The following is a 72,089-nucleotide window of genomic DNA, read 5'->3' on the forward strand; positions in this document are numbered from 1 at the left end:
TAACACTGAAAGCCAATATGGAGCAGGACACATAGTATAATGGTGGTGGCCTTTTTCAAATGTCTCAATCTACCTAGAAAACTATCTCAGAATGTCATGTCTATGCACCTGGCGTAGGCGCCAGGTTGGGAGCTTCTGGCTTTGCTTGCCACCGGTACTGCGATGCTGAGGGGTGCACTAGGGAATAGTCGCAACCTATCCACACCAAATCAGCAGCCAGCTTTGCCTACTCAGCACCATGGCATCCTCTTTGTCTTCTAGTGTCAGGAGTCCAGGTTCTCAGCTTGATAACACAGTAAGCATAGCTGATTAAAAAGGAGGATTTATTGCAAAAACAAACAGATAGCTCTGGACGGCTCTAACAAAGCCTCTGGCATTACTCAAGATGACCCTTCTAAAGACTGCTTCTGGAATGACCAGAAGAAACTGAACTTTTGCTTCTGACAGCTTTTGTTTTGTTTCCTATCTTGCAAACCTCCCATTCTCTGAGACCTCAGAGAGAGTGGGTTAGCTCCCACCTCTTCCCCAATCTCTGAGAGGCTGTCTCGTAACCCTTTCCCACCTGTTTGTGTTTCCTGCGAGCTTTGACCGGGTTCTAGCCAGCTCTCCATTCCTGTCTTATCAGCTTGCATGTCAAGGTTAAGAGGAGCCAGATTATGCAGCTCCCGGCTTTCCTCTGTCTGGCTAATATCAAAGCAGTCTCTCTATCCCTGGCTGTTTTCTGCAGTTAGCAGCAAACTTTTGCTTGGAGCTGGCTCATTCCTGACATCTAGGCTGTAGTTGAAAGAACTCTCCTTTGCAAGGAAGCTGTTCACAGTGGCTGCTGGCACTAGCGCTGCAAGTCATGGGCCAAAACAGGACGTCACAAGCTCTTGGGATCTACCTCTTCAGTTTCCATCTCTTGATATAGTAGTGGCAGAGGAGGAATTGGTTACAATTCTCAGTTGTGCTCACCACAGCAGCGATGGAGGAATAAATGAACCATTCAAACTCAGCGTGAGTACAGGAGAAGGAAAGAGGAGGAGGCATACATGTTAGTGGACTATTGCTTCTTTAGGCACCACCAGTGATTTTGTGACATACAAACACACTCCACCATTCACCACACCATAAGTCTTATCTGCATACATAGCTACCGAGGGGCAAATATTGCTTATCAGGCCTGGAAGCAAAAATCCAGTAACTAATATGGGAATATAGAGAAGAACAACTTGCACTCATTTACCCTTTCAAATTTTCAAAGCCACATTTCTGTTTAGTATACAAATCCTACCACTTTCTGTCCATTTTACTAGTATTAAAAAAAAAGTAGTTCCTGAAAATTTGGGTACATGCTCCAATGAATTTGATTGTCACAAGAATAGCTGGGTTTTGGGGGGTGGGTGGGGGTATCAACCTTAGCTCTTTTCTTGACACAGCTGGACCCCAGTAACCTTGAAATAATTGGGATAAGAGAATGTCTGCAGCTCAATACCTGCCTATAGTCTTGCATTCACATTGAGGAATTTGCAGAATTGGCCTCCTGTATTAGCAATTCACCTCAAAGAAGAAGTGATTCAAGACTTTTAGAGGTTAGTTTTATGAATATTCTGTTTCACCATTATCCTTGGGAGCCGAGCACGCTAGAAGGTAATGAAGATAATACATAGTTGGAACATGAAGCACGGAATTATAATAGAGCGTATTATAAAGGAGAGCTTCATTAAAGAAGCAAGAGACAAAAAAGGTTCCAAAGTGCAGCTGCATGAATAGGGAAAGGTAATTAAGCCATACAGTAGCTTATTATAAAGAAGGCATTGTTTGCTACAGCAATCGTGGATAAATATGGGGGGAAAGGTCTCAACAATTTTGTCTGCAAAATTCACTGTAGGGAAGTAAGTCACTCTCGAAAAGTGACTCAGTCGTCTTGGAATCAACTCTAACTCTGGCATTTCTTTTCCCAGAGTATGATTATCAGGTAAGAGTGCTTTGTGGTATTTATCATGCAAATAAGCACCATTTCTTTGCTTCTGAACCTTCTTTTTCTATTGGGCCACAAAAGCATTTAAATGTGCATTAGGTTTTCTTTTCTTTTCCCCAATCAACTCAGTGAATGGTTTTGAACTTCAAAGCACGGAGAAACACCTGCATGTGGGAAGGAAAAGAGGAAAGAAGTGTATCAGTGAAGGGAACTATACTCAAGATCACTTAACATTGACTAGCTAGTCTTACCACCCTATAAAAATCCTGGTGTGTGTATAGATCTCACATCTCTCTCTCAACATCCGTGGGAAGGAGCCATGTGGGCAGATAGCTGATGTGGTCAATGTCATGCCAATATTGTTCTCACATTTTTCCAGCATTTACACACTCTAATTGTGCATTTTACTGTGGGAAAGGAGTCACTTGGCCACATTAATTGGACTTGATATTAGTAGCACAATCATTTCATGCTGATTAATCCAGAATAAATACTATCCTCAAGTAGTATTCATCGTCACTTAAAGTATATTAAATTAAGTTCACTTTTCTGCATGCATTCAATGCATTCTTACATAATTCCTAACCATATTTAGGACCAATTCATATACAGTGGTACCTAGGGTTAAGTATTTAATTCGTTCTGGAGGTCCATACTTAACCTGAAACTGTTCTTAACCTGAAGTACCACTTTAGCTAATGGGGCCTCTCACTGCCACCGCGCCACCAGAGCACGATTTCTTTTCTCATCCTGAAGCAAAGTTCTTAACCTGAAGCATTATTTCTGGGTTAGTGGAGTCTGTAACCTGAAGCATATGTAACCTGAAGCGTATGTAACCTGAGGTACCACTGTATCATCAAAGTGTGATGGGAGCCACTTCAACTTGACTAGATCCCACTAGATTTGTTGGAATTAGACATATATGTTGATGTTTAGGGAAAGACTTTCTTGTTTCCCCCGGACATTTGGATCTTGATGTAGTTTCCTTTTTGGCCTGAACTTGGTGTTCATTTTTAGTTGGGCGGTGGAGAATATTTTCATTGTTATTAATTGCTGCTCGACGAACATTTTAGTACTATGTATAATTTTATTGCTTTTGGCTATTTTATGGTATGTTTGTATTCTTAAATTGCTGCAAGTCACTTTGAAACTATTTTTTTTCAGTTAAAAAAGCCAATGAATAAATTAAAATCATGCTTCCTTTCCATAGTGGAAAGTGAACACAATCTCTACCCAATCAACATGCTTCTTTTGTACAACTTTTGCCAGTATAGAGACATTTTCAGCATTTTTTAAAAGAATGAAAACCATACACAATATTTTTTCATGGGTCAACTGGGCTTCCCATCTTTACCCTGAATTGGATTTGTTGCTAATCAGATTTGGCTGTGATGCTGTCGGTAAGCTAATTCAGAGTGAGTGCAAGTCTTTCTGCCCTCAAGTAGTTTCAGGTTAGCAACCCATCATAAACTTGCTTCAGGCAGTTACATACATGCAGTGACCTAATTATGTTGTGCCATTTGAAACCTCCCTTAAGGATAGATCTGTGAGCACTGAGTTCTGACTCAGGGATAAGTGGCTACCCAGATTAATTTAGGCAGAATATAGAGGTATGATATTCCATATGTCGTGATAGTTATAAGATGAAGGAGGGTGAAATTCCTGTTCAACAACACCTTTATCCTAAATCACCACCACTGCTCTCAGTGAAGCAAGGGAAGCTGGAATGGGACAAACTCTCAAGAAAAACAAGTGCTTAAGAAGTACTATTAACTGGTGATGCTTCCAATGGATGGATTCCTAATTCTCAGGTGTGTGGATACTGTGTGTGTGAGAGAGAGAAACAGAGGGAGAGAGTTGTTTGGTATTTCTTTCAATCTGCACAAGAAGGTGAGTGAGTGACTATGGGTGGTCTTACTACCTTTTTCTATGTTCACTTCTTCTTTGACCACACCCACATCTGGCATATGGCCTTTAGAAAGTTGGCCAACAGGGCATGAAGACCTTCAGCCAAAAGAACAACCACCACCCACATTGTAACTAAAGATATACTGGGGGTTCTAATTGCACATTTGCCTCAAGTGCAGCTCTGAGGGCCTTCTGGTGGTTCCCTCACTGCAAGAAGTGAAGTTACAGGGAACCAGGCAGAGGGCCTTCTCGGTAGTGGCACCCGCCCTGTGGAATGCCCTCCCATCAGATGTCAAGTAGATAAACAACTACCTTACTTTTAGAAGACATCTGAAGGCAGCCTGTATAGGGAAGTTTTTAGTGTTTAATATTTACTGCGTTTTTATATTTTGTTGAAAGCTGCCCAGAGTGGCTTGAGCAACCCATCAGATGGGCGGCATATAAAAAATAAAATTATTATTATTATTATCATTCGTACTTGTAGCATACAGTTCTGACAATCCCTTCAACTTTCACCGTTAACTTTTTCCAGCTGTGTATGATGATTTAAAGTCCTGCCATCTCTGTGAATGCCACTGGCTAATCCCTATTTGCGGCAGACAATCAGGAAAATATATACAGAGATAATTCTGATCATTCGTCTTTTGACAAATAGCAACCCAAAAAGTATCGTTAAGATGCTAAATATTACTTCTGATGTAATTTATTGCAATGTGCTTGATTTACTGCATCAGGTTTATGAGGACGGGCCCTTTCTGATGCGCTATCTCCTTCGCTGAATTCACTCTGAAACCCAGCACACCTGATGCAATTGAATTAATCAAACTGGATGGAAGCAAAATCGTTTGTGCTCTGCTCATCGTAGAGTTTGTCATAAAACACGAGAAGTTTTATGATAAAGGTAGCACTTTATGAAAAGTAATAATAGTGTGGCATTAAGAAAAATGGAAGGGATATACTAAAATACTGCAGTATTTGTACACTCAGGGAGAAGTCTGGGAATTATTGCTGACCTCTAAGCAACAGAGAAAAGGACTCATCATTCACCCTTGAATGAGATCCCTGATGTAATTGATGGGACTGCCTGGAATGGCTTCGATCATTAGGATTCCAATGACTAAATTAAAATAAAATGAAGGATGCATGTCATGGCACTAAAGCAGTGAAAATGCATTCCTTCTTGGTGACAGATAAAACAGATCATTTTGCGAGGAAGTGTTTTACTGAACGTGTTGCAGCACTGTAGTTCCCAAGGAAAATGAAGAGTAATGTAAAAATTGGACAAGATGAAACTAGCTGTTTCATTCCAGATATTGACTGCACAAGTCACTTTTAATATATCTACCATTTATTGTACCTAAGGCAGTAGTTTGTTAATGTTATGAAGGCTGTACAAAATGTTCAGTTTGGTTAGATCATTTTACAGTCTCGCAAAATCTCAAAGCTGTATTTTGGGGCAATGCTTCCCACTTTTTAAAAGAAGAAACATTAGTCAACGGTACCTATAGGCCTCTGTGTATGATAGTTTAGTCTTACATTTCTTGCTGTGTCCTGCCTCTCCTTTCTGGGACTCACAGCAGTGTAAATTCTGCTGGTTTAAGTTCCACCAGTTAAGCACCATCTCAGCTGGGTTGAGGGAGTTATGTCAGTGTCGCCCTGGCTTAGCTGCAGCACACCCACGATCAGTCTATTCCAAACTTGCTCATCCTAGTGGATCTTGGGTATGGATAGCACTGTGAGTGCATGAGACTTACTCAACCAAATGTGTGTTGCAACCTTACTACTCTTTTCTATTTTATCCATGTGATGTGCCAAGTGAAATTCAGGGTTTATGGGAGGGGTTTCCTGGGTAGAAAACCACCTTTTTTTCTGTGGCTATCTGCCTCTTGGAAACTTTAGTTAAAGAGTTACACACAACTGATAAAATGGTTTAGGATAACCAGAAAATAAGACTTCATGAAGCTGTGAATATAAATGAACACTTGTAACAGTATATGAACAAAGGAACTGTTCAGAGAAAGCTATTATGGATCCCCATGAGTAGAATTGTATATTTATGGGGAGAAATTCCATGCCAGCCCTGATGTTTACTCACCAAAGTCCCATTAACTTTCATTAAAATTAAGTGCCACTACAAAATGGCATTTCTGTTTCACTGTGCTTCCTTGTGTCACTTGTTCTGCATGTTAATAAAATACTTCACAATCTAAGTATTTCTTTAATGAAACACCTTCCACGTCTTTTAGAAATAAAGCTCCCTTGCACAGTGATCTTGTGATGTGGCAGCCCCTAAGGACTGTCCTTGGCTTAACTGCAAATACATGTTTAAGCAGGTTTAATTGTATTGGCACAAACCAACCCTCGTCCAGTCTTAAATGACAACTAGTTCATATATACCTCTAAGAAAATGCATAAATGCAGATGTAATTGTTCTGCTTCCAAGGTTACCACAAATTGATTGGATGTTGCATCAGTTTTATTCAAACAGCTGGAAATGTCAGCGCTGAGCCCTAAAGGAAGGCATGGCAGTGGCAATTGGTGTTAGCAGCACGACATCTTATGGGAGGCAAATGGAGCAGGTCATTCCCACTATGGAGCTGGTGACTACTAATTTCATCTGCTATGATCCAGGTAGGAAGCATGTCCAGCTAGAAGCAGACGTCCACGTGCATTTCCCCAGCTTGATGAGAACTAATGATGGGTAAACTTCCCTTGGCTTCATTTGGAATTGGCACAGTATTTACAAGATGTCTCTGAGAATTCTAAGAAATTTCTCCCAGCTAGTGCAAAGGCGTTGCTGCTACTGCTGCTGCATATTATTAAATTACCCTCTGGCAATTGTAGCTCCTAGCTCCTTCAATGACTGGAGGCCTCTCCTCCTGAAACCCATGGGAGCAAGAGACAATTTGCAACATCGTAACGTTTTTGCAAGACACAGTGAGGAGAACTAACTTAAATATTGTTCTTCGTTTCATTTAAATAAAGATCTTACTAAACAAAAGACTTGGTTGGGTGGTCCGGTCAGTAGCATCACTAGGTTCCAAAGATCTGAAGAAATATGTGTTTAAAAGTCATCTAAAATAGCTAATGTGGAAGACTGTCATATCTCAGTTGAGAGGGAGTAACATAAATGGGTGCTCCCACTAAGACAGCGACATCTTGTGTCACTGTCTTGCTTGCCACACCAGCCCATGCAGGAATCTCCCAATGATATTTTCTGGTAGTCGCTTTGCTACTAAGAGTGAAACCAGTATAAACCCACTGCCCACAAATCACAGAGTTGTTCCAGGGTACCATAGTCAATGATACTGAAAGCTGCAGAGAGGTTGGGGAGAATCCATGGTGTAGCATTCCTCCTGTGAAATTAAAGGAAATTAAAGGTAGGCCATGATAGGTAGTTTATGTTCCCCAGGGATGGGAAACCTATGGCCCAAATCTACTCCCACAGGCCTCTTAATTCAGACCTTGGCATTTTCCTTAGGCCTTCTCCCTCACCAACCCACTGGCCCCACACTAGACCCATGTCACTCCCTGCTCAGTTGCATTGAAAATACAGCATTGAAAAGGCTGTGCAGTGATTCAAATGCACTTTTGGGATGCTCTGCTGTGTTTGGCTGCTGTTGGCACTGCTCTGAAGCACTCAGTGTATTGGGTCTCCTGGCAGTGCTCCAGAGTGACCCTGAAAGCACTCTCTCTACCTCTCCTTCTCCCAAGGCAGGTCTCTGCTTGGTCATGTCTAAACTTTAAATCAGTATGGTAAGCTTTGGTAAGGGACACGGGTGGCGCTGTGGTGTAAACCACTGCGACTAGGGCTTGCCAATCAGAAGGTTGGCGGTTCGAATCCCCACAACGGGGTGAGCTCCCCTTGCTGGGTCCCAGCTCCTGCCAACCTAGCAGTTTGAAAGCACATCAAAGTGCAAGTAGATAAATAGGTACCACTCTGGTGGGAAAGTAAATGGCATTTCCGTGCGCTGCTCTGGTTTTGCCAGAAGCGGCTTAGTCATGCTGGCCACATGACCTGGAAAACCTGTCTGCGGACAAACATCGGCTCCCTCGGCCAGTAAAGCGAGATGAGTGCCGCAACCCCAGAGTTGTCCGCGACTGGACTTAACTGTCAGGGGCCCTTTACCTTTAAGCTTTGGTAGACAGATGGTCATGGGAGCACTGATTGGCCAGAGACTGGCCCTCCCATTGTGTGTGTGGGAGGGGGCAATATTGTAACTTCCACCTGTTCCACTCCTAGAAAGCATGGTTTTCTGTTTGCCATGTGCTTTCTGGACATGGGTCTGAGCAGCTTTCTGTGTGCCCCACTGCTTTCCCTGGGAAAACCCATTCAGAGTGAACATCAGTCTGTGGAAAACCCAATTGATGTTTGCTTCGATTCTGTGCCAAATGGCAGGTTTTCCCAGTGAAAGTGGCCGAGCAAGTGTAGATGAACCTTGGTTGTATGTTTCTTGCACTAGCAAGAGTGGTATTTAAAGAGGCAGGTAGAACAATGTCTTTCTCTTGGGAAGTGCATGATAATTGTAAAATAGTAATAACATTAAAAAATCCTGCATATTTCCCCCCATTTGCCTGGCTGTAATGTCTATTTGCGCTGTGGTAACTGAAAAACTGCAGAAAAAGCACACCTCTGGAGGAAAGGGGTGGTCCGAAGGAAAGGTGCAAGACATACACAGCAGAGACAACAATCTGACATACAAGGCCACTGCCCTGTTCGTGGCTGGAATGTGGCCCCTGACTGTTTCCCAGTGAGGTAATCTGGCCCACAGGGTGAGAAAGGTTCCTCACTCCTTCCTCATTACCTTCTAGGTTGAGCTGATAACCTAATACTGCTGATGGTGACTGCTTGCCATAGTGCAATCAACACCCACACAGCTTAAAGTTTGGAACTGCCTTGCAATTCTTCTGCAGAAGTGTCTGAATCTACAAGCATAGCCAGGGAAAGATCCTATTCCACAAGCTTAGCTTGGGCTCCTGTTGAACTAATGCAGCCTTCTATGACTGGAATGATATTGCAAATAGAAAATCTGAGTTTCACAGCAAAAGTCAAACACTAAGGAATTATTAATATGGATTCCAGAGCCCATTTATATTGCCATTTTATTCTTCCTCCACTAGCATTGTATGAGTATTAGGTATCAATTTACTTTCAAGGTTAGTGCAGGAAGAAGTGGAGAAGGATAAGCCTATCAGCCTTCCTCATCCTGCTCTACTGAATGAAGGGATCAACTTGCTTAGAAGTCAAATGACTTTATCCTTTCAGAATGGCAATAGAAACTAAGGAAGACAGTGCCACACGATATACTGGGACTTACCGTAAACCTTGAAGTTACCATTCTAATGGCCAAATTCAAAATGATATATTTTAAAGTGCTTTTTCTGAGTAAAAAAGAAAAAAGAAAGCTTCCCTAGTGTCTAGACTTTGTCTAGAAACAAGTAACGTTTCTGTAATATATGGAATGCATGGTGTCCGATCATCGGATGATTACAGAGAAGTTGGGTCAATGTATAAAATTTATGCCAATTTATTTTAGAAACTCATCGAAGAGGGAAACATATGATGAATTTAATTAAGTATTTCATGGGAAGCCAATGAAAAAGCCTCCCTTTTAATTGTATCTTTCCTTTAGTTCCTCTTCATTTTCTTCTTGCAATTATGGATATACATCTGTTATGAGAAGAATGTATTTGGGGAATGGAATAGAAGTGGGGTGGGAACTGAGGCCCATCAGACCTCCACAATGTTCCCTTGGCCGCGCTCCATCTTTCCAAGGTGCACCATTCACCATCCCTGCTCTGGACCTTCTGTGCTTTTGCCTAGTCCAATCACTGCAATAATGCCTCTTGCTTGTCTGGATGGAGAGATGCATGGATAAACCTGTGCCTTCTGCAAGCTTAGAATGTAGCCTACTGCACGGTCATGTGGCTCCTGGGAAGTCGCCCACAAGGAAACGAAGCCCTCAAGTCAAAAAAGGTTGGCATGACATAAGAGGAACCTGGTGGAACAGGCCAATGACTCATCTCGCTCAGTATCCCGTGGCCAACCAGTTGCCTATGGGAAGTCCACAAGCAGGACTTGACCACAACAGGAATCTCCCCCCTTGTCTCTGGAGTAGAAGGATCTGTTAGAGTGGGAAGCGTATGTTGGGGATAATGGCTATTAGATGTCTTAAGATAAACTTAAGATTGTTTATGATATCTATTGTTTTCCTTTTGTGCCTTTCATTTCTCCAGCACACAAACCTGCTCATTCTTCTTCCTTTGTACTCCATTCCCAGGAAGAGCATCTGGCATACTGTAGTTACTATATTAGCCCTCCAAGTAATATTGATTCCACTTTCAGGAGGTAACACCCATGCTAGTATTCTAGCCACTGTGCCACTACCAACTCTAGTTACTCCTTTCCCATTTAACCTCAGCAGCCCTAGAGATTCTCAAATCAGTGTTTAGTGACGTTAGTTCCCTTAAACCTTATTAGTTTTCTTTCTTTCTTCCTTTTCTTTTACTTTCAGCTCTGAACTCTTTATTTAAAAGTGTCGCTCACAATATTTGACTGAATTTGCAATGCTAGGACAATTATTCATAGTGATTTATTGATGCCCATAAACTGCTCATTAAAAGGTATGACGTTCTATGAGCACTGGGCAAAAATATTATTTACCTGCCATAGTTTATTAACTAAACTTGGTTATCATGGGACTCTGCTGCAAGCTGGAGCAATTTCGCTGGCATTAATATTGATTCTTTTGTTGCTGTTGTTATATTGAAATTATCCAAAGTTCTACTTCACCATTCATTAAGGTTTAGGCTGAATAGAAACTTTTTTTTTTAACAGATGAAAATTACATATTTCCTACTGTCTGTGTATGGCTATTTCTGATATTCATAGGACTTTATAACCGTTAGATCTCATAGCTTGAGATACAAAAGTTCTATGCAGGTCAAGTTCTCCATAGTCTCATCTGTGGTGGCATGCTGAGTGGAGAGGAACAGCAACCCTTTTCCTACGTGGTCTGCTGCGGTCTTGGCCCCTCTCACCAGGGAGCCAATCAGCAGTAGTGTTCTTGTTCCTGTGGGCAGGGCCTAGAAGTGGACCTCATCAAAGACTCTCTTGGACCGCTCTACTCCAAGCGGCCTCTACCCGTTCGCTTCACCTAAGTTTAAAAGGGCTTCTCCACACAATCCTTTCTCAGTATATAGTTTTAATTCAGTTCATTCTCTTTATGGAAGGAGAACGCCACCTGCAGCACTGCTATCCACATCAGTTGGTTGCTGGTTCTTAGGGCCAGGCGGGAATTTTTACCCACAGTATGACTGACCTTGGTTCTGTGGGGTTTTCGCCTGCCTCATAGTAATGGCACAAAATGGAGTGTTCTCATTATTTCCATTCTTGTCACAACTTGGGGTTGTGGGAGAGGCCTTGGGCTGGATGCTGAGATGACAGGATCTGGAGGGTAGCTCTTCTGTCTAGAGTGAGCTTGGGGCCTGACTAGCCATAGCACCCCATACTAAGCTTCCTGATGAGACCCACTGGAAGCTGTTTGCACTGTGGTTGGCCCCAATATTAGTCAGCTCCCACTGTGAGGTGACAGCACATCAACCAGTGGCAGGTCGGCCAACAGATCTATGACCCATGCCTGCAGTAAAATGTTGTGGCTTTATCTTACCCCCCAAATTGGCCCCTGGCAGTTTATTTTCTGCTTCCCCTCCCTGCTTCACTGTTTGTTGGCCCACAATATGTATTTATTTATCTATCAGACTGACATTCCTTTTCTTCTCCTCTGCAGGAGCAAATCTAGATAACTGCATACCCATTAAACAGCCCAATTGTGAGCAGCATTGCAGCTTTTTTACTCTTTCCTTCCATGATTTCACTCTTTCCTTCCATGATTTCATATCTTTCTTTCCCAAGCCATCAAGGCTCCGACTTCTTTACACCTCTGAGCAATCCATTACAAAACACCCCAAATTATCATGAACTCATGAAATCATGTGAATAGAAGTATGTAATGCAAATTGCTTTTACACAATTGATCCCTAACAACAACAACAAAAACCATTTAAAAAACCCCAACACTCTGCATCCAACAAAACCTGGCATTGTTTGGCATCAGGCATGGAAAAATTCTGGGAGACAAGGTACACAGGGGTCTTGATGTAATAATTGTGTTCTGTGGACCCAGTTTTAATTTGAAAGATTTAGTCATCTTTATCAAATGAAGAAAGTAGGGATGAAATCCAGTTCTTCCTAATGCAGGAAATAGATAATGTCATTTGATATTGTTGAATGCCTTTTTGGCAACCGGTAGAAGGATCACAGCTGGAGCTTTTAGCTTCATGGATTGCTGTATTAAACTAAAAATTATCCTGTATTACCAGTTGTAAATCTTCCATTTTCAAAACCATCTCATCTTTGAACATGGAAGAGTGATATCTTGGGGAAATTTCTCCACTTTAATCTATTATTTATACAAGTCCTCATTAATCAAGAGAACGGCTGTCCCAGTTCTGCAAACAGCAGGTGCCTGTGGGGGTTAAATGATTGTCATTAACACCCTTTCAAAAATCGGCAGCCTTATCTTCCTTTAAAAAAAATATGGAAAGAGCAATGGCCATATTAGGGACAAAACACTGGGATCAGACACTGCTGCAAATTGTATTGGAAGTTAAGGCAGTTCAGTTACAAGACGGAATGTATTGTCCAGCATTCCATTCCCACAGTGGCCAACCCAACCTGATGCACATGAGAAGCCCACAAGTAGGGCATGAAAACAGAAGCCATCTCCTGCTTCACTTCCATTAACTGGTATTCAGAGACAAGCTGCCTCTGACAGTGGAGGTCATACACGCATCATGGCTAGTAGCCATTGATAGCATTATTGTCCATGAATTTATCTAATTTCCCTTAAAGCTGCCCAGCTTGGTGGCCATCACTACGTCTTGTAATAGCAAAATTCCACAATGCAACCATACACTGTGTCAATAAATTCATTGTTTTGTCCATCCTGAACAAAGCTTCCTTCATGTTCCATATGGACTTCTTTAACCTGGTGTTCACTCCAAAAGGAATGCACATTTGGGTGAGTCATTTGGTTGACAATGTGGGCCCAAACCAATTTGTCAGAGGGACTCTTGTAAGGGCAGCCATTCCTCTCATCTCCCCCAGAAAAAAATTAAATGACTGGCTTTATTCTTCAGTTGATTAATTCACACAAAGATTATTTGCTATGCATCAAATCTCAGTGATCTCAGTGAAGCAGATGCAGCTGGGGTGGGGTCCTGTTACACAAGCTGTGACAAATGGCAGGCCATGTAAGATAGTTCCACACTCCTATGAGGAATTTCACATGTGAATTAGAGTTCATGGATTCAACCTGCAAGAATTTCTGTAGACAGGGTGTTATTTTGCCCAGCTCCCGAGAAGTTTTGGAACACTTCCAGTTGCATTTGTGTGATCCTGCACTTCACACATTATGTAACAAATGAAAATGCAAACCTACGATACTGGAGGAAAAAAGCCTTAGGTTCACCAACCTACGTATGCAGTTTTCTGCTAGTGTTGCATTAAAATGGCAGTAAGGGATGCGGGTGGTGCTGTGGGTTAAACCACAGAGCCTAGGACTTGCTGAACAGAAGGTCGGCGGTTCGAATCCCCACAACGGGGTGAGCTCCCATTGCTCAGTCCCTGCTCCTGCCAACCTAGCAGTTCAAAAGCACGTCAAAGTACAAGTAGATAAATAGGTACCGCTCCGGCGGGAAGGTAAACGGTGTTTCCGTGCACTGCTCTGGTTAGCCAGAAGCAGCTTAGTCATGCTGGCCACATGACCCGGAAGCTGTACGCCAGCTCCCTCGGCCAATAAAGCGAGATGAGCGCCACAACCCTAGAGTCGGTTACGACTGGACCTAATGGTCAGGGGTCCCTTTACCTTTACCTTTACATGACTTCATGAACAGAAAACATAGCTGCAATGCTTTACTTTTAGGGCTTTCGTGTGTGCGGATTGGAGCTATATAGTTGAGGCAGTATTGCAAAGCATAGGAGCCAATGTCCCTTTGACCCCCCAATAAAGTATTTGAGGGGGCCAGTCCTCCCCCAAAGTTGCTGGGCATTGCCATTCAAATTATGTGTGTGTGTATCATGTGATACAGGGCAGGGCTTACCTGCCCCCCCATATTTTATTCAGGTGTCCCCATGCGTTATAAATAATTTGATTCAAACATGGAAATGGTGGAGAGGGCTGGAGAGTCTTCATAGTTCTTGAGGAAACCCATTCTGGAGCCCGAAGAGAACATCAGTGAGGAAGTCCTGAAAAGACTGGAGGCACACCAGCGCTTTGCTTAAGCTGCTCAGCCTCCCCACCTAGCAGCTGGTGTGTGTCATAGCAACAGCAACTGCTTTCTCACATGTCCTCCAGCCTCCAGTTGACCCCAGAGCTTCAACTCTAGTTGTGAATATTTTTGCATACAGTATTTTTTTATCTGTATTGGAGAGAGAGTGATAGAGATGGCATTTAAAGGGTGTTTAGAGGGTGCTGCCCTGACATGCTTTTCCCTTTTGCATGTGGGGGCCAGGAAAGTAACCCCTACATAAGTGGGAGGGACACCTGTATTTCATAATCACCATCTCCTCCTACCTTTCATATCTGCATGGGAGTGAGACTTACTTGAATATGCTCCCCATTGTTGGGCTTGAAGAGTCTTAGAGCAATACAGTTCAGATAAAACCAACTTTTTACGTGTGCCAAGGCCAATGTAAAGCTGTGCTGTTGATAGAGGTGTGCCTGTGCTCTGAATGGGTATAAAATATGTCTCTGTTGTGCCCCCCCCCACCTTAAACTCTTCCCAACTGGTAAATCTTTGCCAGCAAAACAGACACAGTAGCAGAATGTGCTGGCATTTTGGAGGTGTTCTGCTGGGAAGACTGTCGTGGCAGTGGCAAACCTCACATTCCACCAGTCTAGTGGAGCTTCCACCATATCCAATGGCTCATTCACGGGCATAACTCATGCATAGCGTTGCTCTGAGTTACGTTGGCACAAGGTGCAGTGAAATCTTTCCACTCCCCCTCAACTGGCATGTATCACCTGAGACTTTAGAGGTATAAAAAGGGACTCTCTTTAGAAGCTGTAGTCACTCCTGACTCAATCAAAATTAGTGGACTGCACTGAAATTTGCCGGATTGTGACCCCGTGACCCTTGGATCAATTTCCTTTAAGGGAGGCTTATATAGCAGTACATTAAGGTCTGAGATTTCACCAGCCTTTCCAAGGACTGGATATTGGCACTGCAGATAGCCCACAAAATGCTAAAATGTGTTCAGCCACATGTTCTACAACCTGAACACATTTTGTGGACAGTTTGATTTAGAACCCTAACTTTTAGAAGTCCAATGAACGGAAGCCAAATGGGCACCAATTCTATTCAAAATGTCCATCTGCTGCAGCAAGACTTGCGTGAATTGTAACATAGCAACCTGTATTTCCTCTTGTAGCTGGAATCCCTGGGTTACTGTTGTTTGCTCTCTGAGTGTGCTGCCCTTGATGGAAACACAGTAAATCCTGCAGTGATGATGCCAAAGCTTTGCTACAGTTCATTGTATACTGTGCTCGGATGAAAGCAATTTTGCAGATGGTTATTATGGCATAGAATATGTACCTAAATATAGTAGGACTCTTTCTTCCCTCTCGCACATATTCTGGACCATAGTTCTATTTTTTCCCCTCCTTTAAATGTTTTGCTAGAAGGGGATATTTAAGGCAGTGAAAAAATTAAAGTAAGGAAATAGAATGGGAAATTTTTATTATTATTATTTATTTATTTAGAGAAAGAGAGAACAGAATGCAGGGCCAGACTGAAAGGTAGGAAACCCAAGCAAAAATGGAACTAGCTACTTGCTCCATTTAGATTGTAGCTGTTTTTGTTGTATGATGTATTTATTTATTTACTCTATTCAAATGCCTGTATTGGGGGTGTTAGGGAGAGAAAGACATTGCCTGGGACAACAAAAGGAACTAAAGGAAGGTGATGAGCCATTGGAAAAGACAAAGAGAAGGTGGCACTTTGCCAGATGGCAAATGTGAGGGACCCCCAGAGGTAGAAGATAAAACCAGAGAGGTTAAAGTGAGGAGTTGCTTGACCAGGAGATGCAAATTAGCAGGCAGAGCATGGTGTTCGGTATCTACTTGGATCCTAAGCTGTGCTTATGGAGGAAGCAAGACTGTCTTGGAGGTTAATGCTGGGAACCCCTCCAATGTAGATTCAGGTTGTATATATGTGTAAATAAAGCATATATTACGAAGACACCAAGTCTCTGCTATACTTCATTTCCAAAAGGAAACACAGTTCGTGGGGAAGTGGACCCCCCTGGAATCTTGGAGAAAGGGGTGGCATGCAACTATTTATGAAATAAAATATGGTGTGAAAATTACATGCTAGAATTACAAGTCTGGGTAGGCTCGTCGAAATAAACTAAGTTTATAGGAAGTGCCGAAGACAATACAGCTAAGGAATTATATGTTTGCATTGTAATGAAATCACCAAACGGAATAGGTGCACCAAAGGAGAGAAAACAAATCACACGTGCAGAGTGACAGAAAACTTTAGCTAGGAGGTGGGAGGGGAATGAATTTGCCTTTCCCACTACAAAGTTGGAGGGAACTACAAAAGCAGATTGCAGATTCCCTTTGATCAGTCCTTTTAGCTAAGGCTTTTTCAACCTTGCAAACTACTCAGAGGTCTGACAGATTATCACAAAAATGGATTAGGAAAGATGGCTTCTGCTGGCAAGGTTAAATGATGGGGCATGTCATGTGAAATACTTCAGCAGACATTTAAAATTACCCATGTTTACACTATGTTAATCAAACTCCATTGAAATCAGTTAACTGACGAGTCCACTGAATGGGTTTTCTCTCAGTATGACTTCTCTCTAACTATACAGTGTTGTCACCCTATATTTGAGTAAGAATCATTCCAACAATCCAGTTCCCTTGGTACTTTGGATATGATAGGAAGGAAAGAAGCCTTCTGCTAGGAAGCCATGTTATTTTTTTTATTTTGGCATCAGGCATGCATTCAGCCAGTTGGAGAGCATCCATTCTTTCCACAAGCCAAGTCTTGCATTATAACACTAATCAGCTTTAGCAGTCCAATTTGTTAGGGCCCAAAGCAGATTTCTGGGGTGACAACTGCCGTTCCCTGAAGCTTTCATGGAATCTAAGAAATAGAGACAGCAAGCTATATTTATGTTTCACAAATTTAAACAAGTTGAGTTTATTGGCAACTTTCACACACTGGCTCCAAAGACACACTATGCTCTCAAGCTATCAGCTGTTAATGGTTCCTGTCTGTGCTGGACAAAAAAGAGCAAGATAATAATTTAGGAAGATATTTTAAAATAATAAAAGAGGTAGCTTTCTAACTTTAAGGTGGGGAAATAGATAAACCACAGTATTTCTGGGTTTTTTTAAACTGAAATACACTTAGCTAATACATACTGCTTTTCTTTCTAAGCAACATTTGCAGTTGGTACAAAAGCCGCTAAATAAGATATGCGATTTAAAGGTCAATGTATATGCATCCAAGCTGTTTTGCACTGTGGTTGCCTAGCTTCCTAAGAATAGCTGGCAATTCTGTTAGTCAACCTCAGGCACGATTTAAAGAAGGCAAGCATCCAAATATGCTTGCTAGCCTTTGGCTCCAAGTGCTGTTCCTGTGGTGGTTTCCACAGAGACTACAAGTGGGGAAGTTGTCTCCCACCCCAACTAATGCCAAATTGTTCTGCGCATAGACTTTCTAGTTCATAAACAAAATATGGTTACTAGAGCACATTTTATGTGAGGCTGCCTATATTCAGAAACAAAATATGGCTGAGATCTGTAGATTCCAGATTATTTTCAGACACAATGTAAAGAGTTGGTTTTAGCCTTTAAACATTGGGACCAGGATATCTCCTTATCCATATAAAACCCACCTGTGTTAAAATATTCTTATCCAGGTGTGCCACCATCAAAGGTGAGCCAGTGGACTTAAACAACAGAGTTTACCCTGTGGCAGCACCCTGACTTTCAATTTGTCTATCTGCACTGGTAACTTTTAGTTTCCTGGTTAGCTACTTACTGTTGCATATTAATTTTGCTGTAACAAATAGCTTATTGCTATGTTGATAGCTAAACATTTAGTAGGAAAGCGGGATAAAAGTGTTTTAAATAAATGTGTCATGAGGTTACTTTTGGCAGGGAAAATTTAGACAGACATTTAGACATTTCATGAGCTTTCTTACCCAGGGATGTTTCTCTCAGGTCTGCTGTTTTTGTAACAATTGCATATTCCCTTTTCATCCACCCCAAAACTGAAATGGCTACCCTTCAGGGAATCTGATCCCTCCTACAGTGGCAGCTAAGAAGTAGATAAACAAGAAGCGTTCTTACCAGCCTTTTATTCAATATTCACAGAGAGAGACATAGAAATGCCTTCTCTCTTAGATAATGGTGTTGCTCCAAATAAAGTCCCACCCCCTTCATCTCTCCTATTCTACGTCATCCCTGTGTCAGCTTATCTGTGCTTTCTGCCTCTGAGCTTTCTGTTCCTACATTCTCAGTGTCCACCTGGTCCTGGGGGGGGGGGGTCAGGAATGCTTTCTAAAGACACTGAGTCTGTCAGCTGTCTCTCCCCTGGTGCTGCTTCTTCTCCCTACTCCTCTCCCAATATTTCTCAGCTTCCCCCCTCTGCAGACACTGAACTGTGACCTTCTGCAAACCACTGTTGTAAATGTTGGTGCTGACCTTTAAAGCCCTAAATGGCCTCGGTCCAGTATACCTAAAGGAGGGTCTACACCCCCATCATTCCTCCTGGACACTGAGGTCCACCACCAAGGGCCTTCTGGTGGTTCCCTCATTGCAAGAAGTGAGGTTACAGGGAACCAGACAAAGGGTCTTCTCGTCAGTGGTGCCCGTCCTGTGGAGCGCCCTCCCACCAGATGTCAAAGAGAAAAACAACTACCAGACTTTTAGAAGACATCTGAAGGCAGCCCTGTTTAGGGAAGCTGTTAATGTTTGATGGATGATTATATTTTAATATTTTGTTGGAAGCCGCCCAGAGTGGCTGGGGAAAACCAGCCAGATGGGCGGGGTATAAATAAATTGTTGTTGTTGTTGTTGTTGTTGTTGTTGTTGTTGTTGTTGTTGTTGTTAATATATACTGTCTCCCTCTTCAATGGGAGGTGCAGGGGGGGTGGACTCCACCATTCCTCCTAAGACCAGTCCCTGACATCTTATAAGAAAACTACGCTAGCTATTTTGAAATTTGGCAGGACAATGCCTGCAAATATAATCTAATCCCCCCCCTCTTATTTTTTGAAATTAGAAGCTCTTCCTCTTTTTTTTGGTGGGGGGACAACATTTTAGAGGTATTCATAACCAAACCCCCGCTCTTATTGGCCTGCATTTTGGTGAGTTTTAAAGTCCCTGGATGGACTCCTGTAGTTGCAAATATCATCCACTTCTGCCAAATGGAAAATAAAATCTAGAGATTGGAATGGACATTGATCCCTGAGCCAAATCAGGCACCCTCTGTATTGTTGCAAGCAAAGTTTGGGCTGTTTTATGAAGCACCAAATTCTGCAATGAAATATGTGCTGGGATATGATTTTTTATCCTCAAAGATCTGGACTAGAGTTAATTCTGGCACTAATGTATCTTTTTCCAGCAACACGCCCAATGTTTGGCTTTCTTAATCTGCCAAAGAATTAATGTGAACACTTTGCCTTGTGACCCTTCAAACGACACATACATTTTCCTCTTTACTCCATCATTATATTATTTAGACAGACACAGTGGCATGTTTGCAAACAGATATACAACTTTTGATAATGTGAGTTTTAAAGAAAAATGGTGTTTGTGTGAACAAACCAGGTGCATCCCATCAGCAGCCTTTTAACCATCTGACAGACACATTAAGCCTGGACTGCCAGTTGTCTATTGATTGTGCCAAAGAGGCAGATGCTAGGAGGACTCAACATGGGGCTCTAATTGATACTCTAAGTTAAAGGGGCAATATTAGAGTAATGCTAGTTGTGAAATAGTTTATAACCTTCTTGCTCACACAAAAGTGTTACTGTTGAATGCTTGTGTGTGTGTTTTTAAAAAGCAATAATTTGCCGTCGCTAAAAGGAGATGGTTAAATCAATTGTTTTGAAAACTAAATTCAGACTTATTTTAGCAGTGGGAGTACTTTTTGTATTTGGACATGAGTTTCTTTAGACTATTAGGACTTGGGGCAATCAAAGGTCAATGGAAAGGTAATTTCCCATCAATTTGCAATAAGGCTTTAGTATCTGATAAATGGAGAGAGAGATGCTAACCTTCTGCGTAATTGTTCCGTAGCGGTTCCGCTTAGCCCTGGCCTGCTTGGCAAGCATCCTTTTCTAAGAAGCACACAACTGGCTCTGGCAGTGTGTCATGTTGGGCAATGAAGTGGCAGGTGTTTGCGCTCTGGAGTAGCGGATGTTAAAAAGCAGCCATCAGGAAAATGGGAAAGTAGGCAGACGGCTAGATCAAACAATTATGATTAAGCAGGAGATTTTTTCTCTCCTTATATGTGATTTTTAAAATGGCTTAGACAAAATTTACAGAGGATAGGTTCGTCAGGCGCTATTAGCTAGGACTGGTATATGTAACTTTAAAGTCCAGAGGATTATAAGTTGCTGGACCAGATTGACTTTTGGTCTCATCCAGTAGTGTGCTTTCCTTCATAGGAACAGTGAAATGTTTACAGGTTCCTTTACAGCAGCCTTTCTCAACCTGTGGGTCCCCAGATGTTGATGAACTACAACTCCCATCACCCCTAGTTAGCAAGGCCAGAGCTCAGGGATGATGGGAGTTGTAGTCCAACAACATCTGGGGACCCACAGGTTGAGAACCGCTGCTTTAGAGGATTAACCCATCTAGCTCAATATTGTCCACACCTGCAGTGAGGAACCTCAGGCCCACTTTAGGCATGCCAGGACATCACATTTGGTTCATGAAGATGATTTGGCCAAGCCATGCCCACCTGTCCTACAGCCACAGCTCTGACTTCATTCATCAGTCACAGCGCTGACTTCACTTATTGGCTGAAAACACTGACAGGCAGTAGCAGCAGACCTACATTTTGGGGGCCCTGAAGCTTGAACTGTCATGCGGGCTCCTTTGCAACCAAAAACAATGTCTGAGTAACCACTGTCATCTTCTTCAATGGGGCTGTTTACAACAACCTTTACAACATCTGTGCCACTCACTCTCAAACTTTGGGATTCTTGAAATATAGGTAAAGGGACCCCTGACCATTAGGTCCAGTCGTGGACGACTCTGGGGTTGTGGCACTCATCTCGCTTTACTGGCCGAGGGAGCCGGTGTACAGCTTGCGGGTCATGTGGCCAGCATGACTAAGCCGCTTCTGGAGAACCAGAGCAGCACACGGAAACGCTGTTTACCTTCCCGCTGGAGCAGTACCTATTTATCTACTTGCACTTTGACATGCTTTCAAACTGCTAGGTTGGCAGGAGCAGGGACTGAGCAACGGGAGCTCACCCCGTCGTGGGGATTCGAACCAATGACCTTCTGATCAGCAAGTGCTAGGCTCTGTGGTTTAACCCACAGCGCCACCCGCGTCCCACTCTTGAAATATACACAACAACAAAAATTATCAATTTGAGTCATGTGACTAAATTGGGTCCAGTAGACCCAAAACTTTTAAGCTCTGCTGTTCTTTATTGTAGAAGTCATGAGTATGGTTTTGCATGCTGCAGTGGTTGTTTTTTGTTTGGACAAAAACTCCGAACTCACACAGAATTATATAATTGCAACATGCTAGAAATATCAGTTTTTATCAATTTATCAGTTATTCCATTGCCAGCTCCTTGCTACAGCTGTATCCCTTAGTGTCGAACCATCCCAAATTAACAGATGCTTATCTAGACTCCATTTCAAACATCCAATTGTGAAATCTCCCTTTATGGAAGTTTCTAAGGAATTTATTTTAATACATTGCAGCCCAGTCCATGTTAGGCTATTGGAACAAATTGATTTTTTACACGTGGCAGCTCTGACATTGAAGATGCACAAAGTGCAACTTTATATTCCGATTTCTTTTTTAAAAAATCCCAATGTACTCTCTTTTGGTGTAACCACATAACATGTTTGACCATCAGAACTATAGCTGCATATTAATGTATTTTGCTGTGGGATACAAACATTAGCCACACACTCAGGTCAAAAGATATAATATATATTACAAATAAAACATAATCCTCAATTCTGCTGTACTGGCAATTTAATATGATGAAAGCAGTTCATTTTTCTAAACTCCCTATAGCACTCCACGCGAAGTTCAACTGCCCTAAAGGACAAGCAAACTGGAATTGATTGACAAAATGGCTTTAAAACAAAACAAAACAAAACCTCCTAAAACTTTCCTTCTGAAGTTAGCAATGAGTAAAGATTAATATCATTGAACATTAAAAAGAGTCTTAGTCAGTCCTCATGCGATACTATAGAGTGGATTCCTAGCATCCAATGAAATGTAGGCATGTTTATGGGTGTATGTTCAATGTAGGAAAGGCTAAACAGGAGCCAAGAAGGAAGAATAAACAGTCTCTTTGGGAGGATATTTACAGAAACTTTTTGCAGGACACTGGCACACTGGTGACCCCTGGTTTATGATATTACTAGATGTTGGTGACCACATGCTTGAAGAGGTAGATGACTTTGTCCTTCTGGGTTCCACCATAACCAGCAACCTCTCCATCAATGCTGAACTGGACAAGCGTACTGGCAAGGCAGCTACAACATGGCTTTCCCGTCCAAAAGGGTATAGGAGAATGCAATGCTAATGACCAATATCAAATTGAAGATCTACCATGCTTGCGTGTTGAGCACGCTGCTTTATGGAAGTGAGTCGTGGGCAACTTACAACTGCCAGGAGTGATGTCTCAATGCTTCCCAAATGCTGCATCACGAAGATTTTAGGCATCACATGGAGAGACAGCATCACAAAGAAAGATGTGCTCTCCAAAGCTCACATTCGTAGCATGTCCACACTCCTTTCTCAGTGACAACTGTGCTGGTTTGGTGATGTCCACAAAATGGAATAGGGCAGGATCCCCAATTACATGCCCTATGGCAAGCTGGCATCAGGCACTAGGTCTGTGGGAGATCAACTCTGCATTACAAAGATGTCTGCAAATGTGACATGAAGGCTGGCAACATCAACGCTGCCCTGTGGGAATCCTTTGCAGACGACCACAGTGCCTAGAAACAGGCAGTCAGGTTGTGCATTGATAGCAGTGACCAGAGGATGAATGAGCTCTGGGAGGAGCACAGAGAGAAGAAACACCAGGATGCATCTGCAGCAACACAATTGGATGCCTTCATCTGCCCCAGCTGCAACAAAACATTTCTCTCCCCTATTGGTCTCTACACCCACAGCAGGTGCTGTAACCTCCCAACAGTTTGACATCATCCACAAATGCACATTCCTCCCTTGTCTCCTGAGACAGATGGATGTCAACCTATCAAGCTGTGGTGGCTTTCTCCATAATGTCTAATTTGGGTCTTGTGCACTCGGAATGACTAAGGTATTATAATAAAATGGTAAAATCCAGTGAGCATTGCAGTGAAGGAACGTGCAAGAAGGAAAAATATCAATAATCTAAGTAAAACTGTAGGTTCTCATATAATCAGAGTCAACCTAAATGTAGAGTCAGTTCTTGGGTTTTCATTAGATGAAAAAACACGCCTAATCTGCATGCAAATTCTTGTTGGAGAAACACTCCTTATCCCCCCCCCCCAGTTATGTCATGGCGAAGTCATTCATTTTGGATGTGTTACTTGATATTTCTAGAGTGTAGAAAAGGCTACAAAATTAAATCCAGGACAACTATATGAGACAAAATGTGATTTTTACATTTTCCACGCTTTCAACAGATGCATGCAATCTGAGCCAATCATTACATGAAGGACATGCTACACCTCTCTAAAGGGGCGGGACAGCAGCTGTGCTTAATTGAGCCCCATGTCATATGGTTGGGCTTTAGACCAAATCTAGCAATAAACGGGCACAATCTGGTGTCTGTGCTTTGCTCAGATTGTCAAAACCTTGGGTTCTTAGGCGGAAAGACAGCAGTCCCCCCCCCCTCCACCCAAATTTATGATAATTATTATTCTAACTTTATTTGCCACACTCTGCTTTATCCTGCTTAGACACTAAAAAAGAACTATATATATATATATAATCTCTCTGAAAAGAAACTCAGCCGCCTCCCCAGTATCACTGATAAACCATTTTTGGCATGCTTGGCTTCTGTAATCATTGCTTTCTTTTTCAAACTGAGAGCTAATGCATTCTGTTGCTTTCTCAAATGTTTGCACCGTTCATGCATTTCATCTTGCCTCTTACTGCTGGCAAAGTTTTCTCAGCATATGTAGCTGGGCTATTTTATGATATTCCGGTGAGCACGTGTCCTGTCCAAATGCATCACATCTGTGATTTTGTCTTTAATGGTCACTTATGCGAGGTCTGGGTTTGCCGGTTGTATTGTTATGGGTTTTATCAGCTTGAATAGCTTGGAGGATTTGAGTTGCAGAGCAGGCTTTGCTGGAGTGGTTTCTAAACAGAACTTGCAGCTCATTTCGATGCCAACATTACACTCCTGCTGCCTCCTGTAGGGGGTGCCTATTGTGGAGTGCCAATTTGGCTCATCCCCCTAGGCATAATGATTTGTTTTTCAAGTGTTTTTACTGCTGAATGTCATACATGGCAGAACTACATCACAATACCAATATTGAAACTCATGACCCATCTGTAATGTGATGAGCGCTTCATCTGTCTCTGTTTCTGTCACTAGTTCAGAAACCTAAACCAATTTAGCATCAGGTCTCTTGCCAGTCTCCGGCTGCTTGCACCCCTTAAAGGTTTGCTTTGTTCCTCTGGCACTTGCAAAATAAAAGCTTGACCTTTCTCCAAGGTGGGTGGGAGCGATGAATGAGTTTCTCCTCTGCTGAACTGCTTTCATAGAGTGTCACTCTCGTTTCCAGACTTCTTCTCCTGCTCTCCAATATTTATCAAAATTGTCTTTGTATTTTCCTTTGATTTGATCTCTCTTCTGTTTCATGTTATCCTAACAAATACATGATGGATTTACATTACGCCGGTTTGGGATGGCAGACTGCAATCCCCACCTTGAGAGCTTAGCCAACTGGCAAGTATTATTCTACATTTTTGCTGGAAATATGTGGAACCATTATATTCTTGGTGCTATAATTAGTATCTAATGGTTTTCAGCTAATAATGATATCGGGTCTTCCTTTGGAGTTTGATACTGATGCTAATTGTGTTAATGCATCACTCGCTGCTGGTTCTGATTTGTGCCCAGTCTTTTTTATTTAATGCTTTTACATTGATTTCTTTCATGTTCATGACCATCAGAAGTAGAAAAAGCAGCTAGTAATGGTAGCATTATGCCTTTTAATGCATCCATTTGGCAGTGTCTTTTTTACGAGTTGCTGCCAAATCAGCTATTTATCCATTGGCCCCAATAACCATGAATTGTTTCATTGGAAATGGAGTGATTTGCATGACTTGCAGTTTGCTTTAAATATTTTTTAGGAGGCCAAAGGCAAGTTTGGGTTTTGCCCCCCCCTCCAGTATGTGGTGTTCATCAACACACACAGAAGCCCCATCTGCAATAGAAAACAGTCTCCCAAAAACAAAGGTACCATTTTGAGTGGAACTTTGCAGGTCCTTCACTCTGCATCCTTCCAATAATTCTTTAAATCTACTTAGCAGATTATGGTGCCCTGTATATATTTGCTATGTATGTTTCAGAAATTTCTGAGCCTATTCAACCAATAAAGCTCACCTGCTTGGAGGGGAGTGGGGAATCATAAAGATGTGCCCTTAAAATCATACAAAGGATATAGATATTAGTTCATGACCAAGGGTCAGTGATCTAATTTCCAGGGGGCAACAAGGGGTCTGAACCCTTATATAAGCCATGTTAGCAGTACCCTGTTTGGAATAACAGTGTAGTTTTGGTCCCCACCTCAAAAAGGACATTGCAGCACCAAAAAAGGTCATAAAGGTGTTGATTAAGGTGCTAGAGCAACTCAGGACGGCGTTGCTGGCTTTTATGCCTTATGGGCTGCAAGTGTATGCTTGCAACCAATGCCATTTCAGTCCGCAAACCCCTGGTCCCCAAAGAGGCCACTAACTGGCCAATTTGAAATGCAGCTGCTAGCAGGAACTCAAGCCAGCTACCCAGGCAGGGGGAATTCCCCCAATGGCTGCCTGACCATATATGTTCCATTCTCAATGCTTGGGGATGGCGACCAAGCGCAAGGGTTCATAACAACCGGACACCCAGAGGAAGGGGTAAGTGTCCACTTTGCTTCCCACCTCAAAAAGGGTACTGTATATAAAAGGGCATTTAAAATGGTAGGAAATTGTAGGGAAAGGGTATATAAAATTATGTGTTGTTTGAATAGAATCATTTCCCCCCCCCTTTATAATATTAAAACACAGCACATCCAATGGAATGGAATGGTGGGAGACTTAGGACAGACAAAAGGAAGTCCTCCTTTGCTCAGTACAGTGGCACCTCGGGTTACAGACGCTTCAGGTTACAAATAGAACCTCGGGTTAATAACTTTGCTTCAGGATGAGAACAGAAATCGTGCGGCGGTGGCATGGCAACAGCGGAAGGCCCCATTGGCTAAAGTGGTACCTCAGGTTAAGAACAGTTTCAGGTTAAGAATGGACCTCCGGAACAAATTAAGTTCTTAACCCGAGGTACCACATGCAATTCATCACTACCAACTTGAATGGCTTTAAAAGGGGCTTAGACAAATTCCTGGAGGATAAAGGTATCAACGGCTCCTAGTCATGGATGGCTATACAGATTTCTGTTCTCATCCTGAAGCAAAGTTCTTAACCCAAGGTAATATCTCTGGGTTAGTGGAGTCTGTAACCTGAAGTGTATGTAACCTGAGGTACCACTGTATTAGTTTCTGTATCAAAGGCAGCATGCCTCTTAATTCTAGCTCCTAGGATGCATGTGGGAAAGAGCTGTTGCACTCAAGGGCTCCTTGTAGATTTTCTATAGGCATCTGGCTGGACTCTGTGAGAGCACAGTGCTGGACTGGATGGATCCAGGAGGGCTCTTATTATGTGTTTCCTTAAAAATAAGGTATGGGGGAGCGGGATTTGGGGGAGCTGAGGTTTGTGGATTTCACTTCGAGTTCCATTATCTTTTCCCCATAGTCTGAACATTGGCAAGTGCAGGAGATTTCTTTCTTTCTTTCTTTCTTTCTTTCTTTCTTTCTTTCTTTCTTTCTCCTCCTCACACATATTACGGCATAGCAACATATAGAGTTGATGGACATGATTCTTCCATCACCAGACAGCTCCTTCCATTTGGCACAATTGATGGAAACTAATTTGTTTTAAAGATCTGTTGGATGACATATTCTTCTATTACCAGTAACAGCAATGTCAACTTACTTATGACCTCTGTGTCTTGATTCTAAATTGAATGAGAAAATAAATAGCATTCAAAGAGAGGTCTTTGAAGTCAACTATGTTTTATTGACCTGCTTGCAAGCAACTAGAATATTTAGCTTTCAGCTGTTGAGTTGCTCCGTGTTATCAGAAGTCTATTCATTAGCATTGATCTCAATGCCACCAACATGGCCTTTACAATGTACTTGTACAATATACTTTATTCTTCAATAGACAGATATATGGAAGCTCTTCTTAAGTTCTCTTAAAGTGGCCAGTGTACCTCTTCTCTTGATGTAATCTTCAATGGGCCCATCTATTCTCTTGCTGACTCTCCCATTCTGGAAAAGGCAATACCTGTTTAATTTCTACCTGTCAAATGAATGCCTGTAGAAAATTTTATTCACCTTTCTAGGTGAAAATTCATCCCATATCTGGACCGATGCTGGTCTATGGTTTGCTGGTTTATATTGTTGGGGTGCTTTTTAATATCTCAAATGGATTTGTTGATTTAGCATGCTGTTTTGAACTAAAACAAAAATGAATAAGTGTAACTGATGGACTTAGAGCTGCTGCAAATCTCAATCACTTTTTTCTTTTCTACCTCCCTCTGTTTCTGTACAGTGTTTTTGGTTTTGTTTATTTTTTAAAAAATGCTATTTCACCCACCCCCTCATTTACACCGTTTCTTTACTTTCCACTTTTCATATTTTCCACTTTTGTATTTTCTTGATGTAGGCCATATTCACAGCATACTTTTAAAGCACTATGATGCCACCTTAAACAGTCACGGCTTTTCTGAAAGCATCATGGGAACTGTAGTTCAGAAAGGGTCCTAAGAGTTGTTAGGAGACTTCTATTTCCCTCACAGAGCTGCAATTTTCAGAGTTCCTTGTGAAGAGGTATTGACTGCGAAACCATTCTGGGACTTGTAGCTTGGTGAGGAAAGTGGAGATCTCCAAGTGTGCAATGGACAACAATTAACAGGAAGTTGTGTAATAGGCAGCAAGCAAATCAGCATAAATTGTCATCATCATATAACCTCCCCATAAACAAATAAAAACAAATGCTCAAGATAGACTGGAAATAGTACAACTGTCACATAAGCTTTGAGCAAGCAAATCTGGATGAATGCTGAATAAATTGGTTGTCTGGTGGAGCTCTAATGCCTGGTTCTGCTGTCCAGGATTCCTCACAACTTGCATCTTCTGTCCCTTATAATTTCCCTTCTTCCTGGACTTCTAAATTCCGAGTCTTATAGAAGGAGTCTCCTTGGTGATGGAGCATTTGTGATCTTAAAGTAATGAAGAAAAACTTGTGCAAATGTTAAATGAAGTGTGTGCATTGTGTCCAATAAGCCACAAAATGCTGACTGCAGTGAAATGACAGCAATTAACCTTTAGCAAGTGCAGTTCATAGCAGGGGACTAAGGTCAGGAATTAAAATTCAGGCTTTTGCTCACAATGTATTTATAGGAGTCATCACAACTATATTTTTTGAAGTCCTCATAGAAGGGGTAAAGGACACAACAGTAACTACTGGTTCTTGGTATGTAGTATATTGGAATTTTTCATTATATGAGGGCTGTTACTTACCAGTAATGCCAGAGTCAATTTTATGTGCAACTAACCCGTATTTTCTTGTATTCATACTCCAATGGTAACTAAGTTCTTTGGTTCATTTTTCAGATATGTATGCAAATAAACTTCAATGAGCTTTGAATCGTATTCATAATGGTCCCTTGAACAATTCTTTCTACATTTATTATTCTTGGCAACATTGCTGTGCTACACCACATGCTATGCGCAGTGGTGATGGTTCACAAATTATGGCTTGGGTAAAGGTAAAAGCCAAAGCATAGCAGGGAGTAGGGATGAGGGAATCTGTTAATTTCAGTTTCCTATTTTTTTCCAAAAATGTATAATGCATAAACTATAAAGCTTAGCACTAGTGTTAGGCATTTTAAATTTCCAGAACTGAACACTAAACTGACTATAGAGTCTTTTTATATACAGTGGTACCTCGGGTTACATATGCTTCAGGTTACATACACTTCAGGTTACAGACTCCGCTAACCCAGAAATAGTGCTTCAGATTAAGAACTTTGCTTCAGGATAAGAAAAGAAATCGTGCTCCAGCAGTGCGACGGCAGCAGGAGGCCCCATTAGCTAAAGTGGAGCTTCAGGTTAAGAACAGTTTCAGGTTAAGAACGGACCTCCGGAACGAATTAAGTACTTAACCTGAGGTATAACGCAAGGTATAAGCAAATTTTAAATGTAGCTAATGCAAAACTACCTTTATAAGCAAAAATGAAAGGCTATGGTCATTTGGTTTCCCAATACAAGCCAGTGGGATCACCAAAGATTCAGATTTCTGAATAGGGTTGGATTGAGCCTGAATCTATCCAAACTGTGATCAGAAGCAGATTTAGATGAGCACAACTAGTGCAGTCGCAGTGGGTGCAGAGTCTCAGGGGTGCCGCAGGGGGTGTCACAAATGTGAAGTAGACTGGAAGGTGAGAGGCAGGGCACCAGAGACCCCAAGGTTCACCACTGCTGTGACCCAGATCTGAATAACAGAACTGGGTCCCACACAAATTAGGGTGGATATTAAAGGTAAAGGGACCCCTGACCATTAGGTCCAGTCGTGGCCGACTCTGGGGTTGCGGCGCTCATCTCGCTTTATTGGCCGAGGGAGCCGGCGTACAGCTTCCAGGTCATGTGGCCAAGATGACTAAGTTCTGGTGAACCAGAGCAGTGCACGGAAACGACCGTTTACCTTCCCACCAGAGCGGTACCTATTTATCTACTTGCACTTTGACGTGCTTTCGAACTGCTAGGTGGGCAGGAGCAGGGACTGAGGAACGGGAGCTCACCCCGTTGCAGGGATTCGAACTGCCGACCTTCTGATCGGCAAGTCCTAGGCTCTGTGGTTTAACCCACAGCGCCACCTGTGTCCCACCAGGGTGGATATTGCGTAGCCCTAAAAATCATTTTACGCATTCAACAGCCCACACATAACCTGTCAAATAAATGGTACAGAAGAAAGCAAAAGTGTCACATGCTAAACAAATTGTAAAAATTCATTTCTGAGCTAAACGTTAATCTCCAGATATGAAATCAAAAGTTGTAGCACCAACATCTGGAAAGAGTAGGAGAGATTTCTTTGGAACCAAAGAAGAGAACTCAAAGTACATATTTGTACATTGGGTTATTTTGTGAGATAGATTCTGCAAAACAACAACAACAGGAGGTTCAGGAGATACTCCGGAGACCGAGAGAGAGCGTGCTAGAAGGCTTGATAGTAAAGGAAGTGCTAATGAGAGTAGCAGATGTTTAGAGACACGGGTGCACTAGGAAAATACATAGGCAAAAATCCCAAGACCATTTGGATCAATGAGACAAAACGCGCATACATGAGTGCACATGAGTGTTTTCTTTCAGGGCTCGTCCCTGAGATAGACTTATTTATGTACTGAATATTATAAAAGCCTAAAGTACCAGGAACATGCATTCTATTCTAATCTCCTTTCCTGAGATGAAAAGAGATCCTTCACAGATGAGATAAAGCAGTTGGTGTTGAGTTTGGCTTTTATTCACAATGCCGATTGTATATGTTAAGAGTTAAATTGAAAGTCCGTTTCTGTTTAATGAATATCCATAATGGATTGCAAGGCTTAGCTCTGAGTTTGTAATTTATAGGCCACTGTTATTCATTCCAGTCAAATGCCAATGACAGGAAGGGCAACAAATCAAAGTTAATTTGTAATTGAAAATGATTATTACTAGAAGTGGTTTCACTTTAAAGAATCTTGACATGTTTGAAGATGAATTACTTTGAACAGCTTTGTTATTTAAAATTGTTTTAAAGCATAAAAAAAATGAAGGTTACATTTTTGAAGGCTGATCTTGAACATGAGCTACTCTGCAACCTTTTAGTGCTTGGGGAGTGAGATCAGTTCAAAATGCAAATTAAAGTACCATTTAAAAATGATTTGACTTGCCCATATAATACAACTCCAGTACGCCTGTAAAGAAACTGCTAAATGTTGCCATTAAAACATCTCAAAGGTGAAATCTGATACATTTGTGTACTCTGTATCTTATCTACTGAACACCAATTGTTACTGTTATTACTTTATCAATTCCCTGGGTAATTGTGCTCATGTATTTTATGGTAAGAAAGCCTAGAAATTAGAGGAAAGGAACATTTACTGAACGTTTACTTTCAACACAGGATTGCTTCCCCGCCCACTCACTAAATTGCACAAAATATATCTTGATAAAAATGATTAAGGATTTTTGTTGATATTGCTGTTTTCTCAAGTAGGCAGCCAGAGAGAATATTTATCAGATAGTTTACAAGCTTCTTTTACTATGACCTAATGATTTGGACAGTAAACTTAAACATGAAGCTACTTTCACTCTGCTTATTTTAAACATTTAAGCTGTATAAAAGCCATGCTAAAAGCATGGATTTTCAAATAAATGCTTTGGTTTCTTGTTATTACATTCACTTATTAAAAGAAGGCTTCCTTAGCATGCGCTGTAGATAATTTTTAAAAAGCCTTGGTGAAATATACATGGCTTCGGAGACACAGAACTCTAGATTTCATTACCACTCTCCATGATTTTCATCACCAACATTTCACCAACATTCTCGCTTGAAAACCTAAAAGGTTAGAAACACCACACATCTGTGACCATTGTGGCCTTGGGCATCTAGGGGCAGTAGGAACTCCCAACATAATAAGGGCTACCATAGGCCAAACAGATTTTCAGACTCTTTAACCTACTTGGATTTGGTTGGCAACTACTCGAAGACCTTGCCCACAAAGGGGACATTTCCAGATGCAGAGTAGATTTCTTCAGGAGTCTTACCACCACCTCTCTCAGGCAGCCCAGGACCACTACCTCTTGAAGAGAAGCATTAATTATCCCATTGGCCCAACTGGCTGTCCCAGCCCTTCCTAATATCATAAGCCTAGAGGAGAAGGGATTCAAGATGCAAGCAGTTGCACAAACCTGATCGAGCACCTTGTCCATGTCCTCAGGCCACAACAACTGGGGCCCCAAACATTTAAAGTTCTAGCTTCCTCTCAAAATCATGGGAACTGTAGCATGTTAAGGTTGCTGAGAGTTCTATTCCATCACAGAACTATAATTCCCAGAGTTGTTTAACAATCAGATCCTCTTCCTCTGGGAATTGTAGCTCTCTGAGGGGAACAGAGGTCTCTTAACTACTCTCAGCCCCCTTAACATACTACAGTCCCCAGGATTCTTTGCGGGAAAGTCATGATTGTTTAAAGCAGTATCATAGTGAGTTAGCAGAGCATGAGACTCTTAATGGGCTAGACTAGATGACCCTTATGGTCCCTTCCAACGCTACAATTCTATGATTCTATGAAATATATAGTGCCTAAAATTTGTCCAATGATTTAAGACAAGAAAGAGACCCAGACACCTCATCAGAATCATCTGCTCCAAAAAGCGGAGTCAAAATCCGAGTGCTATTATTCCACCTCCCCCCCCAAAAAAAAGACTTGCAAATGTGTAACAGTGGGCTTTGGATGAGTCTACCTTCACCATCTGGAACAACTCTGGGTGGCAAACTGAGGCTACAGTGCAGATGGAGAAGTAAGCATCCTTTGCCACCTTCAACACCACAACGTAAACTCAAACTTGAGCTTGTTCAATTCAGCTGGGTGTCCTCTTAGCAATACCATCTGAACACCAACTTAGAACATAGCAAACACAGGAGCAAATTTTCGGTGGCTGCCCTAGAAATTGTGTGCTCCTTTCACTTCTCAGACGAAAGCACCTTTTGGGAAAGATGCAAGACTTTGCTATTCGTGCTTGCTACTGGGAAGTGGAGATAAGATAAAATTTGTTAGTTTGCAATGTTTTCTATTTTAAAAAATTAAAAAGTTGAGATGTCTACTGCTGTACTGCATTTTATGATTGTTGTCATGCCATTACCAAAGTTCTCTGGGTGGCTTACAAAATGAAGGTTAAGATTTTTTAAAAAACCCTATAAAAATGTAAAGAGATCTAAAACAGATAATAAAACGGTAAAGGGACCCCTGACCATTATGTCCAGTCGTGACCGACTCTGGGGTTGAGGCGCTCATCTTGCTTTATTGGCCGAGGGAGCCAGCATACACCTTCCAGGTCATGTGGCCAGCATGACTAAGCCGCTTCTGGCAAACCAGAGCAGCGCACGGAAATGCCGTTTACCTTCCCGCTGGAGTGGTACCTATTTATCTACTTGCACTTTGACGTGCTTTTGAACTGCTAGGTTGGCAGGAGCAGGGACCGAGCAACGGGAGCTCACCCCGTTACAGGGATTCGAACCACCGACCTTCTGATCGGCAAGTCCTAGTCTCTGTGGTTTAACCCACAGCGCCACCCACGTCCCAAAACAGATAATAGAGGGGTGTTATTAATCCGCCAGTCATCTAATGTGAAGAAGACCTCCAAAATGCTATAGCTATCATTGTAATGAGATACACTGGTCACACTGGTCACTGGCCAAGCTCATTTACCAGAACATCGCCCAGATATAAACAACAAAAGGAAAAGAATAAAAAAAGAAAATAGCACAATTCTATAACCATGGAACAGAAAGCAATCTCCTCATCTCATATATATTCTGTGAATCCTTTTTCTAACAGACACTTGGCCTGCTCTGTCTGCTGATAACATTATCGTGGTGATCTCACACTGACAGTTTGCTCAAACAAAACTTCTTTGTTTAACCATTGTAGTGGGTCATGACTCACCAGCAGTTTAGTTTGATCAAAGAGGTATCCACACACTATTATTATTATTATTATTATTATTATTATTATTATTATTATTCAGATCTTCAGCAGCTAGAATTTGCCTTCTTGGGGTTAGGCCTTGACTTTCTTGGTCCTGTGATATTATTGAAATGGACTTGGATAATTTGCGGAAGGGCCTTTGATTCCTGGATTTTCCTGCTGGCAGAAGGGGAAGAAGATGACTTTTACCAGTTTTCCCATCCCCATTCTTGTACTGTTCAGCCAGAGCAATTCTTCAGGGAGTACTATGGTCTGCAAGGAGAAGTGGGAATCGGCAGAAATCCTGGGAACTGAGGATTCCAGAACTCATGAAAAGGACTGCTATGGTTTAAATAGAGATGGAAGGAGACATTTCAGATCAGGAATGGCACATGATTTATGCACAATATCCTTTCCTACCACCATGTATTAATGAGGGACGCATTACAAATAGCTATATGTTGTACAGTATATGAATAATTGAATAAAGATTACTTAAGACAGTGAAGTTAAGTTTTCAAAAAGTAGGTCTCAAGGAACCAGTTTAAACAGATTCTGGTAAATGTAAACAGAAATTTATTTGAATGCTATTGATGTAGCCTGAGGCTGGGGTGTATTAGATGTTAGGGGAAGAGTAGTATCTCTGATGGTGACATGTCCTCCTTGCACGCTAGTTTGTCCACCCTTGGTCTTCTGCACTCAGCTCTCACCTGTGGTTCCTAGAAGCTGTCAGCATGCGATAGTAGCCACATGCCTGGAATCGACTTCCACCAACTGGCTAAACCAGGTGACGGTTTCTGATGGGTCTCAAACCCTCAGTGAGGTTGGAACTTCCCCTGCATGTGAAACAGGCTCTGATGAATTAAGTGGTCCAATAGCCAAAAAAGGCAGTTTCTGCATATGCTGTAGTGAGAAATGAGGGGCAGATGGGGCTTGTCAACGTGGGAAAGTCACCCATCTAGGAGAAGGAGAACTCTGTTCCTAAATATCCACCACCTTGTGGGTACTCTCATTTGTGAGGAAGGCTTCAGGAGCAAACCCTGATGAAAAATCTGTTCCTGATGCCTTGTGGGACATCTTCAGGAGAAGTAAAGACCAAGCAGTAAACCCTGGAAAATTCCAGAGTGGAGTCCCTAAGATGGTTGGATGGCATCTTGTATGCCTCCTTCTGGCAATTCCTGAAGCCAAGCTAGTGCCAAATGTATTGCTTTGCTTTCCTTTGAACCACATCAGCAAGGCTGAGAGTGGGGTCTTGTTGTCTGGGCAGCCCAGAACTTCCATTTATGCTGCCCAAGCTTGTGCCCTACAGAGGTCACATAAGGCATTGGGTTGGATCATTAGACATTGAGTAGCCTGATAAAGGGGTCAATGAAATGTTTGCTTTGTCTGAAATTCCATATTGAAATTGAAATTGAATTGAAATACTTTATTGTCACTTGTACAACTTGTATACAGTGAGATTACACGAGCACCCCCCACTCAGCTCTCTTAGTCTTAATTCTCCTTGTTTACTGACGCACACCCACCAAACCCGAAAGTCAGTTGCCCTGTTGTTATCTTTTCTTTTATTTTTTATAATATTTTTATTGAACAATTTTTTTATATAACAGAAACAAAACATACATGAACAAACATTCAACAATAATAAAACATAAAAGAAGTAGCATTTCATGACCCAATTTCTAAACCTTACTTCCTCGACCTCCTCATACTTCCCGTTTCTGTATTCCAAATTCTTACAGTTATTCAGCGAAATCTTGCCTTATTTTATTATAAATTTATGCTAATCACCCTTATTCTCTTTGTCATAACCATTACTGATAGTAACCATTTATTTTAATCCAACATCATTCTAACTGTCTCCAATTTTATGATATTTCTTTAAGTAGTCCTTGAACTTTTTCCATTCTTCTTCAGCCGCTTCTCTTCCCTGGTCTCGGATTCTGCTCGTCATCTCTGCCAAGCTCATATAGTCCATCACCTTCATCTGCCATTCTTCCAGTGTGGGTAGATCCTGTGTCTTCCAGTACTTTGCAATGAGTATTCTAGCTGCTGTTGTAGCATACATAAAGAAGGTTGTGTCTGTCTTTAGCACCCCCTGGCCGACAATACCCAAGAGAAAGGCCTCTGGTTTCTTGGGGAGCCCTGTTGTTATCTTTTCATTCAGCAGCCTAACAGCCCACAGATAGAAGCTGTTCTTTACCCTGTTGGTGCAACTAATCATGCTTCTATATCTTCTGCCTGAGGGCAGCAGATCAAGAAAGTGCCATATAGGGACTGATGGACCATAAAACCTTCGGAGTGGTGGCCCTGTTGAGATTGTTCCACTTGATGTATGTCAGGGTTGACCCACCTTACTGCTCAACCAACAGACAGGTTCCTTGATACCGGATACATACTCAATGCCTTTGCCCAAACCAGTTTACATTTGTAGTCAATAACATTGTGGCCTTTTTCAACTCAATTCTGATGTCATTTGTCTTATTTAAACTCTGGGCTGGCCCTGTGACTAGTTGCGTGTTTCCTGAGCCTAGGCCTGCAAATGAAGCCACAGCCAGAAAATGTGTGTGTGTGTGTGTGTGTGTGAGAGAGAGAGAGAGAGAGAGAGAGAGAGAGAGAATGAGAATTAGCTTGTGTGTGCATGCCTTTGCTATGTGTACGAACTCCCCTCCACCATGTCACCCGATTGTCTGTGATAATGAAACAACTATAGGATAGTTTTGCCGAGTGCTGCTTTCCACCCCCTAATTTGCTTACAGGATTTTGAACTTGCTACTCAGCTGTGCCACAGAAAAGCATTTCTGGGAAAGGGACAAACAGAAAAGTGCATATTCTATTGGTGAGAGCATTTGAAGTATTTAAAGAGCCCAGCACCTTTCAGCCTCCCATCGTGTTTTCTATCTGATAATAACTTGTTCCAAGTTGAATTACCATGGTTGGCTGCACCCTATCACACCTTTGGATTAGGAAAGTGGAGCTTAGAAGTATTTGTGAAGTACTTCTTGATTATTCACAAGTTAGCTCCTGATTGAAGTAGTCTGCAGCAAAACGCCAAGTTCACCCCTGCGTGTAGCAAAAGCTCTGAACCATGCATCAGGAAATTGACCTTCAGAGATTATTATGACCTTCAAACTGTTGCCACATCACTGAAATGAGTTTTGTGTGGAATTTGATGATAAGCCTCTGGATTACTGGGTGATACTGTGTCAACACCTTTGATAGGCACTCACAGAAAGACAGATATCTGAAGAAATGATTTCAAACACCCAACACTTGAGGATTATTTCAGAAAAACCAGAAGTTATTCAGTATGAGACAGTTTCCATTTCCGCATATGCCTTCCAACTTGCTGAACAGCATACTGAATATTATTACAATCACAAATTATATTGTAAAGTACACAAGCTTATTATAAATGCATACATTACAATGCCTTTGTTATTACAAACATAAAGTGATCTTTGAAGATTACCAGACTATGTTCTTTCTGAAACACATTTTCTAAACAACAAATTGCAACATTGCAACAAATAGCTGATATTAATTCTGTTATTTATATAATTTAATATGAGAGTCTACAGGCATTTCTTTTTGGCTATAGTTAAGACTCAGTTTCATACCCTAGGTATGGGAAAGAAAGAGATGCTGATAAAATGTAGGATTTTCTACTCCACTGCCAAAGAATATCACTAAATAATGATTAGCTTCCATAGCTATTCTATTCTATTCAACTAAGGCTCTGATACCAAGCATACTTTCTTGGGAGCCAGCTCCATTGAAATATCCCAAGATCTGCTTTCAAGTAAATCTGTTTTGTTTGCTATGTTGCCTTCTAGCTTCTCAACGCTTCACTGTGCCAGAATTCCTCTTCTTTACAGAATACTTTATTGGACAATAAGTAGACTATGACAATCTTCTTTATCACAAAGGCCCAAGAGTTCTCCTAGTTCTGAACTTCAGACTGTTTGAAGTTTTTGGGTTTTTTGTTTAATGCCAGTGTTAATTGTTGAGCTCCGTTGCTGGCACGTCTCTCCCTAATGGAGAACAGAGCAATTACTTTGAAAGGGATTAGTTCACAGTAATGAAAATAGACAAAAAGTTGGCGTAGGGCTCATAGCAAAGCAACCACATGAGTACGAGATTATATTGCTCACCATTCAGAGTGTTTTAGTCATTTGCCTTTAGCAGACTGATGGGCATTTGGATACATTCAGATTACTGCAATGTATCCTGACCTTAGGCTGGCATCCGGATGGTGACTGGCGCATCACTAAATCAGAAGTGGCAATAGCAAAGGCACCTAAGAAGAGGTAAGAAGCAGCTCAGTGCCTTTCTCCTAGTTCTGATTTAGCACCTGAGTTTATGATTTGGACTGGGATATCTGCTCTGAAGCCAGATCTGCTATTTGGACTTTGAGCGAACAGCAGTTGCTGTTTGGGTTGGGCCCAAAGGTGCTCTTTCCACTGTTGGAAAGTCTCTTTCACTCATGGGAGAGCTATTTCTAGCTGAGCTATTATGTGGAAGAATTGGCCCCAGATCCAGAATAATTCTTTTGTTTCTGCACGCTCTTGTATAGGCAGGGCCTGCTTCGCCTCCTGGGGTGAAGGACAAGATGTCGCTCCCATTCTTTGTATACGAACTGACTAAACTGGTAGATGAATCTTCAGCACTGGCAACCAGACAGCATCCTCTATCCTGATTATCTCCCTTTCCGTCAGCCCCTGCTGCCTGAGATAACATACTGAGCCTTTAACTACTGTCCTTAAAATAAAGCCATACACACCAGGCATTTAAAACACATGGAAGGCAAGGTCAAGGCCCTGAGTTTACAGGCTTGTCATCACATTCTGGTTCTTAAGCAGCATTGGCCAGAAGTTTTGTTATTGTGATCTGATATTTTGCCTGACCAAGTGTAGTTGTGAGGGGGACCCAAGAGCAATAAACAGGGCACATACATAAGTGAACCAGCAGATCTTGTATTTCATTTTTAATTCTGTTTTCTTCCTCTTCATGCTTTACATAATCCTTGAAGTGTGGTGTGATAGGGTTGAACTGTACAGTGCTGATGGCACCTGCCCATTGGAAATGAAATATTCTTGGGGGACCTGCAGAGGATTTTGCGTGAGCTTATTCTCGGCAGTGGGGTAAAGAAGGTCTAAATTGATATTTGACCCCCTTTTGTGGCATGAAGGTGTGGGAAGGAGATCATGATACGGCAGCTTAGAAACCTTCTGAAGCTCCTTTGGGGGTGATTGACAGTGTCTGAGGACTGCACCTGAGGAGTGAATGACCCATGAGTTGGATGAGGGCTGCCTCTGAGCCTGACTTGCTTCATCAACCAAGAGTTGTAGGGTCCTGGGAGGGAGGTGATGTGGGAAGTCCTTCCTACCCACTTCCGGGTGTGGCTGGGTTGATGTGTAGGCATATTTGCTTGCCTCTGGCCTAGCAGGGGTTTGGAGCTGAAGCTACATTTCTCTCTGTTTTAGCCCTCAACTACAACGCCATTTCACCTGATTCTAGACTGTTTGGTTTTACAGTCTTTAAAACAGGATCTGGGTTGTATCTAGTGCTGCTTGAGTAAAGTTCCACTTGAGCAATAGGACATCCGCTTCCTCTCTTCTTGTTGTGCACTCCCAGATATGCTCCAGAAGAGGCATTTTGAGAGTGTGGGGGGATGGCTGCTGGTGACAGAAGTGGATAGGAGAATTCCATTGGATATACAGAAGAGTTTTGTGCAAGCAGAATGGCAGCGTTGGACACACTTTTATTCATTCATTCGTTCGTTCATTCATTCATTCATTCTTCTTCCTATTATTTTAAAAAACACTGCTATGAATTATAATGATGACCATGATGGTGATTAATATAGAGAACTTGCATTATTTTAAAATGTAAAACAATAGCAGAAAAGCAGCCATTTTTGTTATAGTGTTTGCAGTTTATTTCTAATGAATTATGAAGGTGATAGGTTAAGGTACTTACACAACGATGTTAACTGTGGGACAAAGAATAATGAACAGAGGTAAAGGAAGAGAAGGTTTACAACATCCTTAAAAGTGGTCACAGGAGAAATTATCTTTGTGTCTATTGATCATCCCAGGGAAAAACACACTAAAATAAATGAGTAAACTCTGGCAGTGCGTCTACAGAGTGAAGTAAAAATGCTCGTCTTTTTAATAAGAAGAAAAAGTTGCTGATCGCTGTTGTGACACTAATGACCCAAGTTCCTAATCAAAAGACATAAAATGTCTGCTTAATATAAACCAAGTTCTCCTTATTAAATAAAGCATTTACTAGATAGGATACAAATCAATAGCAAAACTTCATTAGTTCTGGGAGTGTTTGAAGCTTTGGACCAGTTTTTCTAAATTTTTAGCATTCTGCTGAAAGAGCAATAACAGCAGCTTCTTTCCTGAAGAAAAATAGCACTTAAAAAAATTATATTGCCAAAATATCACTCTTAAAATTTCCTTTGATTGTGGTGCCCTTTAAACCTTGCAGGAGTTGCTTTTTCCATGGAATTTTATGGTAAGGATCCACATAAATCGCCTGTCCTACAATGTATCTTCTCAAAAGAATGCCCTCCTGAGTAGAACGGGACTTATTTTCACATAAGTATTTTATGTGAATGTTGCAGCAGTATCATGGGATAAACTCATGGTGATTATTAATGAAATGCCTAAAGTTTTCTAGACCCAACACAAAAATGAAAAAGCAACACCTTCGCTGCCTTCATACTTATAATCTACAGACATGATACAACAGGAAAAATGAATGGAGAGGAACAACAACAAAAAAAACTGATGGAGAGGGGGCAGGATGTTGTGTATGTTTCATGATACATAATAAATCTTAATAAAAGAGGTTTTGACTGGTGAAGGCTCTGGAGTAGTAATAAAAGGAAATGTCTCTTTAGATGATGCTGTTGTCGCTGTTGCAGCTATTCAGTCCTGAACATTCCATGATGATACAAGAAATAGCCTCTTCATCCCAAAGTGTGCTACCAGGAAACCAGGGTTAGGCAGTACCAGATTTCCATTCCCAAGAGAGCATCTCCGTAGGGGAGAAATAGAAATTTACAGCAAGAAACTTGCTAAGTTGAAGGTTTTATCTTGTTGGATATTTTGTTCTGTCAGTGGACAGCTGGATGGTTTTGGGAAGCCCCCAAACAAGAGCACAAATTCTATTTTGATTGTGATCGAAATAGATAATATAACAATAAAACATCCATATTGCTTTGTTTTTATCCCTTGGTGTTACCTGCAAAGACATTTGTTTCTGCATACCCATCTTAGCTCAATTTCTAGGGGTATTGTTGTTTCTGCTGTTGTCATGATATACTAGCAAGAACAGGAAACACCGATTTGCTCATTGGCATTGGTTCTAAATCTGTGCTCTCATAACTTACTACCTAAATGCTAGATTTATCCACAAAGAAAGACAATTATTGTGGTAGGCACAGGACTGTTGCTTACTGTTTATGCCTACTACAGGCAAGTAAGAAGAAATTGTGCCTTCTTATATTGGAATTAAGCAAAACTGAAGTGTTCTAGGAATATATGAAGGTGCCTTATATTGCTCTCTCAACCCTCTGTCACTGAGCTATGCTATTAACATAACCAAGGATGGAGAGCATTAAGTATCCTGTACTGAAGCAATTACATCTCTAATATATATTATATTAATATTCTTTGGTTACCTACAATGTAATCATTTTCATTAAAAGAAGCTGTTTCATTAGGGTTACAGTATTTTCCCCTCAATTCTGTGCATGTAAGATAAAGCAAAAACTACGGACTATGTAGTTCTCAGATTAATTTTTCCAGTGCTAGAAAATACCTATCTAAAATAGGCTTTTATTTCTACTAGTTATGCCTGTGTTATTGTAAAAATAAGAAGCAAACTAGCAAGCTACAAGGGCCAGGTTGGTATCCATGAAAGCCATTAAACACCCCATTTACAACTCACTATGGTGATATCCAAAGTGATTTTGGGAGGGTGGCATTTGAGTTATCTAATAAATTGCTTAAAGCAACCCCAAGACTATTGTGTTTTCAATAAGATCCAAACCATCTGTTTCTTGCACCAGAGATGCAGATTACATCGGGGGCGGCAGGGGGATCTGCAAAATTTTGTGCATCTGACTGAAAATCTTCTGACTCTCACTGAAATTCTTCAGAACTGCTGAGGAGAAAACTCCAGGCCTTTAAACATTTCCTTGAAGAATTGAATGATATGAGAAGGAACGCCCAAATGTGTTTTTTTCTCTCTTTTTTTGGATTTCACCTTTGGTGATAATTTTTTAACTTTGATTAAAACCATTTGATCACACACCATATGAGATGTGATGAAGTGTCCTTTACACTATCAGTGTGCTAGATTGTGCAGCGGTCTTATAAAAACCAAACTTGAATAATATATTAAAATTAACTGTAATCAAGGCTCCAATCCCATTTTAATTTGCTTAAACTATATACAAATTTTAATTTATGTTGAACATCTGTTAGCATCAGAGCAAACATGCCCTTCCTAACCTACCTCACAGGATGTCTGCTTTATGGGAGTTTAAAATTTGAATCTGCCTTTTAACTTTAGTATATCATTCCCTAGAAACTATATTGTGTTTGGCATAATACAAAAATAGCCCATATGGTTTGAGTATCTACAAGAAGGTATCAAACAAAGTTTAATCATAATTTTGGAGTGATTTTTCAAGTTGCCCTATGTCTTATCAATTCCTCATCATAAAACTTAGTTGATATGTTCTTTCTTTGAGTCTTTTGGCTATGAAAGGTAAGCAAAAATATACCAGATAACGTCATATTTAAACATGGAGTACTTGTTTTGAGGAAATCAGCCATTTACATAGGTGTGTCTGTGTTGTGCTCACCTAAAATATTATAGGGCTTTCCAATGCTAGAGTGAAGTAAAATTTCTTGAACTTTCCCTGGCTGTTTGTCTAAGAAAAAACAAAAGAATGTTGCATTTTACTTCCCCAGTATGGTAACATTGGGTAGGATAGTAAAGAAATCCCAATGGCAAATTTCAATACACTTCTGGGACACTTTATGTCCCAGTTGTTTTCTTGTCATTGTTTCCAGAAGGAAAATTGTATGCAGTGCATGGCTAAGATTTGTGGACTGTATTCAGTTGTCAGAATATTGTCTTACAAGGACTACCATTTTGTTTGCAAATTGCAAACAAAAAACTGCACCAAAGGAAATTTTCTTGCCCCACAAAATTGGATGGTGGTTAACCGTATTGGAAGGGACTCTTGCCTCCTAGTCCTCCTTGCCTTGTCCTAATCCTCCATTTAATTGATTCACTGAATTTTTCATTTTAGACCTGTTAACTGTAACTTGCCAAGCAAAATGTGGCCTCTTGAATCTTCCAGTTTACAAGATCTGAACAGCAGAAGCATGGATTTATCTATGGCTTAGTGCATGGGCCGGGACGCGGGTGGCGCTGTGGGTAAAAGCCTCAGCGCCTAGGGCTTGCCGATCGAAAGGTCGGCGGTTCGAATCCCCATGGCGGGGTGCGCTCCCGCTGCTCGGTCCCAGCGCCTGCCAACCTAGCAGTTCGAAAGCACCCCCGGGTACAAGTAGATAAATAGGGATCGCTTACTGGCGGGAAGGTAAACGGCGTTTCCGTGTGCTGCGCTGGCTCGCCAGATGCAGCTTTGTCACGCTGGCCACGTGACCCGGAAGTGTCTGCGGACAGCGCTGGCTCCCGGCCTATAGAGTGAGATGGGCGCACAACCCCAGAGTCTGTCAAGACTGGCCCGTACGGGCAGGGATACCTTTACCTTTATAGTGCATGGGCCATGCGCTGATCTACCCTGACTCACCAGGAACACGCTTTGGACCACCATACCTTTTATTTTATTTTATTTTATTTTATTTTAAAATGTAATTTTATTTTTTTGTAACTGGTGTTCTGTCAAGGGCAACTAGGAGTTATGACATTATGCAAGAAGAAGTTTCACTACAGCTTGACAAATTTGTTCCAAGTTCCAAATTAGTATCTGAAGAAAACACAACAGATGTTTTCTCTTGAGATGGTTTTAAAGTAGAGTAGAGCATTTCATACAGCGTCTCTCAAAATACAGCTTCGTAGAATTTATTCAGGCTGTACTGGGTATGAACGCTTAACAGTAAGCAAAAGAAGAGCGGATCAGACTTCAAAAACAACAACACTGGGCAAATAATAGCATTTTCACAATTAGTTAGGAGAATGGCTTCCACCTTGGGCATCATGCCTATTGCCCATCCTCTGAGATGCCTATGAGAGCAGCACCTGAATTCAACAGTTTCCAGAAACCAATACAGTGGTACCTCGGGTTAAGAACTTAATTCATTCCGGAGGTCCGTTCTTAACCTGAAACTTTTCTTAACCTGAGGTACTATTTTAGGTAATGGGGCCTCCCGCTGCTGCCGCGCAATTTCTGTTCTCATCCTGAAGCAAAGTTCTTAACCCAAGGTACTATTTCTGGGTTAGCGGAGTCTGTAACCTGAAGTGTCTGTAACCTGAGGTACCACTGTATTCAGTTGCCTTTGACCATGGAGGAAGAGCATGGTCATAATGGCTAGTAGGCATTGATAGCCATACCCTGAATGAATTTGCCAAATCGTCTTTTAAACCCATCCAAGCAGTTGGCCATCAGTGTCTCCTTTGGGAATGAATTCCCAACACTATTTGCTGTATGAAGAAATGCTTTCTTTTGTATGTCATGAATCTTCCAGCATATACTGTAGCTTCATTGTACCCAGTGTGGAAAAAATCTTTAAAGCTCTCTGCCTTGCTTGCTAGGCAAGGTCCACATGGTGCACATGGAGTGTTCTGTGTCTCCCCCACTCACCTGCTAGCTGCAGGGCAGCTCTAAGGATTTGTGTAGATGTGATTTTTGTGTATATACACAACCCTTGGGACAAAAGCCCCACACAAGATGAGGGATTACTGTGTATTTTATATGATACATATTGTTACCTAGTGACCAGAGGAGGAACGACTGCTGGAAGGAGCACAGAGAGAAGAAAGGCCAGGGTTCGCCTGCATGGATACCTCCATCTGCCCCAGCTGCAACAAAACATGTCTCTCCTGTATCAGCCTCTACAGCCCCAGGTGCTGCAACTGTCCAACAGTTTGATTTCACCACCAAAGGCGCAGTCCTCCATTGTCTGCTGAGACAGATGGATGCCAACCGACAAAATTACCCCAAGACATTCTGTTGTGTAAAAGTTCCCTACAAATTTATAAGAAAGAAAAAATATTGGGAACGCAGAGGACTTTTTGAACTCTAGTTGGCAGAGCAACAGGAAGCAAGATCAAAACAAGTTGGGGGGAAAGGATGCCAATCAGCAAAGATAGTCATGGAAAGAAAAGAAAGAAGAATGACAGGTGATAGAATAAGGTGATGGGAGGGAAGTAAAGTGAATCTTAGCAATTAAAAATATATATGGAATCCTTGGATTGGGTGGATACGGTATTGAGCACACAGTGAAGCTGTTAATTGTTGCTCCTGCGAACCTATCAAGAGGCTGCTTCAGGGACCCTTGGGTGTAAGAGTTTCTTCGGTTGGGTGAAGTAAAATGAGAAGCTTAACACCTGGGGAATATTCCACTGAAACTCAGTGCAGCAGGTAAACCATTCAAATCACAGCATGCTGCTCATATGTGCACTGAGTTTTCTTTGTTCCCAAAGAATGAAATGTGCAGGTTTTCGTTAAGCAAGAAAAATGAGGAGAGAGTCTTTGCATTTGAGTAATTTCCTTGAAAACAGGAATGAAGCACATGTGCAGAGAGTTCATAATGAAGGGCACAATTCACAAAGAATTTCTCATTTGCAAGTTCCACCGAAGCAAATGGCAAGATAAGCTTGTATATATGCAGACCAAATCCTGTAGCAAGAGTTATATAAATCCTTTGTACGTATATCAAGATGCAAATAGTATTCTAAAAACCAAACATCATAAAAATGCCCCTTTACTACACATCTTGCTAAACACACACACACACACACACACACACACACACACACACACACACAAGGTACAACGTTCATCTACAAAAAATATGTATGTTTCTGCTGGCTAACAATAATTCAGGTTTGTGCTGAATGGACCAATAGTATTTGCCCAGAAGTATTTTTCCTCTAATCTTGTTTATGTAACAGTTCAGCTTCACTGCCAACTCTCTCTCTCTCTCTCTCTCTCTCTCTCTCTCTCTCTCTCTCTCTCTATGCAACCCCACTCTTTCAAATGAATCTGTTGGAAATGAAGGTTAGGGTTTTTCCTAACACAGTATCTGGTAAAGTCAGACAGATAGATTTCATGCTCATAAAGAACAACAACCCCTGAGCATATAATACCAAGGTGTTAGGATGCAGAAGTCAAATTGCTCAATTACATTATTCACTCTGGTTTTTTGAAGTGCTTCAGCCTCTCTTAATGTAGCACTGTTAAAATACACAACAGAGGTCTTAATCAATATCAATAATCTGATACCAAGATCCTCCTTTCCCCAAGAAGATATAACTTAGTACAGCAACCTACAATACCCTGAATTTTCAACATATATTTCATATTGATTAGCTCTTTTCAGACATTATTTAAATAGTGCTGGAAACAGGGGTCTGTGTGCATTGGATCTGCCTGCCTCCTTCGCCCTGAAAGGTAGAGTCTAAGCATGCTCAGTAGAACATACTCACGCCACAACTGGGAGCTGTGATGATGCAGCTTCCCAAATTCCATGGAGGTGTAAGTGTGCTCAAGTTGTTTGTGGCGATGCGCAAATGTGTTCGTTTTAATCTTTTTCTGTTTCCCTTGTTTCCAACCTTCCAACTTCATAACTCATAAAAATTCATCAGATTTTCTCTGAATATACACATTTTTGAATGCGTCTAATACACATGTTTTTACCAATCTATTCCCCCCAAAGCAATTTGTTATTTTCAGTAATGCACACTTTATAATGTGCATTTTTATACATATTACTGAAGAACTGCAATGCATTTTAAAAAGTGACTCTTGAAGGCTGACTGTGTTTCAGTTTGCATATTAGGTAGGTTCAGCATTAAATGAAAATTGAATCAAATTTCCCACCATCCCTAGAATATAACAAGAATAAGAATAAGAATAATTTATTTATACCCCGCCCATCTGGCTGGGTTTCCCCAGCCACTCTGGGTGGCTTCCAACAAAATATTAAAATACAATCGTCTGTTAAACATTAAAAGCTTCCCCAAACAGGGCTGCCTTCAGATGTCTTCTAAAAGTCTGGCAGTTGTCTTTCTCTTTGACATCTGGTGGGAGCGCGTTCCACAGGGCGGGTGCCACTACCGAGAAGGCCCTCTGCCTGGTTCCCTGTAACTTGGCTTCTTGCAGTGAGGGAACTGCCAGAAGGCCCTTGGTGCTGGACCTCAGTGTCCGGGCAGAACGATGGGGATGGAGACGCTCCTTCAGAATATAATAATATTAATATTAATAATAATAATAATAATAATAATAATAATAATAATAATAATAATTTTATTTATACCCCGCCCTCCCCGGCCAAGACTGGGCTCAGGGTGGCTAACATCAGGTATAAACACAATTGATTAAAATACAATTTAAAAACAGGATTAAAATACAACTTAAAAAAATACAGTAAGAAACTGTGTAAAAGTATCTTAAGTAAGAAAGCCAGTTGAAGGGAGGGAAGGAAGTCAATGCTCGGCAGAGTGTGGGGAAAGAATGTGGGCAAATGACTGTTAAATTTCATTGTATTTTGTTTGCTTGTATTAAAGGAAAAACCAATAAAAAGCATTTTTTTAAAAATACAACTTAAAATGCAGCCTCATTTCAGTGGAAGCCCAGATCAAAATCTGTTTGTGGGGAGAAAACGTCAAATCTTCACCAAGGCCAACTATCCAGACTGGTCCTACGTGGGCCAGAAGAAAGCCAGGGAAGTCCCCAAATAGGGGTTCCATCACAGAAGGAAAAGGAAAGAGGGGGAGGGGATCAGGCTGATTCCAAGCCAAAGGCCAGGCAGAACAACTCTGTCTTACACACCCTGCAGAAAGAAATCAGATCCCACAGGGCCCTGGTCTCAAGAGATAGAGCGTTCCACCAGGCTGGAGCCAGTGTTGAAAAGGCCCTGGCCCTGGTTGAGGCTAATCTGACTTCCTTAGGGCCTGGGACCTCAAGGGTGTTGCTATTTATGGACCTTAAGGTCCTCCGCGGGGCATACCAGGAGAGACAGTCCCGTAGGTACGAGGGTCCTAGGCTGCATAGAATAGAATAGAATAGAATAGAATAGAATAGAATAGAACCCTGTTTGATTGCTCTCATAGGCAGCATATCTTATGTAAGCCCAATGGAAATGGAAATTGCCCAAGTCTTATTCAATGGGAATTGCACTGAAATACTTAGTGGACTGAGTCTCCAACGCCTGCGTTTGCTATTCATGCAAATCTTAAGGGAACATGCATAAACATTGAACATGGCTCTGTTTCATTTCTCCACACACCCCTATGCATTGGTCTTCCCCTTTCTCCATCAATACTATAGGGGATGCCAGCTTTAAGTTTCATCTAGGTTTTACTGGTTTACCCAGAAGTCATGTTTCATATGCTATCTTTACCCTTCATTGTTTATTCTGTGATTTGTTTTTAATCATTCATCTTTTGCAGAAGGTAGCTAGGCGCTATTACACCCCTCCAGTTCTATAATGTAACAAATAATATTTGAAACACAATATTTTCTTGAAATCCATGGCTATTATGATCATATGTATTTTCACAGTCTGCTAGAGTACCTTCATGTAACTGAATTAAATATAGTTTAATTAAATTAAAGTAAATTAAATTACTCATTAGCAGTAATAACTTTAAGCTTCAGGATGCATTTGAATTGGGCAGAGGATTTGAATACCTAGCTTAACAGCTCTAGTGTGGTACAAAATTAATTAGCATTATACATATCTTAGCTCTTTTCAAGACATGCACAGATGGGATAACAGAGCTAAAAAGATAAGGCGCTCTGAAAACCTCTTTTAATTTACTAATTAAAGAAGGTATTTGCTATTGTGAGCCGTTGAACTAAAACAAGATTAGTCTTTTGAAAGGGGGGGGGAGGTTCCATCTTGCAGGAGTATTTAGGACTGAATCCTTAATTATTTGACAATGTTATTTTACTAGAGGTCAACTTATTTTCATTGTAATGAAAGTAGAAGCAAAAGAGGCATTATTTCTAATCTCGGTGAGAGCCATTGCTCTGAGAAAAATAATTGATGACAGGCAAAGAGGCTAAAAAATTAACAATGGAATAAAGAGAGACAAAAGGGAAATTGTGAATGTAGCAGATCCTTATGATCTGACCTGTTTCATCAGATCTACATGTGCCTTGTGATGTATCACACTTGTTTCCCACATTCCCCTTTCCTATTCACATGTTTCAAATGTGTCTAGGAAAGTAGCCATAAAATGGCCCGAGACGTGCTTTTTTTTGTAATTTTGGAAAGGTCAGCTACAAGCGAAGCACCAATGAATACGAAAAAATGTACCTAGAGCTGTACGGGAATCAGGTCACATATGAGCACCTAACTGACACTCTCGACAACTACAAAGACATCGGTCTTTCATCTTCTGGTGAGCTTTCCAAATATAACTTTTAATGGCTTCGAAGGGAATTAACAGTAGAAGAGAACACAATAATGTTATGAGCTGAAAATAAAATTACTGGCATTTCCATCCTCTGGTGTACATTTTAGGCTGCTTCACAGTGGTATGTGTTTAAAAGCACAGATGAAAATGCACAGGATGCTGGCTATAGCTTTAATTGTGGGGCTGATGCACACAATCAAGGAGGAAACATTTAGAATAATAGCATTTGTTTCTTTAAATCAGGGGTGGGGAACTTCCGGGTCCCTAGATCTTCCTTGTTGTAGTCCCATAATGCTCACCCATGTCAGAGCTGAGTGTTCTAATAAAATGTTTAGGGGTACTCTCATTTTGACTCAAGAAAATCACCATTTTATAGTTCAAATCATGGAAAATACAATAAATGGACAAAAGTACAAAGATACACAAAATGTTTAGGGGTGTGTATACCCCTGCGTACACCCCCCCCCAAAAAGCACTGGGAGGGCAAGGCCAGCCAGCCAAGTCTCAGGGTTGGGGGTACTTGCCTAGGGGCAGAGTCCAAATGCAAGGTTCAGTCCAGTCCTAAGGTCAGGAGTATCTCAGTTCAGTCAGAAAGTCCAGGGGTCAAGAAAGCTGAGAGTCCAAGGTCACAAAAAGCAAGAAGCAGGAAGGTTTTGCCAGGAACGACAAATGTTGTTTCCAGCAACTGATTGAGGCTGGAAACCCTGCTTGATAAAGCTGGAGCCAGCTGGTTCTCATTAGGAGCAAGAAGGCTGATCAGCAGCAGGTATAGTCACTTCATCTACTGCTCCTTCAGGCTGCTGTTCAGCAGGTGAAGTCGACTCCTTGCCCATGACATTCCTGGACTCCAACTGCCATCAGCCCTAGCCAGTGTAATCAAGAGTAGAATCAGGGCTTTTTTTCCAGCTGGAACTCAGTTCCGGCACCTCAGGTGGGCGCCATTGCCACTATAAGAGAACAAGGGATTTGTTCATGGTGAATTCTGGCACCTCTTTTTTCTAGAAAAAAATAGCACTGAATAGAATATTATGAGAGTTGTACTTCAGCAACATCCAAAGGATCCCAATTGCCCACCTCAGTTTAACGAAATTGTGGATGGTAGCATTTTGTGGTAATTCCACTTCTGCTTGAGTGGCTAAACACAGAAGGTGGTGCTGGGCACATATTGTTTGGCTGTGTGGAGCCTCAACTGTGAGGTTCTGTAGGGTTCAATCTTATCTTCTATTAGGGTTGCCCTATGTCTGGAATTTGTGATTTGAGGACCTGCCACCCGCTTGAGGATAAGAAAGACACATGGACATGGTATATTAGGTTAATGGGCTAAAAAAGGCCACAACTTTATTGATTACAGCATGTGAGAGGTATTGGCTTAGGCATTGGATAAAACTACAGAGCGTGACTCCACCCCCTCAGGGAGGGGTGAGTCTATCAAGGGTTAACCACTAGTGGGAGGAGCCTGTTGATGCAAATACAACTGAAAGTTCCCCCTGATGTCACCAGGGGTCGTGCCATGGCCCTAGCCACCAGCAAGGGCGTTGGACAGGATCCACGACTACCAGATTCCTTTACCGGAATACCCATAAAATGGAGGCGTAGGTGATGGTCACACCCTGCCCTCCAACACACAACCATATTCCAATGTCTAACCACCAATACCCAAAATTTGTGACGATTTGCTACAAGGTAGGCGAAAAACCAAGTGGCCGGTGCCAATTTGCCAGTTGGATAAAAATTCCTACCAGGCCCCTTGGTCAACCAAGGCGACCAACCACAGGTCCATAGCAATGTTAAGAACCAAGCAATGAACTATGGGAGGGTGGGTGGGTGATCTGACAAGAAGCAGCAGCACAATGGCTGGGAAATGCTGCCACGGCTGCATTTGAGCAGCTAAACCCTGCCCCAAGCCTCCAGCCGATTGGCTGGCCACCTGGGGGTGTAGCGCAGCAGCCGGAGCAGCTGGACAGGGGGCAGAACACCCCCTGCCAATGCAGGAAATGGCTTCCGCTCACAACTCCTGCCCTCCTTGAGGAGGAGAGGCTTTTCTGGACATACCTGGAATACTGCAGTCAGAAGCAGTGTCCAGGCAGAAATCGGCAAGATGTCCCGGAAAATCTGGACGTATGGCAACCCATGTTGGCAGTGTTGTCTTTGCTGATTTTTCAAAAAAACAAAAACAAAAAACAACAACTCAAGAGTGACTTATTATTTTAAAAATCTCGATCAACAGGAACAGTATAAAATCCAAGCAGAAAATATTATCACCAGTCAAATGGCTGTGTGGAAAGGTACATACCTGTCTGGCACCAAAAATACGATAACGTACGCATGAGGAAGAACTCAGAGAATCGTCCAGAGAATCGGGAAACCAAATCATTTAGACCTAGATCTTGAATTCTTCTGTGAGATTGCCAAAAAAATCCATTCATTTCAGCCTCCTATACATGAATCTCTAACCACTCAGATGTATTCACTCAGATTTATTCAAATTCCTGGTACATCCAGAGACTTCATCTAATAAAAGCAGTGTGTTATGCATTTGAGAAATTGATTTCTGAGCTTTTGTTGACATCTGAACAATACTGTTTTCATGAAAAAGAAATATTTTACTTGTATATAAACCTGATCCTCACTCAGCAGTAATTTGTGAGTCGTAGGGGAACACTAGTAGGAAAGCCTATTTCAATACAGATTCAAGGCATGAACACTTTCCTAAGGGTTGTATCCAACTATGTTCTACTCAGAATAGATCCAGTAAAATGAATGAAATGAAGATAGCCATGTCCATCACTTTCAATGGGTCTACTCTGAGAAGGGCTTGAATTGGAAGCAACCTTAAGTCTTGTGATACAAATAGTATTTTTCTCATGTTTCCAAAAAATTCTGCGTGAACAAAAGTAGAATAAGAATATAATTTTTGTTCTAGTTTTAATGTATAAACAGAACTAAGGTACATTTTTCAAATATTGCACCCTTTGATTCTCAAGCTGAGAAACTTTATTAACAAATCTCTTGGTTTGTTCATATTCTAGACTCAAGCTGAACCTACAGCTTCTTCTGATTAAATGCCTACTGTGAAAGCCACATCCAATCCTAAAAATTCCATCAGTTTATATTGCAAATATACACCAGGAGCTGTCTCTTCTCAGCATCCTCAGGTGAACTATTCAGTTGTATATTACATTGCTACCATTTAAAATGTTCTGTTTTCGGTTTCTCGAAATGAATTTCTATAAAGACAGGGTACAACCCACCAAACACTGCTGCCTCACATCCTTTGTTAAAATCAGTGAGACATGCCACAAAACTCACTTATTTGAAATGGATATTATTCTAATACAGTTGCCTGGTAGTTTGCTCCTCAGCATATTAGAAGTCTATTATTACAAGATGTGATATAGGTTGTCTTTATTAGTTATTTGTGCAACACTTTCACGTGAGAAATGTATCCCCGTCTTGATACTCGCGGGAAAACACAGTTGCTGACACAGCAGTAGGCAGTGTCCAGACTCTGCCTGCCTTGGAAGAGCTGGAGGCCCCTCCAGCCCTTGCTGAGCTGAAGAATGCAATCAACTCTCCGGCATGTGGTAATGTCCCAGGACAGGACAGAATCGCAACAGAAGTGTGGAAAGCCAGCCTGAACTCCTCCCTCATGATAAACGTCCAAGGCCTTCTTTTGCAGTGTTGGGAACTAAGATCAGTGCCATGAGACATGCATGATTCCAGTATTGTGACCCTCTACAACAGGGTAGATTGACTTCCTAAAAAGCTCAACAACTTTTGGTAGATCACTGCCAGTTTTTTCTATAGTGGGAGTAGATCTCAGTCTCTTGAAAGTTGGGCATGCCTGCTCTACAAGAACAAAGGTGACTACCATAACTGTAACAACTTCTGTGGAATCTTCATGCTGCGTACCATGGGGGAAAGCCTTCACTCATGTAGTTCTCAACAGATTACAAATACACACTGACAGAGTCTATCTCAAGTGACAATACAGCTTTAGTCCTCAGAGGTCAAAAGTCAACATGATTTTCTCACTGCATCAGCTGCAGGACACCTCAATGCCTTCCACATGCACTATGTCAGAAGCTTTGTGTCATCACATGGTGGAATGGAGTCTCGAACAAAGATGTAGCCTCCCAATCCCACATTCCCAGAATGTTCATACTCCAGTCTCAGAGATGTCTACACTGCTTTGGTCATGTCCACAGAATGGAAGATGGCAGGACCCCCAAGGATGTGATCTACAGGGAGCTGGCTTCAGACACCAGGCCTGTTGGCAGACCAACTCTGAGCTATAAAGATGTCTACGAATGTGACATGAAGGTTGGCAACATTAACCCCACCATGTGGGAATCCCTTGCAGACAAACACAGCATCTGGAGACAATCAGTCAGGTTGTGTATTCACAGCAAGTGACTAGAAGTGGAATGACCACTGGGAGTTGCTCAGGAAGAAGAAACACCATGATAACCTACATCAGCACAACTAGACACATTCTTCTAGTTCGACTGCAACAAAACCTGTCTCTCTCATATCAGTCTCTACAGCCACAGCAAGCGCTGTAACTCTTCAACCGTTTGACTTCACCCTTGAAGGTGCACTCTTCCATGGTCTCCTGAGACAGACAGATGCTGTCACAAATACTCCTGTGGCAGAGATCAAGTGATGTGGCTACCAGCACCACCTGCACCTAAGTGGAACTTAATTTCTTGTCCACCTGGTCAATGTCCAATTCTCTGTGTAAGAAACAACTGCATTACCTGTGCTAAATAGATGGATATAATTATTTTATAAGTTCCATTTTGATTACAGTGGTACCTCAGGTTAAGTACTTAATTTGTTCCGGAGGTCCGTTCTTAACCTGAAACAGTTCTTAACCTGAAGCACCACTTTAGCTAATGGGGCCTCCTGCTGCTGCCGGAACATGATTTCTGTTCTCATCCTGAAGCAAAGTTCTTCACTCGAAGCACTATTTCTGGGTTAGCAGAGTGTGTAACCTGAAGCGTATGTAACCTGAAGCGTATGTAACCCGAGGTACCACTGTAATGGGAAATAAATGTAGAATCAGGAGGTCTAGCAAAATAACAGTTAACATTATTCATAGATATTCTTCAGGATAAGCAATGTTTAACAAAACAGACCCAGAAAGGAAGACTCCAGAATCTGACACTTTGTTGATAGCAACTGGCTATCACAGGGCTGATAGAGCCTTCCAGAATTACTTTCCAACATGTCACCATTTTCAGACAGACCTGTGGGATCAATTGCTCATTGCCTTGGAGAAGAAAACTGAAATTAGGCTTTCCACAACTTAGCTTACTGTCACTGTTACTTTAGTTCTTTGACGTGATGCTGCCCACTTCTGCTCAGTGGAAAACAATAGTCTCTGAAAATGTAGGATAGGAAGTGAAAATTTACTTTCATTCCTTGTGCACCTTGTGTTCTACTGAATGAAGCAAGAAAGCTATAGCCAATAACAGTAACTTTCAATTATGTACACAGCCATATTCCATATGGAATGTATCCCAGAAGTGAACTGCTCACTTCATTTCTACCCAGCAGTCAGCACAACAATCATGTGTGCCACAAATATTGTACTTCTATGCAGTATATATGCACAGCATAAGCTAATTCACAGGAGTGAAGGAAAACAATTCCTGCATAGTGCCAGGATGAAGTCAAATCTGTAGAAAACACAATAAAAATGCAACTTAAGTGTAAAAAGAATAACCGTCCCATTTCTGCAATAAACATGATTGAAAGGGAATGACATCTATTGAAATACTGGAGGAAATAAAGTGGTAATAATAAGATTAATAGGACAAAAAGATTGCTCTTTTGTCTGCATGGCTATGAACAGACTATTGGAGCTGTAAAAACTATGCATTGTTTACTTCTTCGTATAGTTCCCAAGAGAATTTTCAAAATAAAATTAGCAGCAAACCGTGGAGTGAAATTAAGCAGAATTTTTAAAAATGCCAAGTAGAGTCCTTCCAAAGACTGATGTTAAAATTAGGAAGAAACGTCATCCTATGTGCAAGATCTTGGAGTTCAGAGCAACACCCTTCATGTATCAGTTCAAGATCAGGGCACTTCTTTTTACTGCCTGCCAGGGAGACAGAATATCAAACTGAAAATTTGGTGAAATGAAGAATGGTATGCTGTGTGAGCTCAGGATATAAAATTTTAGGAGCTCTTAAGGGATTCGTGATGGCTGTAAAATATGATTACTAACTGTGTAGCAGTGCCAGAGCACTTACACTACATCCTGATAGGAAGGAGACGGGGTGGAACAGAATACAGTGCAAAGTTAACGCTGAAGGATAATGCATCGCCTGTAATGAATAGCACATGTGGGAACTCAACACATAAATAAAGAGAAGGGAAAGGTACCCCAAAAAGGCAGCCCAAAAGATTACAAAAAGATGCAGGGCAGGTTGATACAGAAATCGCAAGGGAGGAGGAGGAGGATAGAACCGTCTTTGACAGCCAAGCTTTCAGAGTGTTGACATTGTAGATGTCGCCCCATATAAAAGCTATTACAGCAATAGGGGAGTCTCCATAAATACCCACTCCACAGTCAAAGCAAAACTAGCAAAATGGTTGCAAAGCAAAACCAGCATAGTGGTTGCAAAGGGACAGTCACTGCTTCCCTGAGTGGAAAAAGAGTCCATTCGCACCTTAGGAGCACCTGATAGGCAATGTTTCTTTGAAGCTGCGTTGACAGAATTTGAAGCTCAAAGCCATCGTGTTACCACTTGGAATATAATGCTTTCTTTTTGTATTTCATTCCATTTCCCTCTCCCCTTTTGGACATTGCTTCAATGGTTTCATGTTATGAAGCGGTTTATAAATTTATTAAGAAACAACAACAACAAGCTCCTCCCACTTGATCATTGTAACTAGGTTTATACCACTGCTTTCCCCCCCCTGGGGATACTCAAGAGTACGCAGTACTGGCAGACACCCCCCCCCCATGTTAAAAGGGTGGCACTTTTATCCTGCCTTTAGGAACTCTTAATGACAGTTCATCTTAAATTTATTCCATCATTCAGGTACATTCTTCACTGTGCTTTGGCAAGGTCCAGTCTGACACCACAATTCCTTTAAAGAGTGCTATTTTTCTAGAAAAAAGAGGTGCTGAAACTCACCACGAACACAGGCCTTTGTTCTCTTAGAACGGCAATGATGCCCACCTGAGAGGTGCCAGAACTCATCTGAAAGGTGCCAAAATCTACCTGAAAGGTGCCGGAACTGAGTTCCGTCAAGTTCCAGCTGGAAAAAACCCTGCCTTTAAAGAAGTAGTGGGGAGCTTTTTCAGCCTGAAGGCCACATTGCATTCAGAACAACCTTTTGGGGGCCACATGTCAGTGGGGCAAGGAGCAAACATGGGTAGAGCAATGAGTACAAATGTTGCTTTTTTATGCTAGACTTGCTTATACTTCCTTCTCTTACCTCCATCCAGACAAGCAACAGGCAAGAAACATTCCCACCAGGGAAAACATTCAAGGAAGGTGTGAATCAGGGCTACTAAGGGGTGTGGTCTGGGGAAAGGGTGCATATTTGGGGTGGAGTGTGGCCTGGGAAGAGTCCCAGAGGCCAGATAAGGAAGCATAGAGGGTCACATTCAGCTCCCAGCTCTGATGTTCCCCACTGCTGCTTTAAAGAAAAGAGTGGCATTCGAATCTCCAATAAAATGTTACAAAGCAATATGGCGGGGGAGTTAGCAATATACTCTGATGGTTATTTGCAAGCATTTCAACAAATCTAAGTGCACATAGTTAGAGGTAATCATAATGGAAGTTATAAAAGGACTCGCTTCCAAATGAACAGATCTAGATTTTGGGTGATTGCTGTAGCATTGCTCCTGGTGTTGAAAAGTTTAAAAACAAAAGCTGACACAAATAGCAGTGGGCACCCGTTACTTCTGTTTTCCCGGCTTTCATTGTCTACATCTTTGCATTAGCTGTCAACTGACTATAAACCACCCAGAGGACATATCTGATTTGGAAATAGATAAATGCCAAAATAAATAAAAAACCCTGATTCATTAACCTACATTTCTGGTTTCTTATGCCTACGGTTAAAATGTGGCCTATTTGGGATTCATGGTTATGTTTTTACTGTTCCCTCATGAAGTTTATCCCATGTTGTAGGTTAACATGCAATAAATAGCTAAAAGTAGGAAGAAAGGGGGGGAACCCACCCCCGCTCACAACAGAAAGAAAATGGATGTGGGAATCCCCACAAGTCAAGTAGGGGTAAGATTTCAGTGGTAAAAATGAATATATGAGATGTCATTTTTGTTCCAGACAATTTCAGTGTTTCCTGCTTGGCAGGGGGTTGGACTCGATGGCCCTTGTGGTCTCTTCCAACTCTATGATTCTATGATTCTAAATATGAGCTTTTTCTAACAATGGCAAAAAGAGTTATTAAAATTTATCTGGCAGGAGAAAAAACCAAGGATTAAATTTTAAAAATAGGAGTCAACACACCCAGAACAGCCACATGGGCAAGTGAAGCTCCCAGCTACAGCCACTGAGCCATAATGAATGGTCATAGGACAGAATAGCCTAAGCAGCTCTGTGCAAATAGTCCAAGGTTGACGGGCATGGTGGGTGGGAGGAAGAGCTACAAGGAGGAGAACTGCAGAAAAGAAACAGGGAGGAGAAGAAAGGGGTGAAGGAGTCAGCTTAGAAGGGAAGCTTTGCCTCATACAGCTTCTCCATAAGCTGCCTGTGGGGCAGGAGTACAAACATGATAACACCAAGCCAATGCTAGGGGTCAGGACCTTATCAAGAGTCTTGTACCATCTCAAGAGGACAATAAATCATGAATTTGCTAGTCCAGACATAAGTAAAAGGCCTTTTCACCAGACAGAGGGCCTTCTCGGTAGTGGCGCCTGCCCTGTGGAACGCCCTCCCATCAGATGTCAAAGAGATAAACAACTACCTGACATTCAGAAGACATCTTAAGGCAGCCCTGTTCAGGAAAGTTTTTTATATTTAATGCTGTACTGTTTTCAACACTTGATTGGGAGCCGCCCAGAGTGGCTGGGGAAACTCAGCCAGATGGGCGGGGTATAGATAATAAATTGTTGTTGTTGTTGTTGTTGTTGTTGTTGTTGTTGTTGTTGTTGTTGTACAAAATGCTCATTTTCCCTTAAAACGTTTAAAAATGAAGAAACAAACAAATTCTGGCACTAATTCTTCTTCTATTTATTTATTTAATAGCAAACAAACATTGTCTGGACAGCATTCATGTGACAAGAGATGGATTCAGATTAATAGGCAAATAACAGTGATTGAAGATGTATTCCCCCACCCTGCCACCAAGTTCACCAAAATAGCTTGAAATTAAAGAGGGCCCTTTTGCTTTTGCTTCTACTGAATGTGACTAAGATTTACCCATTGTCTGTTCCTATTTCTTATTTCTTATTTTAGGACAGCCTCAGGGCTTATCCCAGAGTGTGAGGAATGCATTTGTCATGTCCAACAGCTGTCTGCACAGTCTAATATATTCCACAAACAGTTTCTCAGCCTTTTGGCTATGCTCAAGTGTGGGCACTAATTCTGAATACATTCATATATTTCTATAGCTGCCACTGCTCTGGCATTTCTCACCCTGGCTGTTTCTTCTTCCTCCTTGATCCTCCAGCCTTTGAGAGCCACAGATCACCCCAGACCAACCCAACCCCACTTGCAGCAATCTACAGTGATACCTCAGGTTAAAACTTAATTCGTTCTGGAGGTCCGTTCTTAACCTGAAACTGTTCTTAACCTGAGGTACCACTTTAGCAAATGGGGCCTCCCACTGCTGCTGCGCTGCCACTGCATGATTTCTGTTCTCATCCTGAATCAAAGTTCTTAACCCGAGGTACTATTTCTGGGTTAGCGGAGTCTGTAACCTGAAGCGTATGTAATTTGAGGTACCACTGTATTTAGATCTTTCAACTGTCCCAATTTTTCTGGTTCCCTGATTTAGAGAAGCTGTCCCAGTTTCTGATTGGAACCTGGAATGTTCCACTTTTTCTTAGGATGTCCCTCTATTCATCAGAGAAATGTTGGAGGGTCTGTCTATGTACCCAACTAATCTGAGGCCTGAGACCCTCCACATATGCACAAATTGACTCAGGCCTCAGACTAATCTGATACATAGCCCTACTTGAAATTCCTCCCCTCAACTGAAACAACTCCTTAACCATCTAAACATTGTTGGTAAATATTTCAAAGATATCTATATCATCAAAATAAACCCCTGAATTACAGGTGAGAAATGGAGTCCTACTTTCCAGATGAGATCATGCCACCGATTTCTATAATGTTATTATAAGACCCTCCACATTATTTTAGATCTCATTATTTATTCATCCTAACATTTAGAAACAATAAATGTTCTTAATAGACCTGGAACCCAAAGGCCAAATATGAAAGCAGATTATGGGAGATTAAATTGCCCATTGTCTCCTCCAAAGCACACATGCAAGAGAGTTTATTTTATGACCGGCCTTCGCTTTACAGCATAATCAATCAAATTAGAGCACAGACGTATTGACAATTCCCTATCCCTCCCCCCAAGTAATTAAAGATAAACACAACCTCTTCCTGATGCCCCGCAGAATACATTGCTAAATCTAACAAAGGATATTATCATTAGGAGTTGAAGATGTGGAGCTGTTTTCCTGCTGTTAGAAAAAACCGAGCATCTTGTCTGATTTCTTGAGTCATCTGGAGTTACCTTCTCTCCTGGTATCATCCTGAGCGATCATACCTGCTCTGCTCTGTCATTGTAGATAACTGTGGTCTGGATTTTGAGACTTCCTCTGAGTGGGAGGGAAAGGTTGGCGGGCTGGATGACTTTTGCCTTGCAGTGCAGATTTGGGGCTAGCATGAGCAGACTTGGGGTCTTTTCCATCTTTATGATTACACAAAGAAAAAAGAACCTTAAGAGCAGTTAAAGCAAATATGGCATTTTAAGCCTCAGAGAAGTAATGTCTCATTAAACTGTTCTGCACAAATAGTAAAGAATACATTAACTACTGAATGCTGTTTCTTCCCTGCACACCCCCCCAAAAAAAAACCAGCCCAGCAACCACTATTTTGCCTGTATTCTTTAGCAACCGATGTCCTTACTGATAACAAGGGCAGCTTTATTATTGGGAATTAAGGTGGCATTGCTTTGATCCCCTAATTAAACTCAGCTTCATCTCCTGATAATGGCTGCTGGTGAATGCACTAGCATTTAACTGCAAATAAGCACGTTTATTTCAGTTATCCACTCCATAGTCTGGATAAATACCATCAAGGTAGCCTTGAGGTATTTTCAAGCTTCATTTTGTAAACCTATTATATGAATAGTGTGTGAAGAAATCTAAATCTGAAGCATCGCTGGCCTTGTGATTGAAAAAGTGGTTGACAAATTTATCCATTTCTTGTTAGCGTGATTAAATGAATGTGACTAGTCATGGGAGGCTTCAGAGAGGAAATGATGTGAAAAAAATGGCTGTATGCTGAATGCTTTAAAATAAAATAAAATCCAGCATTCTTATTTCTGAAGAATCTATACTATGTAGCAGCCATAGTAGAAAGTTCCCTGTGATTTTGAATAAACATCAGGGAGAACCTTCTGGTGGTAAGAGCTGTTTGACAGTGGAATGGACTCCCCTCAGAAGGTGGTGGACTCTCCTTCACTGGAAGCTTTTAAAAAGAGCTTGGATGGCCATTTGTCATGGGTGCCTTCATTGAGATTCGTGCATTGCAGGGGTTGGACTAGATGACCCTCAGAGTCCCTTCCAACTCTACAATTCTATGGTTTTATGATTCTATGATTTGTGGCTACTGTCATTTCTAAGAGCATGTTCAGACTGGCATTTTTTCCAGGTATGATTTAATCCCGTACCATCTAATTCAGGTTGCACAATTGAAGCTCTACCTCTCTTTCAAATCAGAACCAGTGAAGGCGGTGAAGGTACTGTGTGAGTGTCTGGAGAAGGTTGGAGGATGGATGGCAGCTAACAGATTGAGGTTGAATCCTGACAAGACAGAAGTACTGTTTTTTTGGGAGGGCAGGAGGCGGGCAGGAGGTGCGCAGCCTGGGAGTCATTTTGGACTCACAGCTGTCCATGGAGGCACAGGTCAATTCTGTGTCCAGGGCAGCTGTTTATCAGCTCCATCTGGTATGCAGGCTGAGACCCTACCTGTCCGCAGACTGTCTCGCCAGAGTGGTGCATGCTCTAGTTATCTCTTGCTTGGACTACTGCAATGCGCTCTACGTGGGGCTACCTTTGAAGGTGACCTGGAAACTACAACTAATCCAGAATGCAGCAGCTAGACTGGTGACTAGGAGCAGCCGCCAAGACCACATAACACTGGTCTTGAAAGAACTACATTGGCTCCCAGAACGTTTCCGAGCACAATTCAAAGTGTTGGTGCTGACCTTTAAAGCCATACACGACCTCGGTCCAGTATATATGAAGGAGTGTCTCCACCTCCATCATTCAGGTCCAGTACCTTCTGGCGGTTCCCTCACTGAGAGAAACCAAATTACAGGGAACCAGGCAGAGGGCCTTGTCGGTAGTGGCACCCGCCCTGTGGAACGCCCTCCCACCAGATGTCAAAGAGAACAATAACTACCTGACTTTTAGAAGACATCTGAAGACAGCCCTGTTTAGGGAAGCTTTTAATGTTTCGACTACTATATTTTAATATTTTGTTGGAAGCTGCCCAGAGTGGCTGGGGAAACCCAGCCAGATGGGCGGGGTATAAATAATAAGTTGTTGTTGTTGTTATTTTGATTTGGTGTTCTTGCACAGCTAACCCACTTCCCCCCAAAAAGCAGATTTTGTGTCTGTGTGTATGATAAGCAATGTGACAGAAAAATGCATTAGGAAGTGTGGAATAACACTTGCTTGGCACAACATTGCATAACCTCCCCACAAACAAATCAGAACGGATGCTCAATCAATGGTTGGCTTTGTCTGATCCACCCACAAACATTGAACAAACAGATCAGTTTTCTGGAAGCAGCCTGAGTTCCTCCAGGAAAAAAATGTCTATAGGCAATGCATGTTGATCTATGATCTAAGTAACATACCTGCAGAGTATTATTCAAAATAAAACAAAACATCACACTTCAGGAGCATACTTACTCTTAGGCATGGGGTGTGGGTGGCGCTGTGGTGTATACCACTGAGCCTCTTGGGCTTGATGATCAGAAAGTCAGTGGTTTGAATGCCCACAACAGGGTGAGCTCCCGTTGCTTTGTCCCAGCTCCTGCCAACCTAGCAGTTCAAAAGCACACCAGCGCAAGTATATAAATAGGTACTGCTGCAGCGAAGAGGTAAATGGTGTTTCCGTGTGCTCTGGTTTCCGTCACAGTGTTCCGTTGTGCCAGAAGTGGTTTAGTCATGCTGGCCACACGACCCGGAAAGCTGTCTGTGGACAAATACCTGCTCCCTTGGCCTGAAAGCGAGATGAGTGCCACAACCCCATAGTAGCCTTTGACTGGACTTAACTATCCTTTACCTTTACCTTTATTCTTAGGCACACCTGGTAACACACAGTGAAATTGTAATACCCCATGTCTTATAATAGCAAACTCCTGGATCCTGGTCATAAACTGCTTAATGTGGCATGGCAAGAAGGTTGTTGCTTAATAAACAGACTGGGTTGCTATTTCTCCTAAAGCTCAGACCCAGAATCTCATGGGGTAAAAACTAACCACATCAGGAAACAGTGTCTGCCATATGAGGGAAGAAAACTTGGCAAGGTTGGTGAGTGACAATGGCTGGATCAGGAGCTAGCTTTCCTGGAATTATGAAAGCCACCCTGGCTTCTGATTTAATCCCAGAAAGTCCCTATTCCCCTTGTCAGTTCCACTCCCACCAAACTTGGAGATGAGCATGGACTGCTGCTTGTCCTGAGAGATGGTGGCGGCAGCAATAGCAGCTGCGAGGAAGCATCCCATTGCCTCTCCATGACATTTCCATGGCCACTGATGCTGGCGTCGTCCCTTGGGTAGCTTGTAGCAGCTGCTAGAGAACCAGTGAGGAGGAGGAGGAGAGGCTGACACCAATGCCAAGGCACAGTGGCCTAGGAAGGGGTGTGTGGTGAAGAAGAAGAGAAGAAGAGTTTGGATTTGATATCCCGCTTTATCACTACCCGAAGGAGTCTCAAAGTGGCTAACATTCTCCTTTCCCTTCCTCCCCCACAACAAACACTCTGTGAGGTGAGTGGGGCTGAGAGACTTCAGAGCAGTGTGACTAGCCCAAGGTCACCCAGCAGCTGCATGTGGAGGAGTGGGGAAGCAAACCCGATTCACCAGATTACGAGTCTACCGCTCTTAACCACTACACCACTGGCTCTCACTGGTGGGTGTGGTCTTCCCCGGGTGTCATCACTGAGGGGGGTGACAAAATGGCAAAAATATGTGTTTTTAAAATAAGAAATTCCCATCTTGGAAAAAAACGTTTTTAGGAGCTTATGCTCACAATGTTAAGTAAACAAACCAGAAAATAACACTTGCAACTGTAAGTATCTTATTTTTCCCTTCTTTTAATAATTTCAATGTGTGTGGGAGGGTGACAAGAAATTTTCCGTACCGGGTACCACCTGACCTTGCTATGCCACTGCCGAGGCCCAGCCTCATGTGAAACAGCAGCTCTTAGGTGCAGACAGAGACCAGTGTGGTGGAAATACCCTGCAGGGAGATGACAAAAAATGGGGGATTGAGGAGGGTCAGTTGGGAATGAAAAATGTCCCTATTTTCACCTGAGGAATGTTGGAGGGAATGGAGTAATACCACTGTATTTAGCACCACAGCATATGGTATACCCACTGCTATTTTTCTAGAAAAAGAGATGCCGGAACTCACCATGAACACATCCCTTGTTCTCTTAGAATGGCAATGGGCCCACCTGAGAGGTGCCAGAACTAAATTCTGGTGAGTTCCAGCTGGTAAAAAAAGTGTTTGATATACCGTTGTTGTTTTCTTCCTTGCCACCAGCACTTTATATTTTAAAAACATGTATCCAGAATGCTTAGAGGCCAAAGTATTCAAAACGGATATAACGATCTTCATAGAAACTAAATGTATTTCTAAAGAATCGTGGGTCAGCAAAGTCTACTGTTCTTTTATATATTCACTGCATGCATTATGCCACCCCCATCTATTCAGCCTGAGCCATCGATTCTTTGTGGCATATAATATGTATCTGTCATTTAAATATTGACAGAATTGAAGTGCCTGGTGAAAACTGCACAGATGCCTCCATAGCTCATCTGTTACCTCTTGGGACATAGTATTACATAGAAACTCGTTGTACAATACTTAGTTTTAACTTTAGCTACATTTCTAAATTGGATGTTTTAGGTTTCTAAGGAAGAAAAGAATTCAGTCCTTCAAATCTGCTAAGCAGATATGCTAAGTGTACTATTTTAAAAGACTTCAGACATTTTATGCTTAGCAGGCACAAGATCAATATTTCCATTTCTACATCAGTTTAATATGCAATCCACTGCCTATGAAATAATTTTACCAAAAGACTAACAAGCCTCACAAGAGCGGAAAAAGCCCTATCAGTATGCCAACAATGATGTATTATGTAAAAGACTAGAATTGTATTTCATGAAAACCTTTAATAAAACTCGAGGCCAAGGTCCAGAGCAGTCCATGCACACAGGCAAATTGCTGTGATGTGCACATGAAGGCGATCAGTTCTGAATTGTCAAGGCAGTCTCTTGCAACTCACTGGATGCTGCTTTGGATAATCCCAAATTCTGGAGGGGCATATTCCTGACTGGGAGTCACAGGAGGGCTGTTCTTAGTAAAGAGATACTAAAAAAAACCCCCACCCTGTTCATGAGAGCAATGCTTTGGATCCGGGTTATGTTCTAATTTGTGCCAAATCCAATAGAAATTTATGACATTTGCAAGTGGGTCTGTGCAATTCTAACAATTAATAGGATCTACTGTTAAGCCCCCGTCAGGGACTGCCCAAGATGTAACTTTGTAGGCCAGGAAAAACAAATGTGCACATGTCCCAGGATCACCACAGCGTCATTTTTGACACTTGTTGATGGATTGGGGGTGGGGCATACCTCTAGGACTGCACATTGCTTCATTGCTGGGCCAAAACTTGTGAGAAGAAATTTTTGTTCCCTAAGAAAATGACTGATTTTTCTTCTTCTCGCCTCCCCCAATAGGAAAGGGTAGCTTTAGAGAATTGTCTCCACAATTGCCTTCCATCACTTTGGCAACCTCTGTCTATCCAGGCCCAATATTGCTCTTAGATGGGCCATCAACACCTTTTGCCATGCTAATGCCTCTATCCCAGGTGAGGCACTGACTAGGGAAACTTAGCTTGTGTTTTCCCAAATTACCAAACTTTTAGAAGACATCTGAAGGCAGCCCTGTTTAGGGAAGCTTTTAATATTTGATGCATTACTGTATTTTAATATTTGGTTGGAAGCCACCCAGAGTGGCTGCGGAAGCCCAGCCAGATGGGCGGGGTATAAATAATAAATTATTATTATATTATTATTATTCCCACAGGCATGCAATATTCCCTTCCGAACTCCAAATAATCAAAATCCTACCATTAATTCCTAGGGTTTAGCCCAGGCATAGTCAAACTCGGCCCTGCAGATGTTTCGGGACTACAATTCCCACGATCCCTAGCTAACAGGACCAGTGGTCAGGGATAATGGGAGTTGTAGTCCCAAAACATCTGGAGGGCCGAGTTTGCCTATGCCTGGTTTAGCCACACCCCACCCTCATCTCTAACAATATGTTGTACTGGTGGCCACCCAGAGGCATCAGCCTGGTGAAGGAAAACTCACTAATATACCTCTTTTCTCTGGGTGGCTTAGGGGTGGAGAGGGAAGCACTCTTTGGGTTTTACCTTCTAAACGCTTGGTAGAGTGGAATAAACAACAGTGTCCTCTGCCAATGAGCAGGCAAGGAAAAGCATGGTTCAATTTTTCAATCCAGTACTTGGGAGCTTGCAACATGGAGAGATATCTGCTTCTGTCTGCCCCAAATAGGCTACCTGCACAGTGTGGGTTATTCAGTCCTGTTGGCTGCGTTTCCTTGAGTTTGCTGTTAATAAAGCCGTGGCTCTTTAATGAAGAATGTCTTGTGTTTTCCTTCCTGTGCGTCGGGGCAAGATCCACTTTTGTACTGCTATAAGGTGATATTCGACAGGTCACAGCTGTATAAGTAACATCTCTTCTGAAGATCGCAGTGAAGGAGAGACTATGCATATGAATGTATCATGCATTAGGATTTAATAAACATATCTTCTTCTTTTCCACTTTGTCATTTAGCTCTATAAAAGCTGCTCAGACTAGAGAAGCACACTGCTTCAGATTTTTCAAAAATCAAAATGTAACTCAGTCTGACACACATGTCTGATTTACTCACAATAAGGCCAAATACATCTTCTTTTTGATTTTTGTTTGGCATGAAAAGACATGGAACCTAAAATTATTCATGTGAGGGATAGAGATACTTGATATTGACTGCAGACTTTCCTGGGAAATTGAAAGGATGATGAAAAAATAAATAGCAGTTTACAAAGAATATGATATTTTGAATCTCGAAATCCATTTTAAAAGAGGATCTTCACCTTAAACCCACTTCAAGCTGATACTTTGAGTAATAGCATATCTAGTTTGTACCTGAAAGATAACTCTGCCTTTCACAAAGGATTTATCAATTATATCTCTCAGAAAAAAAGTCAAGTGGATGAAAGCTTCGTCTCGTAAAACAGTTCCAAGACCTTGCAAGTCTATGTAGAAATTGATTCTGTACTGTAGAGATATTACATCTTGCAAAATGTTGGATAACTGCATCTGATAAGAAGTTCTCAGGCAGGTAATTTTGAAACAGGGTGCTTGATTTGAATAGGCTAAAGGAAAATTCTCAGTTTTAATGTGAAGTGTTTTTGTCTGTTCCTTCACTGATTCTTTAAGTCTGATCTTCCCTTCTGGAATTCAAGTAAACAATAAGTAACAAAATTAGCTCCCCTCCCCACCAAAGAGTAGCTTCTCCCCCCTTTTCATATTTTTTTTTTGTAGCCACAAGCTGGCAATTTACTACATATTTCAATAGTGCATGATTTTTCACAAATTTCATTAGCACACCATTGATTGCTCATTTTTCAGCACTCAAAACAATTTAACATAGTCTCTTTCATGCAGAGAATAACATATTCATATTATTTGATTTTTGATGAAACCAAATGACCCTTTAAATTTGCAATAGGGTTCTTTAATTTTGCATGAGTTTCTTCACTGCTGTTCATTTAATTTTCTGTTTCCATTAACCATCTGCAAGCATTTGACTCTGCGACAATTATTCAGCTGTGCTACATCATGACTGACATATTTTATAAACGTTTAAAAGAAAAAGAGCCAGAAAAAGGAGAGGAAAAATTAACAAAACAAAAAAGTCACGGTTCGGAATCATGTATTTTCCATACAGCTGAAATGTTTGAATAGTAATTTTTGGTTCCATTGAAAATCTAGCTTAATTGCATTTTGTCTTCTTTTCTGATAAGCACTTCATGATGCTGATGATTGTCGGAGCTAAAAGCTGCTCCCTTTGAAAAGAGAATGTTTTCCCACACTGGTGACCAGGGAAGCACACTTTGCATAAAGGTCAAACTGATCATTTCAGTGAAGCCTTTTGTGTGTATGTTTAAGTAAGAAGGAATCCCACTGTATGTACTTTGCTCTGTTCCGCCCTCTCCGCCTGCCCACATAAATTTCTTCCATACAGTTGGAGGTATAACAGAACTTCATTTGGTAGTCTGCATTGGAAAATGTTTTAAATTACTACTCTGTGGCTATGAAAAATACCTGCGATGAATCAGGTGAGAATGGTTGAGTGCATCATTTCTGATAGGTTCCAAGTTCTTTTGCCATATATATTGTTATATGATTGGGGTGTGGGGTTAGTTTGGATTATATGTTTGGATACCAAGCTTGTGATTTTGGATCTACTACTAGACTATCATTTGTAGTAAAAGGGACTGCTGAAGTGGCCAAACCAGTCTCTTTGTTAGCTTAATGGTCATTCTTAGGCCTGTAAGGGACGTGGGTGGCGATGTGGACTAAACCACTGAGCCTCTTGGGCTTGTCAATCAGAAGGTTGGCTGTTTGAATCTCTGTGATGGAGTGAGCTCCCGTTGCTTGGTCCCAGCTCCTGCCCACCTAGCAGTTCAAAAGCACCCCCAAAAGTGCAAGTAAATAAATAGGTACTGCTCCGGCAGGAAGGCAAATGGGGGGAAGGCAAATGCTCTAGTTTCAGTGTTCCATTGCACCAGAAGCAGCTAAGTCATGCTGGCCACATGACCCAGAAAAACTGTCTGCAGACAAATTTCAGCTCCCTTGGCTAGTAAAGCGAGATGAGCAGTCAGGGCTCCTTTACCTTTACCTTAACCTAGGTCTGTAAGCATTCCATTTACATGTCTAAAGAGCTGGTAAAGAACAAGTGTGTTGCCATGGACGCAAGTGGCTGGGGATGCTCTTTGAGGAGTAGAGTACGCCCCTTCCCTGCCTAGGTGGATACTACATTATCTGCAAGCATTTGCAGACCTGGATCACTCAGTGTGATTAGAGTGTGGTGTTGATAATGCCAAGGTTGCAGGTTCAACCCTCATATGAGACACTAGATGATCTTCAAAGTCCCTTCCAACTCTACGATTCTATGATCTAGTGATGGAAAAACAACAGAAGAGAGAGGTAGTCTCTCTTTGTAATCTGGGATGAAACTGGGAGCTTTGTTTTGCTCTTTACTGAATCTAAAGCTATGGCTTTTGGGGACACTGCTAGTGTTATCACTATGAGTCATTCCATCCTATGCTCGGGTTGTATATATGTGTAAATAAAACCATATATCTTAAAGACACAACAGTCTTCAGTGACCCAGTGATGGGTAAAAGATGGAAACCCTGGAGTCTCATGTTGCTCAGAAATGGGTGTGTGTGTAACAATATTGACATGCACAGTGGCTCTGTATGAAATTCAAGGCATGAGGTGAACTGTGTCTTGGCAGGACAAAGTAGATCTCCAATGAGGTGCACCAGGTCAGATCAAGGATCTCAGTGAGCATCTTTGATGCTTCATGATTTTAAAAAGCTGAATAAAGTGCAGACAACCAGAGGGGAAAACACCTGGCTGGGGGCACAGCTGAAGAATATGGAAGGGTGGGATTTTTTGAGAAGTGAAGCATAGGACAGGGGAAGGAGAATGAAAGATCTCCTTCTTCTTGACTAACGTATCAGAGGGGAAGACTCATGATGGCTCTCTAATCACAGTTATTTGGAGAAGGGGTAAATATATATATTTTAAATCCCTTTTACTTCCACCAATCAATTTTAAAGCTACATAGCAAAGTGACCCTTGAGGGTTTGACCAGAGACAAGGACTTTGGGGTGTCCCACTGTCCCAGAATTACAATACTCAGTGTTCTAGTGCCAGCATTTCCTGCAAGTATGCTTTTGGGCAGAATTACAGGTGCCACCTGCACAGTGCATTCCTATATCTCTAAATAGGATATTTATTGCCAGAGGTGTCACATAAATGCCAAGGAGGTGTCTAAAGTCCCTTTGCTCAAGGTTTATAGCTCATCTGTTCTGAATGCCATAGGAAGCCCACCTACAAGCTTAGTTCACTGCAGCACAGCAGCAACAGAACCAGAGGAGAAGCAGTGTTTACAAACTCCTTTCTGGCAGCCCAAATATTTGTGACTTGGTGCTAAGCCATAGTTTATTTTGGTTTTGCAAGTATAAAAACGCAATAAACAAATAAAAAGTGTTTATTTGTATTGTTCAAAATGGTCAGGTTTTGCTTTAAAAAATAAATCAATAAATCCTGTTATAATGGACAGAGCCAAAAGTGAGGGTTTGCTTAAATAACTGTATTTTATAGGATTAAACTTCTGCAATAAACAAGGAATCAAATGACTGTTAAGTTCAAGTTTTTTAGCCTTTCAGTAGCCTAGTGAATGCACTGAGAGAGCTATAGAGATACCACTGAATACACAGATATTTTCAGCAACATGTACTGGAAGACTTTGTAAAAATGATGGTCAAGTTAGAGAAGGCATTGTAACGATACGAGGCCAATTTCTTGGGCATGTTCCTGTCAATCAGGCTGTTGTTCTGGCAGGCAACAGGTATGAAAAATGCTTCTACCTCTCAATGTAGACTGACGTCAAAGTAAAGTTATAGCTCCGAGGCAAAATAAATCTGTTTAAATCATGATCGAACATTCTTAGCCATCCAGATCCTTAATGGGAGTTTCGAATTAAGCAAACCTATAACTCACAAAATGGCAATAAAATTCATACTGCTATTAAGTGGAAAGTGGGAAAAACAAATGAGATGTAATCATTTGCATTAAGACAAAATTTACTAAAGGGGGGGAGCAAAGAACATAGGAGGGCTGTGGTTAAGAGTGATGCTTTGCATTCTGGTAAAGGGGAATGACAGCATCTTCATGCAAGCTATTAAACACATTTTATGAGTTACAGTACCTCTGGGCATGACAATGTGTTCTACTATTTAGGAAAACCAATACAGTTTTGGCCATATTTGGACATAATGCTAAACTGGGGTGAAGGGCCCACAGCCACATGCTTCTCCCAGACAGATTTTATCCAGTGTTCTGATTCCTCCTGACCACCAGTCTTCAGTGGTGAAGGAAAAGAGTTTTGATGTGTAACAGTAAAGGCTGCTGTTGAAGCTCTGTCCTGGCCAAGAAGATCTGCTCAAAGAAGATCAAAGCAGAGGGGGAAACATCCCAGCAGACTTGTGTTTCTTGCAATTGTACAAAAAGTAGTCTATGCATTTTGCAATTGCACGCATGGGGTTTTTGAAATACAATTGTAGTTTTAGGTTAGAGGATTTACGGCGGCAGTGCTAGGAACACATATCTGGGAGGAAGTTCCACTGAACTCAATAGGGCTTCTTTCCAAGTAGACATTTATAGCCTTGCACTATAAATAGGGTATATGGTTGAGATGTGCGTAGACCTGATTTGCATTCTTATGCTGCTGTTACTGGATTCTTTTTGCCTTCTACAGTGTCAGGACAAACAAAGGACTTGGGAGAGCTTTCCCTGCAAACTTTGTTATAAAAAAGAATCTACAGTATGAATAAAATGAAAGGTTAAACTGGAGTGGAGTTTGTGCCTCTGTTTCCATGGGAAGCAGCTTTGTGTTACACCTTGTAGCTCT

This window comes from Podarcis raffonei, chromosome 11, assembly GCF_027172205.1.
Source record: "Podarcis raffonei isolate rPodRaf1 chromosome 11, rPodRaf1.pri, whole genome shotgun sequence".
Lineage (NCBI taxonomy): Eukaryota > Metazoa > Chordata > Lepidosauria > Squamata > Lacertidae > Podarcis > Podarcis raffonei.